Genomic DNA, 65,451 nt, shown 5'->3' with positions numbered 1-65,451 from the left:
TTTACTATTTGTTGCCTGCACAATCTAAGACAAGCCAAGGTGGAAAATATATCAGATACACAGGTCATTTTAAAGTTCTCTTTCCAACTTTTTGCAGTTTAGCTAAACAGAGGAAAGGAATAGAGGAGTCATTTGAGATTCAGTTTAAGAACTTTACAGTTTTGAGGTAAAACCTGAAAGAAAGAGGCCCAGAGCCAATAATGGCTAGTATTTACTGAATGTTTTACTACGTGTGAACTCTATTAATAGCTTTATGTTTATTATCTCATTTATCCACACAAGAATCCTAAGGGGGTTATACTATTATTCCCATTTCAAGGATGGGGAAACTGACTTGTGGAGAAATTAAGTAGCTTGTCTAATATTACTGCAGATGTGCAAGCAGAAATTGAAGGACTGATTATCCAGATGTTTTAAGCAAGGGTTTCATGTGTGGTGCTGAAGGGTGACTCCCAAAGCTTGGTGCCAGTGATTATTTGAAATATACATTTATTTTTAATGTTTATTAGAAAAAAACACAAACCCGTGATTTAAAAATATTTCTTGTAACAACTGAAAAAATGTTAGTGTGCCACACTAATGAAAAATATTAGGTCAACAGTAGTATGGGTGGTACTCAGGTCAAGCAAAAATGATAAAAGTGGTTTGCAAGTGATTGAAATTTGAGGGAGACTAATGTAGCAGTTATTTCCAACTCTTAAATTCTATTACTTGAACTTTGATGTCTTACTAATTTTTACAAATGAGATCGAAATAGTTGGGCTAGAGTTTGCTAAGGATAAATGAGAGGATGAGGATGAATGCAATTTATAAATTATAAAGCACTGTACAACTTTGCGGTATTTTGGTCATAACTGCTCTATTCTCTACTTCAAGAGAACCACCATTTGCGTATTTCTATCATTATTTGTATTAACAGTTCCTTTTTAAACTGTGTTTATGTGCTTCTCTGACCCTTATTTTAACCTTAGAAGGAAATTCTAGTCACTTTAGGGTAATCTTAGTTTAGTTCATTCTTTATCTTCTCTAATCTTAATTCCCAGATGGTTCTCAATATGTGAAAATCTTCAGTGTATATATGTCCCTAAAGCATCAAAAGAAACAGAGACTGCCAAATATTTTAGTATACAAAATGAAAGGCAATTTAGTAAGTGTTTGTTGATTGTTGGGCGCAAGATAACACTGTACTAAGCACTTTAGATTAATGAAATACTGTTGTGGTTGTCAAGGCATATATGATATAGTTAAAAAAGCATGCATAAGGGGTGATACAAATCCAGACATTCTGAAACCTTGCTGTTGAGATTTACACTGAATGTGCCATTATTATTTTTATTCTTTTATTCTGGGTTGTTCCTTTGTATAAGACTGAAGCACATTATTTTATTCTCATCTTTCAGAAATACAGTTATGAGATTTATTGAGGACTTTCACACCTGCATGAGAATTATTAGTGGCAGAGCAAATTAATGAAAAGTGTGTTTGGTCTACTGACAAATCTTAAGATAATAGTCCCTTAGTCCCTCGGTAATGTAGTGACAGCCTGTATTTTTGTTGTTTTGGGGTTTTTTTTTTTGGTTTTTTTGTTTTGTTTTTCAGATTGGAACATCAAAGCTGACAGTTTATAAGTTGATCTGTCTGAGAGCAGCAGCAACAGCAAAACAGTAGGATAAGGCAGTATTTCTGATGGTTCAAACAGGAGAAGCCTCTGGAAGGTTAAATAAAAGCTGAGATTCAGGTCTGATTAGGAAGATACATTTCTAAGCATCCTAAATATCAAAGCAGTGCAGAGATGTCACCCCTCCAAAATAATTATAAATAAATAAATTTCTGCTACTGAGCAAACAGTAGCAGAAAACAGAACTTATGCTAAAAGTAAAGCAGAGACCTGGAGAGCACTATGCAGCAAAGCATAGTCATTTAACAGCTATATCCTGTGGATCCAGACTTCTGGGGGGCAGCATTTTAGACTTAACTATATAATAATCACTGGCAGGGGCAATTGTAATGCCCTCCTCTAGCAGACAACTTTTTCCTGCAATTGTATTCTTTCCTAGGATTTATTTAATGACAGTGTTTTCTTTCATGAGTTCTATTTAGTTCCCTAATTGACTTGGCATTTCACCAGCTCTCCTTCTCAAAGTTTCTTACATTGCAAAATACTCATTCGCTACTAGTAAATAAAGAATGTGAAGATTTGAAATGCATGTAACAGACTATTGGATTGATTTAAAAAAAAAAAAAAGACTTACTTACAATTTAAACAAACTAAACAGTAAACTGTAGTGTGACTTGAGGTGACAGTCTTATGCCATCCCACCACCACCCCCATACACTATCCCAAATGACTTCTTACATCACTTGAATTCTTGAATTTGATCAAATTTAGGTTTTATTTCTTAATCACCTTTTTAAAAAAAAAAAAGATTTGTTTATTTATTTATACAAGCACTAGATACAGTCAGAAGCACGGGAGGGTGAGAGAATTCGCCAGAGCAGGGAGCAGAGCAGGCAGACTGATGAAGTACACTGCTGAGGGGAGTAGTGGGCACAGCAGGAGAGGTCTGCACGCCATGTGGGACCCTCGCCAGTGGCCGGGGATCGAACCGGCACTGCAGAGGCTGCCGGCATCTTCGCATCCCAGCGCTCAAACGCTGGGTCACCAGGGGAGGCCCACCTTTTTTTTTTTTTTAAATGCAAATGTAACTAAGATCAACAAACAATAAAGCTCTTGAATAGTGTGGTAGAGCAGTTTCCCAGTGAGTTACAGGTGAGATGTGAGGTAATTTTGATGGTAGGAAATTTATTACAATAATAAAACATTAAAACATTTTTAGCAATCATGCAAAAATTGACAACAGTTGAAGTTATTTTTTAACATTTCTTGTGTGGACCTGTGTAAAGGTCCTTAATCCAGAATTGAGTTTATGCCTACCATCTGCCACTAGAGGGCACTTTGTCGTGGTGATGCCATTTCCCACGTTGCTCTATTCAAGTGTCATTTTATATGTGTCATAACATGAAAAGATCACAACCATGATTAACTATGAAAAGATCACAACTATGATTTATTTTGGCATTTAATTTATTTACATAACATTATAACCTATTTCATAAAGGGATATATTTAAATACAACAAAAAACTCAATAAAAAGCAGTCCTTTCAGTTAAATAAATTTAATACTAGGAAAAACTATTTTTTGTCTTTATCTCTTTTGCTTAGGTGCCGAAAAACTTCATCATGAGCCAGAACTGAGTTGGAAAACAATGAAAGGAGCTTTGTTATAAAGGCAAGTAAAGATTAATATTTATTTAAAAGATGTCAGGGAGTTTTGTATGTTTTTTGTAGAATTTCCAAATTGTATTTTGTATAATCCATATTAAAATTTATATGCATTTCTTAAGCATCAACTAAAAATCAGAACATATAGGTTATGGAGAATTAGGAGCAAACAACTTAGCAATACTAGTTAAGCATGATGCGAAGGATCCATATATGAATAGGACTGTCTATTTGACAAGTGCAGAGGGAAAATAAACATGCAGTAAAATTAATTGGGATTAATGAGATAAGAGTTATAAATGTATATACAAGAAATAACAGAAAATTGTGGTATAATAATTACCTGGTAGGGGCCTCCCTGGTGGCCTAAGGGGTTGAGTCTCAGCACTGTAAAGCTATCTGCAGCTACTGCAACATGAGTTTGAACCCTGACCAGGGAGGTGACCCATATGGCGCAGCAGACCTCTCCTGTCTTGCCCGCTGCTCCCCTTAGCAGTGTATTTCAGTCAGTCTGCCTGTTCTGCTCCCCACTCTGTCTCTGGTGAATCCTCTCACCCAGCTCACTTCTGGCCTGCACCCCAGCTCTTGTATGAATAAATAAATAAAATAAATCTTTAGAAGATTCAGATTTTCCAACAGTCACTTTTTTTTTTTTTTTTGGCGTATAGAAGCAAATATAGGTGGGTGGCAACGTTAACACAAGAAGTGTTTTCAAACTTGGATTCCAAAATAACTATCATTCCATTTTTTACCTTTTATTACTCCTGAGAAATAGTCTTCCTTCCCCTCTCATCATAGAACTTCAGTGAATCTTAACTTTTAAATATTATTTGTGCAAGGAATTTTGCTTGATTTAATGGAGATTTGGTTTTCTGTTTCTTATTTTATATAGTGGAAAGCTTGGACCAGAGTCTTTCTGCAAACTGAGGTTAACTTACAACTTATTGACAGTAAATTATGTGGAAGTATAGTCCAGACTGCCTGCTGCCATGACAGTGACAAGGCCAGGCTGAAAAGCTGTAACCCAGATACTATAGTAGCATCTTTGAGCCATTGGTTCATTTCCATTGTGCTTCCCTGTGAAAATGTGACCTCAGATATTATCTGTTGGCATAAGCTTTTCATTATAATTATGCACGGTCCATGATTCAGTCTCACTTGGAAACACACCTGTAGTTTGCTTTTAAAAATAGTATAGACCCATAGGTTCAATACTGCCAAAGCAAACATTTGTAATAGGAAACACTACCTAGAACAATATGGTTTTGAAGACTTTCAGATGCCTTTATTTGGTTTTTTTTTCCTTTTTTATTAATTAATTATTTTATTTTTTTACGTCATTGTTCATTTTTAAACAATATTTGCTTTCCCCCACCCCCTCAGGTGTAGTCCCCATAGTTTCCTTCACCAATGCACCTGTACACCATCATCAGGTGCTTTATTTTGATTCTTTGGTAAACTTTTACATGTTACTTAGTGAGTTTATGATAACTTATTACCAGTTAGCAGACATGAAATATGAAATGCATCTATTTTCACATAAAAACTTACCATTGTGAAGTAATGACATAGTTTTGCATGATAGGAAACTAGTTTTCATTTTTAAGGAAATTTCACAATATGCTCGCATTATGAAGGAATATGGCTTTTAATTAAGTTGCCCAAAAGGATGTTTTTCTTCATGTAATTAATAACTAAGTAATAAAATAAAGTGAGCATTACTGATAATCACTAAGAAGCTTTCTGAAAGTATTAAGCCTGTGTCTTGCAAAGTATATAACAGGTGTTCCCACTCCCTGTGTTCTTTGTATACACATTCATTCTGTATTCAAATCACAGAAGCAAGAGGCAGGATAGGGTCTGTTACCTCACTGCTAATTTCCCTGGCAAACAAACCAGCAGCTGCTGGTCCATGAACCAAGTTACCACCAGGAAGAGGGCGCCGCATGCATGGGACAGGATGCCTTCATGGAGTCCTTCAGCAGCACAGTTGGGGTCTTTCAGTGCAAAATATACCTCATTCTCCTAGGTAAGTCACTGTATCAATTGTTTTAACTGTTGATTTTTTTTTAATTGTGGACCTAAGATAAATATTAGCTTTAAGCTATAGATTCACTCAGATAATTGACGAACAGTTCAGAACCTTTTCAACAATAATACACTTTGTTCCAACAGCAGATATGTTTAGGAGAAATGAGGCACAATAAATAGATGGTTATTGTTTCTTAGAGTAACAATTATTGTCAGTAGCCCTATTATCAAGAAAGTTAAGACATTCTAAAATCCTAGTTATTTTCTTTTTACAGAATTTATATATAGGTTCAGTAGACTTTAAGGCATTTTATTTTGACAAATATAGGCCATGAATTTGTGACCACTTATAGTAGAACTCAAAACAATTTATGAAAATTATTTTCTCATTTTTTAATTAAAAACATTGTCACAAACTATTAGCTTTATTTTAAATTGCCTATCTGATGAAATATGAAAAAAGGTGAGGTTCCAAATGGACAAAAAATATTTTCTACACAGATAAGGAGAAATGCGTCAAAAAGTTTTATTCCATCAAAATGGCTTTTGTCTTTCTCTTTGTCCAGACTGGTCTATTAAAACCATGTTTTCTCTTTTAATATTTTCACCTCATTCTCCTCCTTTATGCTTAGAGTTTAAAGGAGTTTTTCTCCAGCATTTCCACTGCTTTGATCTGTCATTTTATTTTACCAGACGTCCTCATTTCCATTTTTCCTGTGTATCAATGTTTTTTAAAGTCAAGTTAGTTTCTTACTTTGTTTATATTCAACAGACAGGAATTTTTTTAAAGGCTTTATTCCTTAAATTTTAAGCACAAATTTGCTAAATAAGCCACTTAAGTTTTATCTTCTTCAGTTGTTTAGAGCCTCGATTTCCTAGGTTTTTTGTTTGTTTGTTTTGTTTGTTTGTTATAGTTTTTACTGTAAATGTGATTGTACTCAAACATGTACTTAATGCTGTACATACCCCACGTCTTTGAAATATATAGTTTGTAAATATTTTTTAAAGTGTTTGAGTTTCTATAATGGTAACTGTTCCAGTGTTTATGTTGTCAAATTTTTAGCCTGTTTAGATATTTAATTTCAAAATTTTTAGAAAAATTGAGCAATTGCCATATTTGACTTTCATCTATGTGCATTTTTCTCAGCTTTGAAAGTATCCTGTATGTTAATCCTCCATTTATTTTGAATTTTATGACAACAACAATGCTGTCATTTCATAACAAATGTTTTTGTAAATGGCTTTAAGAACTTAGACACAATCATTTGAGGAACTCAGCTAAAAAAATTAAAATGTGCTTTAGAGAAATAACATATTCTTAAATAATTAAAGCAGTAAATATCCCTTAGGACTTTCTTATGCAAATTTAGTTTTCTCCATCAGTAGTGTGTTATAAATATCACAGGTAGTTTGGAAAACTTGGTTTTTTGGATATTGAATTTGTTTTTCTTTTCTAAAGAAATACTAAAAATTTGAAGTTCAAAATGTAGTTTGTAAGGTATAACTCCATAATTTCTATTTTCTCTAATGATGCAAGAGTTTATTTTTAGTCAACAAGTTGTGTTATGCATGATAATGGGGAAGTAAATGCCAACTATTTTGAGCTACACCTAGAGGTCACTTTGTGAAGTCTAATGTTTATATTCAATACAATGAAACTGGTTTAGGGAGTTTTTTGTTGTTGAAATATAGATAAATTTTACTGTATGCCTTCAATTCTTCCTTAACACTGGGTACTAACTTATTATGTGATTCCTATATCATTCAAGAGTCTCTGAAAAGGAAATTATTGCTATAATTTTGTATGTCAGATTAGTAATGGTATTATCAATGTCTCTTTAGAATAGTATAATGCCTTATATAAAAAAACCAAAGAATTTTCCTTATTTGTACTCAAAAAGTATTAGTGAATCTAATCATAAAATTAAATTTTCATTTTAGTTCAAATATATGGAATATCAAAAAAATGAAATTTCATCATTTATTTTCTTGAAGTTTATTTGTTCACACAAAGGGTGACTTCCTAAGATTAACAGTTGTAGTCCTTTAGGTTTCTGATACAATTGGAAAAGAGCCCTTTTAAAACTTTCAAAAAGAAGCTAGTTTTAAGTTCATAGACACCTGTTTTGACAACATTATTCATCACTTTGTAGTGGAAAATATAGTAATGGTACAAGAGTATGTGTTTCTAAAATGAAGAAGCAGCATCCGATTATCTGTTAATTCCCCAAAGTTCACTACAAGTAAGGAATACATCATATCAGTAGGTTATTGTCTTTCCGCCAATGTGAAAATAACTATGGGTGGCTGAGATGAGATATTGTGTAAAGAAAATTTCATTCCTGATGTATTATAACTTGCTGCCTACAATACCTGATAAAGATGGTGTAGGCACTCTAAGCAAATAGCTATTATAACAGTTGTACTATCTCTCACTGTCATACATATATTTTTTAAAAGCACACATATCTGAAAAAAATTAAGATGATATACCGTCATATCATTTGATGTGATAAGCGTTGAACATATTCAGAGATATTGTTGACAGTAAATTATTTAAGGTATTATGTGATGCAGTTTCTAAAATAGCCCAAAGAACTAGTTCACCCTCCTTAAACACTTATTGTAAGTGCCACATAAAATGTTATTTTCTGCTAAAGTAGTTTCCTTTTTCCCCTGGGCTGCAATATTTGTATTGTATTTAATATTTTTTAATTAGCATTTGTTTCCCATAACTTCACTCATAGACTCTACAGACTTTTTATTCTTAAGATTCGACATTCTGATTCAAGATCAAAAGGTATCCAACATTTCTATCCTAGTCATGCTAGCACTCTTTAGTAATAAAGTTTTTTTTTAAAGATTTATTTATTTATACAAACAGTGGGTACAGTCAGAAGCGCAGGAGGGTGAGAGAATTCGCCAGAGCTTGAGCGGAGAGCAGAACAGGCAGACTGACGAAGTACACTGCTGAGGGGAGCAGCGGGCGCGGCAGGAGAGGTTTGCGCACCATGTGGGACCCTCCCTGGTGCCCGGAGATTGAACCAGCACTGCAGAGGCTGCGGGCATCTTCGCAGCCCAGCGCTCAAACACTGCGCCACTGGGGAGGCCCTAGTAATAAAGTTTTTTGTTACATTTTAGAATATTACTGTCTCAGTTAACCCTTTTCAACCACAATTACAAAAATAATAAACAGAAAAGGGTACTTCCCCTTTTCAAAAAAAAAAAAAGAAAAAGTAAACAAGGATTTCTGCAATGACTTCCTCAGATGACAAGAACAGATTGACCAGAATTGCATTTATGTCATCTATAGTCACATCTCAGACTAGCAGTGGTTTCTTAGTTGAGCTGTGAAATGCATTAAGTAGACCAATAAGTCAATGACCAGACTGCTCACTGTCAGAGGTAACTAATGAATTCCCTGTCAGCAGCCATACAGCTTTGTCCAGTGTATTCTCAAGACAATAATCTGGATTCCCAGCAGCCTTTTCGGAAACAAACACAGAATTACCACTTTATTAAAGGCTATCTAGGGATTGACAACTTAATAGGTGGACTGAAACCTGAAACTCAATCCTTCAAAATTATGTGGGCCCTCTCTTTAATAAATATGGGCCTTTCACCTTCAAATTTTAAGGTAAATGTTACCCTGAGAAAAGCACCCTGTGATCAAGAGCAAAAACAAGAATGGAGAAAGGTGGTAGACCTTATCTAATGCTACTCCCTTTTCATACATGAGAAAACCCAAGGTCCAGTGAATTAAAATGACATCTATGGTCACTTAACCAGACCAATCACCATTTTATCTCAATTATGTGTCCTGGCTAAATCCTTGCATTTCAATGGATTTTTAACTTTATCAAAGTGTCAAATATCGTAATCTCTCTGCAAATTTAAATATTAGGTTTCTGAACTTCCTTTTTTGAAGGCAATTTGCAAGTGATGAATTCAAAACTACAGGATTATAGTGAGAGTAGGACAAAAGAATCCATGATCAAGAGTGAACCATGAAATCTTCATAAATATTTTCATATTCACTCAAATAAAAAAAAAGACATCAAACACATTTAAATACAGTAAAATTGCATCTACATATCTTGTTAGTAATAATGGCTACTAAAAAAACTGGTTTTTATTTATTGCTTACCAGGAATTTGTCAGGAGCTCCCTATGACCAATTTCAATGAAAGACATGTAAATGCATGTTGTTTTGTACAGATAATATGTATGCTAAAAGGATTCTTTTCCTGTGCAGGTCCCCTATTCAGATATCCAATGTCCTACTTCTGTAACTGAAAGGACCTCACTCCCTTTTTTCAATCTCTGCTTGACACATCTCAGACTTCAATAGTTTTAAGTCTTAGATGTGCTCTCATTTTCCTTTCTCTCATAATTTCCTTTCAGTAACCACTACTTTTCTGCAATTCACCTACTATCCTATGTAGATCTCCCAGCGACCAATTCCACCTTTTCTAATGTCAATTAGGAACAACTGTAAATTTAACATTCTTGCACTTAACAGAAAAAAAGAAGCAAGTCCTCATGCCTGTTGCTATGGGCAGATCACTAAAATGAATGTGCAAGTGTAGCCCATCAGAGGAAAAAATGTAAGTTTTTTTCAGAAGAAATAACTGCAAATACAGAGCCCAAGAAAAGTGTAAGATTCTCTATAGACCCTGGCCTAGCTCACAGCAACATGGCCAAAAGCACCAAGAAGATTGGGATTGTCAGTAAATATGAGACCATTATAATCCCTCCCTCAGGATAATGATGGAGAAACTTGAAATCAGCCAACATACGAAGTACACTTGCTCCTGTGGCAAAACCAAGTTGAACTTGTGAGCCATGGGGATCTGGCACTGTGGTTCCTCCTTGAAAACGGTGACTAGTGGTGCCTGGACCTACAACTGTCACAGTAAAGTCTGCCATCTGAAGACTGAAGGAATTGAAAGACCAGTAGAAATTCCACCATTGGAAACATTGTCAGTCTACAATAAATAGGGCAATTTATGTAGCAGAATAACTTTGATTTGTTAATTTTGTTTGTGTTCTGACATGCATTGCATTAATTTAGCTTCTCAAAGACTTAGCAGTTAAGATCCTTCTCATTTTTACTGGGAAAAAAAGAGAGAAGAGTTTAGGGCCTGTTTACTTTTCCCATATAGTCATCTAATTTTCAGCCCATCTAGTCAGTTTCAGTTCAGTTTCTAGGAGTCCTTTCTTCCTCTCATCTCCTGATCTTCCTCTTTGTGCTTTCTCCTCTAGAGTTCATTGTTCTAACTTCCCTGCCAGTACCAAGATCTCACTTGCTGCCAATAGCAAGCCAAAGATCAAAACCTTGGGAATCTTTGCTCTCACCTCCACACTGGAAGAAAAAAGACAACTTTACTGTTATTAATTCCTCATAGGAGCAGGCCTATACCTTTTAGTTTCCTCAAAGAAATCATCACAAAAGACAAACTGACTTTTCTATCTTTCCCTTCCTTATGTTGATGGTCTTTCATAGCATGCTTGCAAAGGTTTAATGATCCCCTTCCTACTTTAGATGAAAATAAAAAACAATCAGAGAGAATGAACATTTTGTAGATGAGAACATTGAAAATGTAAGATATCTGTTTGTCCCCAAATTGCCATCTTTTCTCATCCCCTAAAGAATTTTATTCTACCTTCGCCCATCTCTTCTGCCCATGAACAATTCTCTTTCTAGTGTATCATTTCTTATAACTGCAAACATACTGTTCGGCATCCATCCAAAGAAAATAAGAAGAAAGAAATGATTTTTCTGCTCCTCTTCACAGCAAAACTCCCCAAGAATGTTATCTGTACACTTTCCTTTCTTCCATCTCTGTGAAAAATACTCCCATTTAATTTCTCCCTTTCTCTTCCTCACTATTTCAAACAGTCATGTGATATAGGTACGTACACTAGTGCTCTCTCTTTTAAAATGGAGACATGGAAGTAAAGAGTTTTCTTTTTATTGTAGCATTTCATTATAGTATGTAAGTTTCAGGTGTACATCATTATAAAGCAGCATGTGTGTATTTTACTTTAACTTCACTGCTAAAAGCCCAGGTCTGTCACATACAATTGACTCCCTTACCCAATTTACCCATCCTTCCCTTCTAGTAACCACTAATTTGGCCTTATAGTCTAAAAGTTAATATTTGTTTTATTTAATTCACTTGTTTGATGCAAAAACTTTTAATTGGGATTACAACAACATGGTAGCCTGAGCTAAGGAAGACTATCTTCACACTGCCAAATACATCGAAATGGTCCATTAAATAAAAGATTATATCATGACTAAGAATAAAGATGGGGATACAGGTGCCAAAAACTAAGGAGAAAGCCACAGACATAGCAATGAGTGCATGTGCCCTAACCTTTACAGGCTGGGGGTGAGGAGCCACAGCTCTGTACTGGGCAGCAGTCTCTGCCCCCAGAGCCCTCCAGACCCCATATTCTCTCTTAACTCCACTTTAATAAGGCTTTCATACCCAATATATCCTACAACATTGCCTCTTGGATGTCTAATAGGTATCTAAGATGAGTATTTATAAAACTGACTCCTGATCTTAAAAAAAAAAAAATGGTCTCCCCATAATCTTCCATGGTTTATTTATTAGTTACCTATTAATAAATGACAGCGCCACTAATTCAGTTGATCAGGTCAACAACCTTGAACTCATACTTGAATCCATTTTGTGTCTTATATCTCAGACTTGGTGTGTCAACAAATCCTATTAGCACCACCAGCCTTTTCTCACAGTATCTCTATCACCCTGGTCTACAGAACCCTGGTCTACAGTATTGCTTACTTTTGCAAGTGCTAAGTGCTCTCCTTGCCCCTATTTGAGTCTATTGTCATAGGAACTAGAATATACCTAAAATGGAAGAAGAAAGGGAGGTATGGAAGAGGAAGAAGAAGAAGATTACATCCTGCCTCTGTCCACAAAGTTCCAGTTGCATCCACATCTCAATCAGAGTAAATTTGGCAGCATCTTTGCCATGACCCTAAGATGCTGCCTAATCTGACACTGGCCACCATGCTGACCTCATGTTTATCATGTTCCTCTATTTTGTTGCATCTGTTCCTACTTCTTGCTCTTTCTCGAACACACCAGTCACATTCCTGCTTTTAAGCAGAATTGCTGATTTTGACTGATAATGGTTTAATGCTAACTTCTTTGGATTTTTGCATAAGGCCAGGCTTTAGATAAGGGGTAAAACTTCCAATAATGGACCATTTCAAAAGACTTTGAACGAAGGTTCTTGGGAGGAAATAGCCCCTCAAATTACATAGTTTAATTAAGATATTATATGATTCAGACACTAACAGTCACGATGTCAAAGGTTTCTTTGGACTTTAGAACTAATAATCTTTCCCAGTTCCCCTTTTTCCATTATTCTTTAACAGTCATAGATAATAACTTCTGCTTTTCCTTTTCATCTTGCCTTTAAAGAAGTCATGCATTCAGTATGGTCTTTGGGTGGAGTTCTTAAAATGCAGGTTTCAGAGACAAATATTTACCTCTGCAGGTAACAGAATAGTCAGTACCTAGTAGCCTCTCTTCTTTTAAAGGATTATCACCAGATCGAGTTCTCTCACTGTATTGCCCCTTTCGATTGGAAATGTGGCTTGGGGTCTTCATAGCTTTCTTTTCTTTCTTAGCAGGCACAGCAGGTGTTTGCTCAGGGCTGAAGGTAGTGGTGCCATCACACACTGTCCATGGCATCAGAGGTCAGGCCCTCTACCTTCCTGTGCACTACGGATTCCATACTCTGGCATCAGACATCCAGATCATATGGCTGTTTGAGAGACCACATACGATGCCCAAATACTTATTGGGATCTGTGAACAAGTCTGTGGTTCCTGACTTGGAATACCAACACAAGTTCACCATGATGCCCCCCAATGCATCTCTGCTCATCAATCCACTGCAGTTCACTGATGAAGGCAATTACATCGTGAAGGTCAACATTCAGGGAAATGGAACGCTCTCAGCTAGTCAGAAGATACAAGTCACTGTTGATGGTGAGTCCTGTATAAGTGTAATGGACAACTGGGTAGCATGGTAGCTAGTGGTCACTTGGGAGATCAGATTACATAGGTTTTGGGTCCTGGCTCTGCAATTTTGGGGAAACAGATTAATCCTCACACTCTCAATGTCTTGTGGCACAAATGATATTTTCTACCTTGTAAGCCTTCCTGAGAATTAAATAATATCTGTTTATACAATTTACACTAAGTGCCCAGATAAAATTAATCAATGAATAATTAGAACTTACTTGGTTTTTGTTTTTTAGATTTTATTTTATTTATTTCTGTGTAGAAGAACTGGGTTGTAGACCAGAGGAGCGGGGGGTGAGAGGATTAGCTAGAGACAGAGTAGGGAGCAGAACAGGCAGATGTACTGAAATACAAAGCTAAGGGAAGCAGTGGGTGAAGCATGAGAGGTCTGCTGTGCCATATGTGGGTTAGCTCCGTGGCTGGGGATCAGACTCAGGCTATTGCAGTGGGACGTCATGGTGGTAGCACTGAGATTTAGCCCCGAGGCCACCAGGGAGGCCCAGGACTTATTTGTTTGACTATAAAATATAACTATAAAATATAAAGTTATTGATATAAGATAGAAAAAAGATCTTATTTTCTGAATATCAGAATGCTCTCTGCAAGAGCTCTAATTGTTGTCACATGAAGATTTTTAGTTTGGTATACTGCTTGGAGAAGGGTGAAACTTGCTCAAGAATCATACTTAGAGACAAAAGAATTTGCTGGAAATATCCCTGAGGGAGAATAGGATCAGTTAATTTTCATACACTTATTTTCTTCATTGAGGTATGTAAGTAGAATACTTTATATGCTATATCTGGTGCCCATATCCTGACTTTTCCTCTAAGTCTGCTTATTTAATAGTATCCCTCCAGTTGCTCTGGTTCAGACTTATGGTCATCATTGACCCCCTTGTTCACTCACACCTTATCTTCAGTCCACATTTTAACCCCACCATTTTTATCTTCAAAATATAAGCAGAGTTCAATCACTTCTAATTACCCCCATACCACCCTGCTCCAACCCCACCAGCAGTTCTGACCTAGATTATCCAAATAGCCTTCCTCTGTAGCATAAAGAGCTTTCTACCACATTCAGAACAAAATTACTAGTAATGGCCTCTAAGGCCCCGAACATACCCAGTACCTATCTGACACTATAGCCTACCTCTCTTCCCCTCACTCTGTTCTGGCTACCCCTCAGGACGTTTGCACCTGCGTTTCACTCTACCTACATTGCTTCTCTCCCAGATGGTCGCCTCCTGTCCTTTCGATCTTAATTGAAATGTTATTTTAGCTGCAGAATCCTTCCTGAATACGTTATATAAACTATAAACTCTCTCTCCAAAATGCACATGCACACACACACACAGAGGAAAGGAATCTTGTCTCCTGCTTTCTTTTCCATAGCTCTTATTATTTCCACCTGGACATATTATACATTTTTATTCATTGTTTTTCCTCCCTACCTATTCATTGTTTTACCTCCCTACCCATGAACACAAGGTTCATGGGAACAGGGATTTCGTATTGTTTGCTATAATATTTTGTCCTCAGCATCTAAAACCCATTACTGGCCATTAGTAAGAACACAATAAATATGTGTGGGGTGGGGTCTCCCTGGTGGTGCGGGGCTTTGGGCACAGCACGTGCAGCCACTGCAGCATGAGTTCAATCCCCAGCCAGCCAGGGAGCAGCCCACGTGGTGCAGCGGACCTCTCCTGCCTCGCCTGCTGTTCCCCTCAGCAGTATAAAAAAAAAATCTGTGTGGGGTGAATGAGTGGATACTGGAGAGGAGCACACACACAGGATGTGGAAATAAATGCCTAGCAAGCAACTTTGGGGAGAGAAAAGGAGAAAGTTATTAAGGATATTTTTATGAAATTCTCCTGTATCCTGTGTCTCCCTGTAGTGCAAGCATGCATAGGACAGGTTTACTGTAGATTTCGACAGATGGAAAAAGAGAGTCCTAGAGCCCTGGATAGATTTTTAAAGACCTTTAATGCTCTCTCAGGGAACCAGATACACAGGCACATCAGGCGGGGCGGGCACTGGCCAGGCAGCAGGAACCAAAGACTGAGGAGGCAACTGAGCCTCCCAGTTCCCTGCAAATCTTTGAGCTTTCTCTCCATCTGGTGATGTTTCATAGTCATGTCTCTATCTCCTAGTCTCACCTCAAAGTGAAGTTGCCCTTTTATCCATTGTCTCTCAACACAGCGCACTTACACATGCGCATGCCCATGCTCCCTGGGCCAAGGTACCCATAATCGTGGACTGGCATGCCCGGTGCCCATGACCCACACCCCAGGCATACACATTAGTGGTGTGTCTGATAATTCCATTCACCCTACACTTCCCCTGAAATTTTTTTTAATTAAACTATTTTATCCCAAAAATTTAATGGTGCATTTATTGTTTGTTAATGTATAGTAAAAATGAATCTCCTTAGGGAAATGCAACCAAAATGCATTAATAAGAGACTAGAGCCTGTATAAAAATCTTCTTGGGACACTTTCACATTGGGTTGTACTGCTTGGAAGCAGTGTATTTATTATATGATCGCAGTACCAATCTCTGTTCTAATGATTGGTTCTTCTCATACAAGACGAAATGTGTTACTTGCCTGACTTATCCTATAGCACATATATTTCCACACAGAGACATATTTGAAATGTATGCTTTTTTCTGCACGATAAATATATACAACTCAATTTTTAAAAAATCATGATAGTGGAAACAAAAGTTATTCTGAATCCTTAGTTCTTGCCAGAGAAGATAAAGGATTAAATTAAATGGACAAGACAGCCAATTCTGATTGCACCCACCTTAAAAAGGCTACTCAACACCCTGCAAGTTTGCTTTCATCCTCCTTTCTCTTTATCTTTCATTTGCCCCTGTCTTCTCTGGGCTGAAGGATTGGGTCTATTTGTGCCTTAATGCACATTTTTCAGTGTAGGAAAATGTGAGTATGAGTAAGGAGAAATTTACCTGAGGAAGTGTACCTATCCCAGATAAAAGCTTGATATGAAATTGAAATACGAATATTAGAAACAATCATCTGTCACTTCTATATCATTTACTCTGCGTCCTGTGATCATACATGGGAGATTATTAAATGTATCTCCAAAATGCTGGAGAGAAACATTGCCAGTTTAGAGCCCTCTTCATTTTGCCACTGACTGCTGTGTAATTCTGGGCAAGTAATATTCAAGAACTGCTAAGATTAATGAAGCTTGTTGGAAATGGTCATGGATACTTACATAATTCTCACCTAAATCCAGCAATTTTTGGTGGGAGTGCAAACTAGTCCAACCACTATGGAAAGCTGTGTGGAGATTCCTCAACCTGCTAAAAATGGAGCTACCATATGACCCAGCAATTCCACTGCTAGGGATCTACCCAAAGGACACAGAAACATTGATTCAAAAGAACACCTGTACACCTATGTTTATTGTAGCACTATTTACAATAGGTAAAACCTGAAAACAGCCCAAATGCCCAAAAATAGATGACTGGATCAAGAAGATGTGATATATATATACACAATGAAATATTATCCAGCAATTTTAGAGTTAAAATTCAGGGAAGAAATATTTATTCATTTGATAAATATTATAATGTCCTATTGTGGTCCAGATTTACAAAATAAAACTATTTTCCTTTATTATTTGAAGTTTCAACAAGAATCTCTATTGAATTTGTCAACTGTATCTCTAAAATGATGTAATCCTAACACATTTTATCCTATTTTTAGATACAGTTGATGTGAAAATGCAGGCTTTGGTGTGTTGAAATGACTAACATAATGTTGAAACACAAATGCAAAGCAATGAAAATGTATAATGAGTTCTCTTATACAGAAGGAAAAGCAAATAGTACATGTGTGGTGCTCTAACACTTTGCCTCAATTCCTCACATGCCTGATATGATATATATAAGCTTTATATTTTAGAAATGGTAGATAGAAGTTTGGTTTTAGCACAGCTACCACTGCCAGCTGCTCTTGGGACTCTAGGACATGGCAAAAATGGAAATAGCTATGAAAATTTTGCTAGTGAGAGTGTGCCTTTATGGTGCTGGGAAAAACACACTGAACAGGAAATAAGAAAATTTTCTTCCACTAACTGTACTAGCTATAAAATAAAAATTTACATTAGAAAATTTTGAAAGCTTAGTTCTGAATTTAGTTATCTCGGATATAAATGATAGTTGTTTGTTTTGTCATTCTGCATTTCCATTACTTTAAATGTTTCTTTCCTTTAATTATTGCTTGAACTGTCTACAGTTAAAAAGCATAAAACTTTGGAATCATTTCCCAGACTTTCATATTTGAAAGACCTTATTCAGTTTGATTATACTTCCATGGTGGCAAGTCATTTCCATTTCTTTTGTTATTACAGACCCTGTCATGAAACCAATGGTGCAGACTCAACCTACTACTGGGGCTGTGGAGTATGTGGGGAACTTGACCCTGACCTGCCTGGCGGAAGGGGGCACCCGACTGGTTTACCAGTGGCTAAAAAATGGGAGACCTGTCCACACCAGCTCTACCAACACATTTTCTCCCCAAAACAACACCCTTCATATTGCTCCCGTGACCAAAGAAGACATTGGGAATTACAGTTGCTTGGTGAAGAACCCTGTCAGTGAGATGGAAAGTGACATTATTATGCCTACCATATATTGTAAGTTTTCTAAATATAAATATTCGTGAGCTTCCTTCTGGAATGGTTTTACAAGGGTAGTCACAGACACTATCACCGCCAAAAACCAAAAATTGTTTTTACCATTATTGTAGTGCAATATTCACGGTAATTACACTTTCCAAGCATTGTCTTCTCATGAGATGTATTTACTTGCACAACCCCACTTCTTAAAGATTTAGTTGAGGTACTCTCCCTGGGCCTAGAAGGATACATTTGTGACTTAGAACATTATGGCCCCTTATTTCCAATGGGAGGTAGGAACTTCAATTTAAAGAACATAGAGCCGTACAGAAGGCGCTAATTTTTTTCATTCCCAAGAAGAAGGAGTCGGTGGTCATAAATTGAGGGAGGGATGTGCTCTGCACCGGAACACAGGGAGAAGAGCACGCTTTAAGGTTATGCATAGGTGGGACATCCCCAGATTTGGCTGCTCTCTGCCTACTTCTCACCTCCATTTTTAGAGGCAGAACATAGGGAGGATCATAGAGAACACTTATTTACTCTGTAGTAAAGTACTCAGGTTCCCAGGAAATCAGTAATTATTTCAGATTTCATTTTTCTTTGATTCCTTTCTCTGTTGTTTTTGATGCTTGCTGTTGTTGTTTAACCTCATGTACAGAGTTAAGTTCATCAAACTCTTTAGTTCATGTCGTAATGTCATCACCAACCAAAAAAAGATCCCTGTTTTTCTTTATTGTATTATTTTCCCCAGTCCCCGGTACTCCATATCATTACTTCTCAATGTTTAATATTTAATTTCAGTTTCAGCTTTGCTCAGGGTTTCTCAGTCTCCACACTCACATTTTAGGCTGGACAGCTCTTTGTTGTAATAGCTGTCCTATGTATTATAGGAAGTTTAGCAGTATCCCTGGTCTGTACACACTGCGTAGCAGTAGCTTCTACCTCCATTTGTGACTAACTGAAAACATCTCTGGACATTGCCTTATGTCACTGGGGTGGAGAGGCACAATAGCTCTATTAGTTGGGAACCAATGACCTGTCACACTGGGAAATCTTCTTCCCAGTTCCCCATATAGCTTGACACATAGCCACAACCATTCAACAAGAAAAGTGAGGCATGGCAAGGAAAAACTTTCACACTTCTGATGTGAGAATGGTTTCAGCTGGTTGACCTGTAGGGTAGAATTAAGCCTGGCAAATGCATCCACTCATTCATCAAGTGAATGTACATAATCCTGGAAGAGGCCTTAAAACATAGGACGTAGACTATCCTAAGTGGGAAACTGCTTCCATCATTATACATGTGACCTTAAGTAAGTCCCTGGATCTTTCTGAGCCTCATCTGTAAAGTAGGGATAGTTAAAACTACCTTACCACAGACATGTGGAACTGTCTGAAAAATAGTCAATGACTGACACAAGGCAAGCTCTCAGTAAATGGAGCCTGATTTTTTTTTTAAAGATTCATCTATTTATGCATAAAATAACTGGGTGTAAGCCAGAGGTGCGAGGGGGTGAGAGGATTCACCAGAGAGACTGGAGAGCAGAACAGGCAGATCTACTGAAATAGACTGAGGAGGGGAACAGCGGGCAAGACAGGAGAGTTCTGCTGCACCATCTGGTTTGCTCCCTGGCTGGCCAGGGATTAAACTCGTGCTGCAGTATCTGGCAACAGCTCGATAGCACCATGTCTTTAACACCTGTGCTACCAAGGAGGCCCAAATGGGGCCTGATTTTATAATTGATACATCTGTATTCTATATTGTTTAATAGAAAACTGAGTCCTTTTGAGAAATAGAAGTAACTCTTTGGGGAAAAGTGCCAACATATGTACTACATGTAGGTTTTCCTAACTATATAAAGCTTAAGGTTAGGGCCTCCCCTGGTGGCACAGCGGTTGAGCGCTGGGCTGCGAAGCTGCCCGCAGCCTCTGCAGTGCTGGTTCGATCCCAGGCCACCGGCGAGGCTCCCACATGGCGCGAAGACCTCTCCTGCAGTGCCCGCTGCTGCTCCCCTCAGCAGTGTATTTCATCAGTCTGCCTGTTCTGTTCCCCGCTCTGGCTCTGGTGAATTCTCTCACCCTCCTGCGCTTCTGACTGTACCCAGTGCTTGTATAAATAAATAAATAAATCTTTTTTAAAAAAAAAGCTTAAGGTTAAAACTGAGCTCCACCAATGGCAAAGAGAATTGCTGGGAGGAGTATGATGATGTGGTACAAGTAAACAATAAGGTTTACTTGGATAAGCAAATTAAGCTATAGAAAATGGAATCATTGAATTTGGAAACTGGAAGTTACCCTATCCTACATTATGGGGGGGAAAATGTGCACAATAAATTACATGAAATAAAATGTTAACAGATACCACATTTAAATATACAAAGGAGTGTAGTGACAGGAACAAGCACTCTGGAGCCGGAAGGCCTGGGTTCAGATCCTGGCTCTACTACCTTATCTCTATGTTCCTCCGTTTCTTCATCCATATAATGGTGGTAATGGCAGTGCTTAGTTCATAGAGTTATCGTGAAGATTAAGTCTCTTATCATACATGAATTTCTAAGAACAGTAACTGGCCTGTAATAAGTACATTATATCTGTTAGTCATTATTATCACTGATATTATTAGTGTGTGGAAATTCAGAGAAGAAAACATTACTTCTGGCTGGGAATAAGCTTCTTTTCAGAAAATCACATTTGAGATGGATCTTAAATAGCATGTACAATTGGGGGCAAATGGCAATATAGCAGGAACCCAGACACAACATAGAGGTCAAAGTATTTGGCAAATCGTGGTTTGATTAGAATGTAAGACACAGGAAAGAGGCAGTAGAATTGATGCTAAGATAGATTTCTTTGAGTCAGATTTTGGGGAGCTTTCAACACCAGGCACCGTTTGGTAAACAATGAGTAAAAGTTATTTTTAAACAAAGGTTCATATAAAGACATCTAAAGAATGGTTTATAAATAAATAGTTATACATATTCTAGGCTAATTCAAGAAATGTTTGTCAAGAGAGTATGTTTTCAAGATAGATTACAAACATCATACAATTATAAAAAAGATGTACATATATAGGAAAGGAAAATGGGAGGTGTGATATATGTAAATCTATGAAATACAGAGGAGAAATAATCATCAAACTTGAACTATATGCAGTGTTTAAAAATATTAAGAACAATTTGAAAGGTTTTTTTTTTTTTCCTGAAAAATGTTCACATAGAAATGGAAAAAAACTTCATACTTTGTGTAATTCAATGTTGTGGTATGGAATCAAAGAGGATTAGCTGCCACTTAAACCTAGCTTGAAATTCAACATCTCAAAGGTGAACCAGCCCCTTCACATAGAAACAGAAGAAATTATATTAAAGAATGTCAAAGAAGAAAATGTGACATTTTTCACCAAGTAATGTCAAAATATCATACACTACAGCAAATTACATAAGATTTGTCCCAGTCATTGCTCATATTGTATTTAAGTATGACAATTTTATAGCTCAAATCTTAGCAATATTTTACATTAGTTGATGCATTATATGCAGATAACATTGTGTAAATATTCTGTGTGCCTTAAAGCATAGACAGATATAGATTTACAAAGATAGTTCTAGAGTGACTAGCTTCATGAGTAGCATTGAGCTGAAGTGAAGGATTCAAATTTGATGCAATTTATACTTGTATTCATATTCTTGACAGAATAAAATATTCTGACATGAGTGAAATAAAACTTCCACTCAGCTTCAATTAGCACAAACCTAAGCATTCAAGTAAAATATGGTGAAAGAAAATGTGAGCAAAGTAAATCAAATCTAGAACTATGTAGACATATCCTTACATTATTCTTTGTTGTTTGGTCTAGGTGGTTTATAGACACATAGAAAAGGCATAAAATGAAAAATAAGGGATTAAACAATTATTATATACTGAATATAAATCCTGAGATGCCGCCATTCAATGTAGTAGGAGACAACCAGAAGTGAGATTGTGTTGGAGCATTCCTTGTCAACTGAAGAAAGCTTGACTATGTGATATCTTGTCATTTATGGAGTTTAGTGGATAATACAGGGATTGTGAGCCAGAGTGTAAAGGCAGATGACCTGTGTTAAAGCCCCACTTCTGCCATTAGCAGTGTGCGCAAGTGACTGACACTTTCTGTGCACCCACTTCTTCATCTCTTTATCTACACTGACCGCAGTGTGCCTAGCTCAAAAAGGATGAGGAGAATGAAATGAAATTTTATGTATATAGATCAGTGAGAAAAACATAGCTTAATAAATGTTAGCCCTTTTTTTCCCCTTTCCTGGTTTTTTTTTTTTTTTTTTTTTTTTTTTTTGGTAATTGTTTGAGCCAAAACTGGTATTGGTAGCACATAGCAAGAAGTTTTGAAGAACCTGGATAATGTAGAAGATACCCACAAAGAGAAATCTGAAAAGACTACCTTCAGAAGGATTTTTTTCTTCCCCCAAATATAACCATTCTTGAATTTGACATACTTTATTTTCTACATGAAAATAGTTTCCTCATATTCTTTCTTCTATCAATCTATCTTTAAACACTGGACATAGATTTAATTTTTTTTCCTAAAGATTTATTTTTTATTTATACAAGAACTGGGGTACAGGTCAGAGGCGCAGGAGGGTGAGAGAATTCACCAGAGACAGAGCAGGGAGCAGAACAGGCAGATGGACCAAAGACACTGCTGAGGGTAGCAGCGGGCAGTCAGGAGAGGTCTGCCACACCATGTGGGTTTCTCCCTGGCTGGCCGGGAATTGAACTGGCACTGAAGAGGCTGTGGACAGCTTCACAGTGCGGCATTCAAGCCGCTGCGCCACCAGGGAGGCCCTAGACATAGATTTAAATGAAAAAAATGTGGGACTTTACATAAATAATTATAGGCAGGTGAAAATATCATTTTCATCTGAAAATAATCTTTTGTTTTGCTATATACTATATTTACTATATTTTAATACTATATACTATATTTAATACTATATTCTATTTAATTTTATATACTATATACTATATTTTAATCTGGCAAAGTAAAAGTAAGATCTTTCTTTATGTAAAAATTCAGGCCCCACTCTTGCTATTACCACAAAACATGGTGATACACAATGTGGAAAGTATGAAAATGGGGAAGAAGCCCATAATCACACCTGAAAATGTTAAAATATTATGCTTTAAATTCCAGAATCTTTCATGAGTTGTTTGAAAAAATTAAAATATCCCAATTTGAATAAATTTCAGATTTCATAATACATATCTCCTATTTGCAGATGGAACTCTTTCCTTCACACTTTTTAGACAGTCTGTAGAAATCTCACAGAGAAAACTTTGTCATCATTATAGATTAATGGCAGATAGTAGAAAGAAGAAAATTTACAAATATGGGTCTATTTTATACATTATAAAGTTGAATTATCTAGATAATTTAAGAAGAAAGATTGTTATTCTTATTAAGTAATAATTGTGAATATAGTATTATTGGTGTATTTTCTTGGTTGTTTTTACATTCAAATGCAAAGCTCTTCATTTAGTCAATATCTCATCTTATTCATTCATTCACTTGTTCATTTATTTACTCATTCATTCATGGTTTGATTTGACTTTAAAAGCAGACATCTTGGTACAGTAATTGTGCGAAACAATTATTACCTGCCACATAACATAAAATACATTAGTTTATTAAATTTTCTTGCTGTTCCTATTTTAGCCTTGTTTTATTTTTTGATTGGTTGTATGGTTTGTGGGTTACAAGAATTAAAATATATAATCTGAAGATTTGTAATTTATTCCTTCTGTTGATATGGCATCAACATATTTGTAATCTTTATCACTCCATGCAAACTGGGGGGAATGTGTGCCTTGGTTGATGATTTTTCCACCTCTCTTTCTTCACCTGGTTACATCCTCTTCTGCCTTCACAACATCTTCTCCAGAAAGGCTCACCTGCCCATACTTTGTCTCACCTCTTCAGTCACTAACAGCTTCACTGTGCTCCTGCAACAACCTATGCACATCTTTCCACAATTACTCAGCACATTGTATTTTCCTGAGTCTCCTCCACTCATAAGCGCTCCAACTTCAAATAGAAGCTCTGCATGATTCATCTTTGTATCCGTAGGGCAATTCTTGACACCGATTAAGAACTCAGTAGAGGTTTCTTAAACTTAATCAACATGGAACAGATTAGCTTTCTTCTTATACCTTTCAGTGTTACATGATGATGCTGTAGAAGGTTAAATTCCCATTATAAGATAAAATCTTCTTAGTTATAGTGCTTTAACTCTTCATTTCCCCCCCGAACTTCCTCAATAATCTAGTGAAGGTCATATTCCAATATTCCCCCATAGAGATTCATATCATAATAGAATTTCAGTGTGAATGATCTATTCTGTTTTTTTTAAAGATATATTTATTTATGCAAGAACTGGAGTACAGGCCAGATGTGCTGGAGGGTGAGAGGATTCACCAGAGACAGAGTGGGGAACAGAACAGGCACACTGATGAAATACACTGCTGAGGGGAGCAACAGGTGAAAAAGGAGGGGTCTGCTGCACTGTGTGGGTTTCTCCCCAGCCGACTAGGATCGAACCCGCGCTGCAGAGGCTGCAGACAGCTTCACAGTGTGGCACTTAACCTCCTGCGCCACCAGGGATGCCCCTATTCTGTTTTCTTAACGCACTATTTCTGTGACAGTTGCCTTTGTGAAAACAGGAATTTTTTTTTTATTTTGGCAGAAAAAGTATAGCAAAATCTATCAAGATTGTCCATATATTTATAAGTTTATGATGTCATAATCTAGTATTGGCCTTGGTAGAATACAGTGTCAAGTCAGTAATTCAGACAAATATCTGCTTTCAGTTCATGAATTGTGTATGCCTTCCAGCTCCAGTTGTAAATAATAACCTGATAACCACTGCATTTTGTGCGCAACATATGGCACTGCTGCAGGGAAGTACTCTAAGTGATAAAAATTAAAGGGAAAAAAAGGTCATTCACAGTAAATACTTACCATCTGCTCCCAAGCAGAGTGGCAAGCAGCACCATGATGGAAATTTAGGGAGTGTTCCCACTCAGCCATAAATTGTTAAAGAGAACAGATGATATGTGATTTTACAAGTCATTTAGTAAACAGCCATTCCTGAGGCAAAAGGTCCATTTCTATTGGGAGCTCTCTGCTAAAGGCAAGAAACTGAACCATCCAAAATAGAATTATCTTTCTGCTTTCGTCTTCAATGTCAAAGGTCACACTGGTTGAATCACTTTAAACATCTTCAATTGGATTGCCCATTTGTGTGAATAATGTACTAAACCGAACATCAAAGTAAAGGGCTAGTCAACATGAATTGCTAATGAAAAAGGAAATAACACCATAGGAGGAACAAAACAAATTGGAAGCAGTGTGTAGTATATGAAAGATAAATAGAAGATGCTGGGAAGATGGAGGGATAGAAAGATAATAAGATATATAGATGGATGGATAGATAGATAGATAGATAGATAGATAGATAGATAGGCAGGTAGATAGAACGATCTTTGTGTGTGTGTAAGAGAGAAGAAAGACAAGATCATGCACTGAAATATGGATATTGGTTCCCTTGAGTGATGAAATTAGAAATGACTTTTCCTCTTTGTGCTTCTCTGAATTTTAGGATTTTCCACATGAACATTTATTTCTTATATAAAAAGGTCAAATGCATTACATTTTAAGAAATAGTATCAAAAGCAAGGAACTTAAATGCTTCAAGGTATAAGGTCCTAATACCTGAAAGAAATACTCACAGAGTATTGCACCTAGGACTTGGGGTAGTTGGTGAGATTTGAGTGACTCTGAAGAGACAGAGATAGCACATAATTAAAAGAGACAGAAAAACGATTACATCAATCATAGAACCCAACAAATGGGGAAGTAGCAAGATCAAAGTAAGTTTGAATGTAGTGAAGATAAACTGTACAATCAGATCCCTTTTTTAAAGCATGTTTTATTTTTACTAGAGTGATGCTATTAAATTAAATAATCAACCTTATTTATCAGCTTTGATCTAAATAGCTGTGGGTCTCCTCAACAGATTAAATCTTTTTCTCCAAAATGTCAATGGAACAATTACTGCTTTTGAGAAAACTCCATTATGTTGCAGGGTCCTAAGGCAATTCCAAATGAGAAATTAAAATAAAGTTTTGAAATTCCAAAAATCATTACACTTTGAAAAGAATATCACAAATTTTTATGTGTGTTAAACTATAAGGCAATTTGTTTTCATATTCATATTCTGTAAACCCTAAAAACCAGTGGGAAGACAGACTTAAACTGAATAACTTATTTTTCAAAACCATACTTCTCTACTTTACCAAGCCTTCCTTGTTTTCAGACTTCAGTTTTTGTGCATAAACTCAGGTCTTTGGTTTTCTACTATCTGAATATAAGCAGTGATCCCTGATTGGTGGCCTTTGCTTCCTAGTGTTCTATTAATGATGACCACTTGAAGGGATCCTGCTGCTCCATGGGACTGAGGTAACAGTCACAGGAACCACGTCTTGAACATTTCAGATTCCCTCATAATGCCCAGAACAGTGTCATGCACACAGTAATATTTCAATATTAATTTTGGCTGAGTAAATGAAAAAACCTTTTCATTTTCATTACAAAGCTTATTAGCTGGTGGAATTCAGAGTAAGAGAGTTCCACCTACAACACACTGATCTAAATCAATGGTTTTTCCCTTGAGACTATATCATAACCTAAAAAGGGAGAACAGTATGACAAGGTTCTAGTGCAGTCACAGGAAAGGGGCATCTGTTTTGTTCTTTGTTGTTTTGTTGGGTTTTTTTTTACTTTATTCCTCCATGTCCAGTGCCTGATTACTTCAAATTGAGAGTATTAATTTCTATGTTTGCTTTCTGAGAGTTGAGTCATCTCATGTATTCATATGAATTTTAATCTATGTTTCTTTCACATTTCTGTGGGGCTTTAGGATGTAAATATGTATAAAATGTAGAATTCCTAGCTAAATGTATTGTTTTGTGTTTTCAGCTTTTATTATAGCCTGGGAAATTTGTTTCTCCCGTGGTAGATTGGTCAGAAAATACAGACATAATAGAAAACCATTCTGGAAATAGGCAAATTTGAGGTTGGCTTGCCAATATTCAAAATAGCTTTTAGCCTAGCATTAATCATAGTGTTTCAAAAGTAAAAAGAAATTTGTTAGTCATTCATCTAGTCAATCTTTGCATAGTAAAGATGAGGAAGTAAAACCTGAAAAGTTTAAAGGACTTCTAAAGAATACTTAACTACTCATTGACAAAATCAAGATTAAACCTACTTATCCTTCTATCTAATCACTACATTGTGTTATTCCACAGAAGAGATGAATAGTCAGCTTTTTATTTTTGGAAATCAGAACCTTTGAGATTATATGATTGCTGAGCAAACCATCTATAGCTTTTCCTTTGAGGATAGGAAATGCATCTTACACCATTGTTTTTCTCTTGTATATATACTAAATGCGTTACCTTGTATTTAGTATCTCTCAGATAAAGTGTTTGTTGATTGACTATTTGATTTAACTGAGTACAGAATCAATACATAATAGACAATTTATTGTGGAACTAATAACATAGTTAGACAATGAGTAACTGTTCTATGATAGAAAGTTATACCACTTAATTTTTTAGAGAGAGAATACAAATGATTAAATGCATATATTTAGGAGTCCCAGGTTTGCTATTTAATTGCTTTGTGAACAAAAGCAAATAAAAATTTTAAATATCTCTTCCTCTTTAATAGGAATAACAATATCTGATTCGTGGTTGCTTGGAAGATTGAATTTGGTTATCTGTATAAGTACTGTGGGGCCTTCCTGGTGGCGCCAGGGGTTAAGCACTACACTATGAAGCAATCCACAGCCTCTGCAGCTCGAGTTCGACCCCTAACCGACCAGGGAGCAACCCACATGGCGAAGCAGACCTCTCCTGTCTCTCCCACTGCTCCCCGCAGCCTATATTTCAGTCAGTCTGGCTGTTCGGTTCCCTACTCTGTATCTGGTGAATCTTCTCACCCCTGATCTCTGGCCTTTACCCCAGCTCTTGTATGCATAAATAAATAAATCTTTAAAAAAAAACTGTATAAGGACTTATAGTGATTTCATGTAGCAAATATACAATAAATTTTGGGTATGATCAACTGAAAATTGAGCATAAACAAGGCTAAATCTCAGTTTTTAGAATATAAGCCAGGATTTGGACTAAATGACAAAAACTCTCTAGCTAGGGAATATTTTTTTAATCTGTTCTTTGAAGAAAGCAATGGGAACTATATCCTTATCTGCTGGCAATCTGATGCCATAGTGATAGCAAGGTCCTACCAGAATATTGCAGTATGAAGAAAAACACTATAGGATATTCATTAAGTAGTTTAGTAATCATCAGTGAGTATTTGTTAATGATAATGAAGATGTTGTATTTTTCCAAATGGAATTGTAAGCTTAACTTGCGGAGAGGAATCTTTTTAAATTCTCTTCTAAAGTGTCATGAAAATATGGAACGCCACTAAATCTATTAGCACAAATTTGTATTACTTGTGAAATTAGGTATTTTATATTTGCACAACCTAGCCTAGCACTGAGAAGAAAAACAGGTAATATTCAAAGCACTGTTGTAAAAGAGAAAGTAGTGGCCACAGCCTATTTTTGAAATTCTTTGAAGCACAATTACTATTTTGAAAAGATGGAATTATCTAACAAGATTGCAGATTTGTCAATACATTACTCAAAGCTTAGTATCACATTTATAATCGCAGTGTCTGTAAAATTATATGTCAAGTTGAAGAGTTTTCACTATTTCAAGTAAGTACAACCACATCTCAAATTGTTTCCATTTTCATGGGTATCAGAAAAAAAACATTTTTAAGTCCCTCATCATTTATTGGGAGTCTAAATGTGGACCTGTTTGCCTAACTTTAACATAAAGACTTTCATAGAAAAGTAAACTGCTGCTAAGCGCTCCCAAACTTAAAAACTATGTTATGATTATTTATACCTGCCTTTTTTTTTAATTAATGCAGATGGACCTTATGGACTTCAAGTTAATTCTGATAAAGGCCTAAAAGTTGGGGAAGTGTTTACTGTTGACATTGGAGAAGCCATTTTGTTTGATTGTTCTGCTGATTCTTACCCTCCCAACACCTATTCCTGGATCCAGAGGGCTGACAATACAACATATGTCATTAAATATGGGCCTCGTTTGGAAGTTGCATCTGAGAAAGTAGCTCAAAAGACAACTGATTATATGTGCTGTGCTTACAACAATGTTACTGGAAGGCGAGATGAAACTCGTTTCACAGTCATCATCACATCTGCAGGTAAGTGTGATATAAAAGGCAGGAATCTCAATGAAACATAAACTCATGCTGACCTTGCCCTAACCCTAATATCTATGTGGAGGAGAAAATCATTGTTTCAAATAAACACAGTCACATCTCAAATAGTTTCCATTGTCATGGATATCAGAAACTCTAAGAAAATATCTTGGGTTAATTAAACCATGGTTTCTGTGAGTCAAACAAAGAAAACCCAAAACAAAATGGAGGGGGAATTCAAACTGCTAACTCTGAGGATAATGAAAAAAAGAGAATTCAATAAATTAATTGTGAACATACATTCTTGTTTTCTGATTTTGCAAACAGAAATAAAAGAGAATTAATAGCAGTAAAGGAAGAAGCTTAAAGATTATAAAAGGTTTATATCTACTATTGTATTAAGATAGATGAATATATCTCTGTCAGTTAGGAATTTGTTTTTTCTATTCCCTGTTTGACTCCCCTTCTCACAGTAATTCGTGGGCTTCCCTTCCTCTTTCACCGTTAACACTTGAAAGCTGTGGACCTTCTTAACAAGTTTCTCAACACCTTGGAAACCACAAAACTTTGTAAGTGTGAAATTTGACATTCTCTTGATTTTTAAGAAGGTCATCAATACCAAAAACATTAAGAATCACTGCCAAAAATGTCAATGTGCACCAAATTCCTCCTTCTGAGTCTCCTCTCAATAGTGTGATTTAATTCACTTCCATGGTTTCTTACAATATAACAAACATTTATCTTTAAAGCTCCTAACTGTATATCCAGTTGCCTTTTGTATGTTTTTATTTGAAGTACCAGAGATAGCATATAAGTCCAACATATCAAAACTAAGTCCCTTTCCCACAAAATTGCTCTTCTTTTTTGTATTCCCTGATTTAAATGAATTACTCTCCTATCTACCAGAGGAAGGTAAAAATAACCCCTATTCCTCATCCAATACCAAATTTCTCCAATCTCCATCTTTCCTGCCTCTCAAGTCCATTCTCTTTTTTTCCCTTTCCTTCTTTATTTTCTTCTTACTTTCTCTCTTTTCCCTCTCTCTTTTTCTCCTCCTCTTCCACATTCTCCTCCCTTTGCATCTCATTTTCCCTTTGCCTCTTCCTCTTCCTTCAAATCCTTCCAGGACTCACTTTTGTATACAGATGAAAACAAAACAGTTTCCTTTTGGGAAAAATCTGGGGACAGGATTGGACAGGAAGTCATGTTTAGAGTGCCTGTAATTGTTGGAGGAGCAAGTTTGCAAAAGGTACCACCAATTAAGACCTTCTCTAGTGATATTTTCTCTCTCTATTTATAGCCCGTGTCTAGAATAGGGCCCTAAACATAGAGTCAATACATTTTGTTGAATAAACAAAACAAAGTATAATCCCTGTAGTTCTTAGGTTAGACTTTTCAGTATATGGCCCTTAGACCCTAGTGTCAAAATCATCTAACAAAGTCTAACAGAGTGTTTTTATTAAGATGCCTGAGACCTATTGGATCAGGATCTTGCAGGTAGGATCTTGGAATCTACACATTTAGCAAGCACAAGTGTAACAACTGTTTGTTTAAGGTGTTTTTTATTCCTCTACAGCCTTTGAATTATTACAAAGCTTTTAAAGCATCATTAAGAATTATAAAATTATCACAAACTACAGATTGATGATGAAATATGCAGTGGATGAAGTTTTCTCAGGAGTCCTTAAAGTTGAGGGTATTTTACAAAATCACCTGAATATATTGGAATTTATATACTGACATGGTGAGGTTTATTTCATAAATGAAGAAAACACTGTACTCTCTAGAAGAGTGCAATCTAATAAACCTTCTGTTTCCAGTGAAGGAAATGTTTGATAGCTGCACTGTCCAGTGTGGTAGCCACTAACTTAATCTGGTTTGAAGGCATTTAAAATATGGCTATGCAACTGAGATACTGAAGTTTTAATTTTATTTCATCTTTATCAATTTTAATTTAAATGTAAATAGCTACATGTGTCTCATGGCCATTATATTTGATAATGTAGCTCTAGAATTTTCACCTGCATTAAGCTTTATTTAGGTAGAGATAATAATATATTTCTTATAGATTCCTAAAGAATTTATTCATTCTGTGTAATATAAATCAGGCACTCATTCATTTATTATTCAGTACTTATTATAGGGCAAATACTGGAGTAGACACTGAGAAAGACATGTGAAAACAAAATTTCCTGCTAACCATATGCTCATAGTCTAGTATAGGTGTCAGTCATGTGAACAGCTAAGGTACATCTTTTGCTTTTTATTTTATTAAATTTTTAATAAGTCTAACAGCTTTTCTTTCACTAGTAGCCAAGACATAATTTTGTTTTATTTTATTTTTAAGACATAATTTTAAAGTAAGTTATAATTAAGCATATATAATAGTTTAGTAGCAACCTTAGACCTTACACTCATGGCAAGGTAAGACATGGCTGTAATATGGAGAAATATACAGAAATAAGACCTTTCCCACTCCCTAAGCTTTCCCTATTAATATTTAGCTAAGATATTTTCATAATATCAGAAGCCCCCATATTTGATTAAGATCTTAGTACTAAGGTCCACAGATAGCTAACAGTCTTAATGTCAAATAATTACCATTTGCAAAATCTAAAAACCTGTTTGACCTGTACAAAGACCAGGCATTTGTTATTATAGTAAATAAGAAGAGCAGGTGCTTATTTTTCAGAGGGATTCAGGGTTGTCAACATTAGTGACCTCTTTGTGGTTTTTAGAGCTCTTTTCCAACCTCCAACATCAATAGAACTTTAATATAAACAGCAGCAAAGTAGCAAAGAAAGTGAGTGGTATTGGTGTGTTTTATTAGGTATTTGACTTTTTTTAAGTTTTCCAAATGAATGAATCTGTGATGCAAATTATATGTATACCAATCTATACTGGAAATAATGAATATCACTTATAACTATCATTTGATAGTCCATCCACTCCAAAAAGCAATCTGTATAAAGATCTGTGGAAAACAGAAATTATATAGAGGGATAATGTACCTGCCCATGAGATATTTTCAGAACCATGTTGTGTTTGGTGTAACCAGTCAGATTGTGAAAAGTAGATGAGCCTCTTCATTTTTTTTCCCAAAGATTTATTTATTTATGTATATAAGAGCTGGGGTACAGGCTAGAGATGCGGGGGGTGAGAGGATTCAGCAGAGACAGAGTGAGGAGCAGAACAGGCAGACTGACTGAAATACACTGCTGAGGGGAGCAGCGGGTGAGATGGGAGAGGTCTGCCTCGCCATGTGGGTTGCTCCCTGGCTGGCAGGGGACCCAACTCATGCTGCAGAGGCTGCGGACCACCCCCCACAGCGCAGCGCTCAACCCCTTGTGCCACCAGGGAGGCCCACAAGCCTCTTCATTTTTAATGAAGCGAAGAACATGGCCAACCAAAAATTCTCAGCAATAAGAAGCAGAAAGCAAAGGAAAAAGGAATCAAAGATGCCTGCAAGGTGACAAATATAGAAAGGTCATGACTAACAAGATCAGAAAATAATCAGAATTTTTATTGGGGACTTTGAGTTGGGTAAAGGACACCAGAGCATGTTACAATTAGCTTGGTTTTCCTGCCTGTATGAGACTATACAGGTAGTATCTCCCCCACTCTGAACTGTGATTCACATCTAATTTGAGAAATTAATTATTAGAGATATCCTAAAGAAAACAGGGACAATAGGCAAAGTCACTTAACTAGGAAGTGAAAAAATAGTACCTGAACTCAAAGCCCTTATTTTTAACCACTATGGAAACTGTCTTCCTTGATATATATATTTTTTTTTAATAGAGGCATGCTTTATTTATTTATTTGTTTGCTGGTTTGTTTGTTTGTTTTTTGTTTATACATGCACTGGGTACAGTCAGAAGCACGGGAGGGTGAGAGAATTCACCAGAGCCAGAGCAGGGAGCAGAGCAGGCAGAAGGACTGAAGTACACTGCTGAGGGGAGCAGCGGGCGGCAGGAGAGGTCTGCACGCCATGTGGGACCCTCCTCCGGTGGCCGCGAAGCAGCCGGGGATCGAACCGGCGCCGCAGAGGCCGCGCGCAGCTTCGCAACCCAGCGCCCAACCGCTGCGCCACCGGGGAGGCCCCTTGATATTTTTGACTGACATATCAATAGAACTATGGTCTTTCTAAAAGATGTCACATGTGTATTAGCTCATCACTTTATTGTCAGAGAAATACTCTGGTTTATCTATGACATGTATATATTTTCACATTAATGCAAAATTGTGAAATATATCTAACTAAAAATATCTACAATATGTTTCTAGGAAATAATAATTAAAATAATAGATTAACATTTGTATCTCAAAGAAAAATGATTTTATTACCTTGAATGCAGATGTCCCTACTTTAAAATTTTAAGTGGATCTGAAACACTATTGTGATATACATATATTATAAAATTTTAAAAATCAGATCAGAATTCAAATTGTCACATTTAATGGAGATATTCAAATGTACAAATTATTCTCAAGGGTCACATAGCCATAGTTTGAGATGTAGACCTAATAAATACGTTTAATTTGTATGTGATCCTGTAAACTCTATCACTTTTTGTATTTATTTCTATTGCACATCTTTTCATTATAAAGAGAGTAGGAAAACAACCCACAACAGGAAAGTAAATTTACTAATGTCTTCTACTGATATATACCTAAAAATTTCAGGTTATTATCTCCAGGAGATATATTTCACTTTAGGCCTCTGGAAATAACAACTGAGGTATAACTACAACTTGACATTTGTTCAGACTGTAAGGCCTAGGTGACATTCCCATGAGCATGTAGCTCTGAATAACTGTGTCTTTCAGAAGGGGCTGTGGGAGAGTGTGGAAATAACACGCCCCTAAATATGGCACCTTCCTCGCCATAGAAACATGAATCAGCTGCTATAATTATCAAAAATATTGGATAGGAGAGATCTCAGAACTCCATTCTGATCTAGAAATAGACGCACTGCCTGGTAGCATATGGCTGTCCTGTTCTGGGTGCAATCTTTCCAACAGCAGGGTTGCGATACCATGGATACCACACCTCTTGCCCATATTTGCACTTAATATGCTATTTCATTTTATTTGTTTGCCTAAGGAGGGGGCAAATAGCATTTACACTAGGGCTTTGGTAAATGAGTCAATCATGTTTAAATAATGGTGAGAATGGCATGCTATGCACTAAAGAGTAGAAAACTTTCTGAAAGGAGAAAATCTGGGGATACTGCAAGTGTCCAGAAAATTATTCAGGGCCCCTATATATTCTCTGTGGCAATCAAATCATACCTCCCTTACTTCCTATTTTCAATTTCTGGTTCTGGAAGTTCATTATCCTAAACACACATAGCACTGAGGCTATAACAACTGTGCCACTTCTTGACATAGTGAGCACTTTTTAGTTTGTGAAAAGAACCTAAATTTCAAATGCTGGACCTGATAAACCTGCTTTCTGCGATAGAGAAGCAATATTAACAGCAGAGCACCAGGAGAAGTGGGTCTAACAGAAAAGATTATTTGTTCTGAGAAAAGGCTTATCCCTATTCTTCATTTTCTGGAGAAGTATGGCTGGCCTTTGCCAGTGCCAAGGTTTTGGGCTGATAAGTGCTGGTTAGTACCAGGTGGGTCTCTGATAAAGGACAACAGAGGCCCTGGGGAAGAGAAGCAATAGGACATTAAGGAAAGGAGTCTAAAGATATAAGGAAGAAATGGTAAAGGGAATGAGTGGTATTCTCTGTAGGACAGGATGTGCTAATTCAGTCATTTTAGCAATTATAGATCAAATGGTACAAAAAGTAATTTTTCTCAGTGTAAAGTGTATTGCAGAAACTTCACTAGAATAAATTGCAATTGCATTGAATAGTTATTTTTTTCATGGTCAATTTTTAATGAATTTTGGTGAAAATATTCTGGCCATTAAGAATTGCGAGAGTTGAAGCACATCATTTCTCGTGTAACAAAAGGACAGAAGAAAATTTGAACATATTACAAAATTTACCCACCACTAACAAACCATTCTTGACCATGGATTAACAGGAAAACACTGAACCTAGCAGTCAGAGGAAACCTACGTCCCACACCCATGTCTGGAACTTACCAACTTTGACAAATATTTTAGTTTCTCTGACATCATTTCTTTGTACCTATAAAAGTTGCTTTTTTTAAATTTTTATTATTACAGATATGATCTACACCAAATAAATGGGGGACATATGTATGTTTGGGCTTATATTCATGTATATTTAATCCTGCATATCTGAAAGTTCCCTTAACTAGTTTTGATTTTAATATTAGATCTAAAATGAAGAAATAGAGAATTAACTTGCTTAAAGTGGTGCCCAGATAATATGATATATCTAACACATGCCATTCTATTAGCATTCTCTTATTAATTTTTCTTCTTTATAACTTTGTTTTTCTATTTCTACTGGTGTCACAAGAGAGCAGTCTACTTGCCTTTATCTTACTGACAACCACACCAGAATATGGATCCTTTTGAATTTATATGTTAGAAGTAAAGTTGACTAGGTTTTGTTGACTTCCAAAATTGTACCTTTAGGGTAGAAGAAGAGAATATGAATAAATAAAGAACAACAAAGCCATCTAAGAATGTTGAATTGAAGGAAAAGAATTCTTAGGGAGAGATGTGAGTTTATTAGACAATTGACATGGCATCACACAGAGAAAAGATTTGATTTATTTGTTGTCACTCCATTTGATAGAACTAAGTAGATTTGGGCTTCAGAAGTGAATGGATGTTCACTTTGTACAATGGTCAGATAGGAGTGGTAGAAAGAGCATAGAATTACAGTCAGACATTATTAAGTACAATTTGAATCCTGGAGTCTTATTTTTCCCAACGCTAATGTGAAACTTATTTTTGCATTGTGGAAGGAGTCAGTAGTAGAAACATCAATTTTGATTAGGGTTTCTTAAATCTCTAACACCTATGAGACAAATAAAAAAATGTATAACAATCAAATAGAGAAGAAAAAAGGAATGAAAAAATTCCTCATTAATGCAAATTAGGACAATAAAGGTAAGACAAAGGACCAAAAGTAAAGAAAATATAGGAAAATAATAGTAAATAAATAAGTTTAAAAGTATTAGTAATTACATTAGATATTAAAGGACCAATTATTCCAACAAAAGATAAATATTGTCAGACTGTATCTAAAAATACTTGTTGATGCTTATAAGATGTACACCCTATATACGAAAATACTGAAAGGTTGCAAATAAAATAATGGTCAAATAAGCCATGCAAAAAGTCAAAAGAATATCAGACAAATTATATGTGAATTAGATAAATTTTAAAGACAAAAAGTACTTTAGATTAAAAAACATGGATATTTCATACCAGTAAAGTAGTCAGGAAGTTATACAAATTCTGAAGTTTTATGAATCTCCTAGCCTGCTTGCAAGTACATTTAATAAATAGCAAATTTTGACAGAGAAATAGAAAAATATCCAACTACAGTGGGAGATTTTAGAATATCTCTCTCAGAAACTGATAGAACAAGGAGAGAAAAACTTAGTGGGAATAGAGAAAACCAATCTGACCTAATTAAAATTATATAGAAAACTACAGACAACAACAATACAACCACCTTTCCATGTGAACATACAGATTTTTTAAAAACTCAAAAAATGTCAGTGGATAGAAAAATCAAAGCAGGATATGCACACTAAAGTGGAATTAAACTGAAAATCAATAAGAGGTTTTAAAAATGAGAAAACTCTCAAAGAAATTAAGCACAATGCTTCTAAATAGCCCATAGGACAAATAATGAAAATAATAAAATAGGCCTTCAGTGATGGTGTAGGGTTTAAGTCTCAGAGCTATGCTATCACCGCTGTAGCCTGAGTGCCATCCCCTGCCAGGGAGCTAGTCGACATGGCACAGCAGACCTCTCCTATTTCACCCCCTGCACCCCTTAGCAGTGCATTTCAGTAGATCTGCCTGTTGTGCTCACATGCACCCCCAACCTCTGGCCTACATCCAGTTCTAATAAATAAATAAATAATAAATCTTTAAAAAAGCAAAACAATAAAATATTTTGAAGTTAATGATAATGAAAATACTTTATTTAAAAATTTGGGATGTTGCTCTACAATTAGATTGTCTACATATAAGAAAGTGATAGAGAAAATAATAATTACCAATTAAACTTACAAGTTTATTGTATTTTTAGCCATTGTATAATGAATAGTACAAAAAACTGAGAAAATATCTTCTAATATTCAAAAGCTATTATCGAATTCAGCAAAGAGGTCATGTGTGTCGTTGATGACTGAAAGAAGTTACAATATATGCCATTGCTCCACTTTCATTTTATTAGATAACAACCAACATTCATGTTGAAACTAATTTATGATGTAAGCTATTTCTTTGCTTAATTAGATAGTAATCAAACATTTGTTTCAAGTATACTTTTTCCAAAACATGATCAAATTTCACTTTTAGGCTAATTACAAATGTAAGAGTTCAGCAAAAATCAAAACGTTCTGTGAGAATCAGTTCTATAGAACTAACAATGAAGCACATTGCATATTTTATTATTTCTATGTGTTGCAGTCCTTTATATCAGTAAAACACAACTTTTGGATGGGTATTTGTACATATAATTTTTTCGAGCCTTAGTCACTACCATGCCACTAGTTAGTGTGTTCTATTTACATAATAAACTTCTCTGGTTTCCCCAAATCCCAAAATATCAGAACACTAGGAGAATTTAAAGACCAATCACTTTAATGTCCTCATTTTACAATGTGAAAATCAAGATATTCAGAAGCAAGTGGCTCAACCAGAGTTGCCCAGCTGTTCAGCAAGAACAAACCTGAGAATTAGAAGCATAAATATCTGAAGAAAGGCTACGACTTCACAAAGAGATCATCTAAGTGCTAAAGTTCCAAAATAAAAGGTCAGCTTTCTAGAAAGGGGATAATATTAATTAGTATATAACTTATTAACAGAGAAAGAAGGAGGAAAAAACATCTCTCAAATAAGAATTTTTGACATTGTAGTATAGATTTAGCGCCAACAAATTGCCATTCTACTTTATCTTTAACCACCTTGGCATTTACTTCTTCCATAAAAGTCTTAAAACAGTTGAATGTAAAATGTTAACAGGCAATACATATTACACATGTATTGAAATTCCATAGAAAGAACATTTTAAGAACATAATTCTCAGAATGCTCATCTGAAATGTGTAAAGTTCCCATCAGAAATAGTAAAGATTTTTGATAACAAAGAACAACTTTTGCTTTACTCTTATTAAAGACTTAAATGGAATATGTGCATAGCTCTGTGTGGGAAAATTAGAATGGAAAACACTGTTTCCAAGACTTTTTAACTGGAGTTCACATATGTGACCTGCACTACATCATGAAAAGATTCTAGGACTATTAAACAATGAAAGTGTTCTGGGTAGAAAAGCTAAAAGGGTACATATAGGTCTACAGTGGAAAAAAAAAAAAAGAAAGATTAAGCTTTCCTCCCTTTCTTGGCTGCTGGACCTCAGCAGAGGCTTTCTAGTGGAGGAAAACATGGTGCAAGCTGGATATTTATTGGAGAACTGAGCAGCCACACCCAGATTCTCCATGCTATCTCCAGAAATGAGAGCAGAAATGGCATCTCATGATTTTGACTCACCATTAAGCTGTACAGAGGTAACTGCCACGATTTACTTTCACAGCAATATTTGATTCACATAATAATGTGGAAGACATCTGTTATTTGTTGGAGGTTACAACTACTTCCTACATTTGTAGGAAGGAGGTCGCATTTGTTGGAGATTACTACTTCCTGTTTCACAGATTAACTCTATGTCTAAACATGGTAGTTTAGAACTGGTATAAACATTGCCAGGATTAACAAGTTGTATTGAAATAGCATCAGTGAGATGCAGCATAAAGTGTTAGGAGTCTGGGCGCCATATTTGGATTCTCCCACGTATTACCTGAATAATGTTAGCAAATCTTGACTTTCTCGTCTATTAGAGGGGATAACAGTAACAATACCTCCATATTAAAATTGTTAGCATTCAATGGGTTCATGTTAATCATGTACTTTGAACAGAACCTAAGGTACCGTTAGCACTCAGCAGGTGTTAGCTATTAGTGTTATATTTTATAAAGTAATACCTATAAAGGTAATGACTTGCAAAGCAAAGTGAAGTTTAATTACAAGGTGGAAATTTAAATATTTTATTGAAATTCATGCACATTTCATTTTATTTTTTTTAGCGAGTTTAGCATGAATTCTAAAATAAGTATGAGAGTAGAAAGGAAAGTTTCCCTCTGTTTTTCTTAGGAAATTTTCCTCTAGGTTCTTCTTGAACTGGTTGAGTAATCAAATTAACATCATACAGATTAGAACAAATTTAATTTGTTTCAAGAACAAATTTAAATGTAATACATATGGAAAATCTACATGGATATAGGTGCCAAAGCTATGGGACTATACACACACACACACACACACACATATATAGCCTAAGCTAAGTAATATATTAATATATGTGTGTATATAATGTATCTATATTACTTAGCTTATATATATGTATATTTATAACCTAAGCTAAGTAATAGAAAGGCATAGAGTTTCATATAAGAGGCTAACTCATAGGACAAAAACTAGATGCTCTGTAATTAAATGTTTTCTCTGCCATATAGATAGGTTTCTTCAATACAAAGGTAATTTCTGATAAAAATCCTAATTCTGGATTCACCCACAATTTTCATTCTTCTAGGTAGTTAAGGGAGCAGTAGAGTTTTGGGTTTTTTTTAAAGATTTATTTATTCATGCATACAAGAACCAGGGTACAGGCCAGATGCGCAGGAGAGTTAGAGGATTCACCAGAGACAGAGTGGGGCGCAGAATAGGCAGAGTGACTGAAATACACTGCTGAGGGGAGCAGCGGGCGAGACAGGAGCGGTCTGCCCCGCCATGTCCGTCTCACCATGTGGGATTCTTGCAGGCCAGCTGGGATTGAACCAGAGGCTGCGGACCAGAGGCCGTGGACAGCTTCACAGCTCTGTGCTCAACTGCCTGTGCCACCGGGGGAGGCCCAGGAGTGGTAGAGTTTTCTTGTGAAGCTACAAGACCTCCATTGGCCTTAATTTGAAATAATCCATATGCCAAAGTGACACGTCTTGGGAAGCCTTGTTCTGGAGATTTTAGGAATGTCTATCTGAACATCTTGAGGAGGCCTATCCTTCACTCTTCCTCTAAATAAATGCATAAATTTATGTATAATATATATTTGCAGAAGTTATTCTATTACTCTACAATATCGTTTCTATAAATATAAATATATATTATATGTAATATAGCTATAGTTTTATATATATGTGTGTGTAGTAGTAGTAGTAATAGTAGTAGTACTATTAAAGCATAAAAATATGTTAACTGGACTAGAAGTCTCAGTGATAGTTAGACAAAGAGTTTATTAAGATAATCAAAGTGAGGATTTGAACTTCACAAGCCATCCTATAGATTTTACTCTGTTCCAAACAATCACAAATTTGAATTTAGTTTATATAGGTAGGAATAGTGAGTAACTGTCATTAAAAAAAATGCAATTTTTCTTCATGGGGGCTTCTGGTTCTAAGTTGTTTTTACCTAGAGAAATGGTGATGTTATCTCTAACAGATGATGTTATCTAAGGCAATGCTGGGGTTTAATCTCTTCGTTTCTAAATTATGCACTATGGGGATCCAAAGGTTAGGTACCAATTGTTTAAGTCTTTTTTTTTAAAGATATATTTATTTATACATATAAGACAAGGCCAGAAGTGTTGGGGGTGAGAGGATTCACCAGAGACAGAGTGGGGAACAGAACAGGCAGACTGACCAAAGTACACTGCTAAGGGGAGCATCAGATGAGACAGGAGAGGTCTGCCTCGCCATGTATGTTGCTCCCTGGCCGGGAATCAAACTCGTGCTGCAGACGCTGCGGACAGCTTCATAGGTTGTGTCTTAACCCCAGCCTTCTTTATCCAATTCTTTCATCAACAGTGGGGGTTGAAGAAGCCAGCTTTATCCCCAGGCAGTAGATTTTGCATAGCTGCTTCACAGACTTCAAATCTATGCAGCTGGCTTTTCTCTCTTGTCTGCTAGAGCAAGAAGAGGTCTTTCCCAAAACATTTCACCAATATGCCCACACAGGTGAAACTGTATAGTAATTATTATTGATATTTAATAAAAAATAATTTAAAATACTTTTCTTTTTATTTAGGACTGGAAAAGCTTGCCCAAAAAGGGAAATCATTGTCCCCTTTAGCAAGTATAACTGGAATATCACTATTTTTGATAATATCTATGTGTCTTCTCTTCCTGTGGAAAAAATATCAACCCTACAAAGGTAAGTTAAAATTAGAAAAAAATTAATGATATTATATATATACAAAAATGTACCTTATTGTGTTTTTTTTTTTCTCTTGGTTTTAGTTATAAAACAGAAGCTAGAAGGCAGGTAATACATATGTTTCTGTAGAAGTAATTTTTTTCTTGAGTGCTTTTTCTTCAATTATTATCACTGATGGAAATACCTATTTGTCTTTTCAGGCCAGAAACAGAATACAAGAAAGCTCAAACATTTTCAGGTAGTGACCGGGATCATTATCAAAGTTAATAGATGTTATCAATATTGATGTATATTAATTATACTGTTGATGTTAATTTTTTTATATAATGCACTATTGTATATAACAGGATTCACATGAGTTAATATTGGTATAATACTGATAATCCCTTGCCTTTAAACAGCGCCTTCACTTTACAAATTACTCTCCCTTGTTTTTATGTAAGTCCATAAGCGTGTAAGAAATGCTTGAAAGTCACTCTTAACTCTATTTTACAGCAAGAGAATTAAGGCTCAGAGAGATTAAAGTCACTTGCCCACCATCACTGAGATCTGCTGAATCCTAATCTATTGATCCCATCATTATTTTGAAAATGCCCAAGAGTTCTCTCATTCTGTTAATTCCTACACCAAATACAATGGAGTCAATTTTATCTCAGGTTGAAGGGGAAAGGGAGGTTTGACAGTTTTGCTGCTTCTCATTGTGCCCCGCATTGCCATCACAACTGACACCCTACTGAGTTGTTATTAAGTCAACAAGGGGGCTTTTGCTCCCTTGCAGTCACATGGAGCTGGATTTTGGCGACTATATGCAATTGTCCCCCATGTTACCTTGGAAAACTTAATTATATTTCCTGACCTCAACTTCCTCATCTATATAATAGAGATAATAACTTGCCCCTAGGGTTGCTATGAGAATTAGATACAAGGACATAGACGGTATGCCTAACATGATGCCTGCATCTTAATAAATCTGTGCCTTCTTCCTGTTACCTTGTCCTTTCTCACTTACCAATGAGACCGTCCCAGCTGTGAAGGGTCCCAGAGACCATCTGATTCCTCCCAGCCAACCTTAATCCTATTATTTTACAGATGATAGCTTAGTTGATAACTAATATTGTGTTATATTTTGAATGTATCACAGCTATCAGCTCCCCAGACTAAATGCGTAATGTCCATAAGGCTCTGGTAACTGAGACTTACAAATGACAGTCCTGCCCATGTGTGTTATTTTGAATGTATAATACACTGGTCCCACATCATGCTTTAAGAATAATTGTCCCTGGGCCTCCGCGGTGGCGCAGCGGTTGAGCGCTGGGTTGCGAAGCTGCGCGCGGCCTCTGCGGCGCTGGTTCGATCCCCGGCTGCTCCCTGGCCACCAGAGGAGGGTCCCACATGGCGTGCAGACCTCTCCTGCCGCCCGCTGCTCCCCTCAGCAGTGTACTTCAGTCCTTCTGCCTGCTCTGCTCCCTGCTCTGGCTCTGGTGAATTCTCTCACCCTCCCGCGCTTCTGACTGTACCCAGTGCATGTATAAACAAAACAAACAAACCAGCAAACAAATAAATAAAAAGCATGCCTCTATTAAAAAAAAAAAAAAGAATAATTGTCCCAATTCATTTTCAATTCTCTGCTTCAGAAGGAGTGATTTCTAACAGTGATTAATGGTAATGTGACTATAGGGGATTAGGAAAAATTGGTGTAACACAGATATCATTTGAACAAATAACAAAGCTAAGTTTTATAAAGATTTTTAAAGCTGACAATAGCAATTTAAGGCATTTGTTTTGTAAGTTATATTTATTTTCCATTTCAGGCCATGAAGATGCTCTGGATGACTTTGGAATATATGAATTTGTTGCTTTTCCAGATGCTTCTGGTGTACCCAGGGTTGGTTTTCCAAGGACTAATTAGCCAAGTAGAATTATGATTCACTAAGGGGTGGAAACGGCTTTCATTTCAGCACTTGGGCAGAGTGGTCAATGGCTGCATTACCTTCAGCAGTGTTTAATCACCCTGTAATGAATGACATTGCATATCAGAGGAGCTTATAGCTATAGAAGCTTATAGCTTCTCCACCTATATAAATAAGCTAACACAAATTAGGAAGCTATGTGTAGAGGCAGGAAGGACACAGTGCAGGTTTTCTGATCCAGCAGACTGGGTAAAGGAGGAGTCTTGGAGCCCTCGGTGGCTTTGCAGGCTTTTATTGGGATTAACGAGATACACAGCAGGCAGGGGTGCTGGGGGCCAGGAGGCTGGCAGGACTCCGGGAGCCGCCAGCAAGTCTTCATTCTATCTGGGCTCTCTGGCCTTCTCTCTCTCTCTCTCTCTCTCTCTCTCTCTCTCTCTCTCTCTCTCTCTCGGCTTCTGTTCTGCTTCTCTGCTTCTTTCTTGGCTTCTCTGCTTCTGCTGGTGTCCCCGTGATGCCATCCTTAAAAGCCCAGTCTTAGCCCAGGTGAACCCCATCTACTTAGGCCCACACCCTACTCCAGGTGTCCGCCATCAGGCATGCATTCAGGACCACAGATCCATCATCTATCCTAATGGCGGGAGGGCAGAAAAGCCTGATACTTTTTACGTTACCCTACACTATGCTAATTCATAAGCATTCTTTATCTGATAACCTTAATGAAGAAAACTAACTAGTTTGAAGGGCGAGAGAATTGAAAAAAAAGGGATCCAGAACCCTTGGTTGAAATCATTCTGCAACACTTTGATAACCTCAGCTTTTCTCTTCACTAAACTTTTTCTGTCCCTCAGTTCCCTCTTCATTTCTACCTTTTATCTCTTGAGGCCATTGTTAGGACTATTGATTACACTCTTAAAGGTATCTTTTGCTTTTCAATATAAAGATATCTTAGAGTTGCATTCTGGGAGATCAGAGTGCAGTTTTTATTTTATTGAAGCCATATTTTTTCAATCTGCAAAGACAGGGCCTTTCAAAAGCAATCAGTTTCATTTAACAAAAATGCAGAATATTTCTTTTAGCTAATCATCTCATTACCATTTTTATACATTTGTATAAGACCAATCTTTCCTCTACTTCCTTATTCCCCTATGACAATTCACTTGAAGGGACCATAAACAAACTACTTGCTTCTGGATGATTTCATCTCCTTGTTTTTTTCCAAAGAAGCAGTTGCCAATAGTGGTTACTTCACTTGTTCAGAGCATCCTACTTCTAAGTATCATCCAGTAAGTTTCCTGGCCACAAACTTTCACAAGTGCCATGTGAGTAGTTATAAGGACAGGAATGGACACAGTGCAGGTTTTCTGATCCCATGCAGACCGGGTAAAGGAGGAGTCAGAGTCCTTAGTGGCTTTTTGCAAATCTTTTTGTTGGTATTTACCCGGTACACGGCAGGCAGGGGTGCTGGGGGGCCGGGAAGCTGGCAGGCCTCCCAGCCCCCAGCAAGTCTTCACTCTATCTGGGTTCTCCGGCCTTCTCTCAGCTTCTGCTTCTCTTGCTTCTCTCTTGGCTTCTGTTCGTTCTTGGCTTCTTCTTTCGGCTTCTGCTGCTGCTGGCGTCCCCATGATGCCGCCCTTAAAAGCAGTCTTAGTCCAGGTGAATCCCATCTACTTATGCCCACACCCTATTGCAGGTGCCCGCCATCAGGCATGCATTCAGGACCGCAAGGATCCATCATCTATCCTGATGGTGGGAGGGCAGAAAAGCCTGACATTTTTCCTTACCCTACAGTAGTGAAAGAGATTGATTAGATTTCTTCGTCTGTAAGGGTGAGTCAGTAGCACCAGCTGCCACATCATCACAGATGGACAGAACTGCACTGTAAAACTTTTGCAATGCCCTATTCACTCTCAGACAGGATTGGCTCACCCTTCCCTTCCACAACTGAAAAGACAAAAATAAATATTTGATATATCAATTATTTCAAACAGCTTTTCACTGTAACAGAAAGCTCCCCTCTCAGGTGTGGCTCTCAAATGAGTGAGCAGGAAACAGAGAAGCTAATAATACTTAGAATTGAATTGTTGAAGTAAGGAGTTTATTTAAAATAATGCATAGTTTTTGTTTTAAAGATTTATTTATTTATTTATACAAGCACTGGGCACAGTCAGCAGTCAGAAGCGCAGGAGGGTGAGAGAATTCACCAGAGCCAGAGCAGGGAACAGAACAGGCAGACTGACGAAATACACTGCTGAGGGGAGCAGTGGGCACGGCAGGAGAGGTCTGTCTTGCCATGTGGGACCCTCACCAGCAGCCAGGAATTGAACCAGCGCTGCAGAGGCTGCGGGCAGCTTCGCAACCCAGTGCTCAACCACTGCGCCAAGGGAGGCCCAATGCATAGTTTTTATTCCTACAAAATCATTAGAAAAGTGTGATGTTTGTGAGAAAATATATGTTTAGCCTTGAAATTGATTAGTATTCAGTTTTAAGGTTTAATCGGGAGGATTAAACCTCCATTGAGTCAAAATAATACAATCCTCAGGACCTTGAGGCAGAGAAATGAATGCTTTGATTACAATATCAGAATCTCTACTTATTTCTGGCTTAAGTAGAATAACTTCGTTTGGAGCCATTTCATCTTCAAACCTAAAAACTCTTGAGGTATCAGCTAAGGTTCTTCATTGGCCATGACACGTGCCTTGGAAATAAGTGAGTGTAGAGACAGCACTGGACCAGTGCAGGTTTTCTGATCCAGCAGACCGGGTAAAGGAGGAGTCAGAGTCCTCAGTGGCTTTTGCTGGTTTTTTATTGGGATTACCAGGCATATGGAGGCAGGGGTGCTGGGAGGCTGGGAGCAAATCCGCACTCTCTCTGTGCTCTCTGCTTCTGCTTCTTTGCTTCTCTCTTGGCTTCTCTTCGGCTTCTTAGCTTCTATTGGCGTCCCCGTGACGCCGCCCTTAAAAAGCAGTCTTAGCGCAGGTGTACCCACTTCAGGTACCCGCCATCAGGCATGCATTCAGGATCACAGGGTTCCCTCATCTATCCTGATGGCGGGAGGGCAGAAAAGCCTGATACCTTTTACCTTACCCTACAGTCCACCCCCTCAGGGTTTTCTGTCGTATAGTCTTCATATGTACAATTTTGTCTCTTAGCAAACATAAACAATGCAGCCATGGCCCACAAAAGCAAATACATCACAATAACAACAAAATACAACAGAACACAAATAAGTCCAGGCAGGGCCCCAACCTAGTGCAAAAGACAATTATTGGTACCAGAAGATGAGCCACCAAATCTGCTGCCGAAGGCACTGCTCATACGAGGGAGGGGAACCATTCACGGCATCTACTATAACACACCAGGAGCCATCGGGCTTCCTGGCCTTCTCTGGCTGTAGTCTCGGCTACAAGCCACACACCGCATCCACCCCCAGGATGCACTAGCTCTGGGATTGGCGATTCTATTCTGTTGGGGGTAATCGCCAACCCTCAGGGTTTCTGTCTGCAGTTGCTCCAACACTCGGCCTTCATAGCCACCAATGCGACTTGCAGACCCCTGCACTCAGGCCAACCCACTGCACAAGCACATGGGTCAGGGATCCAAACTCTACATGAGGCTTGGGCTCCACCCCAAGCCACGTTCCCCACCCGTCCCTCAAGGACGGGTTCCTCAGCTCCTCACCTTCACTCAAGAATGAGCAGGGCATCACCCACAGGTGATTTTACGAGACTCACAGGTCTTCAGCATACTCAGGCTGCTTAACAGCCACTCAGGGCTTCTCAACTTAGCATCAGCACCAGCTTTTGCCTTCGCAGTTGGCTTTTCTCCTCCGCCTAGATGCTGGGCATACACAGGCTGCTTTTGGCCATCAAGGCCCACTGGCCACCCCCAGATTCCCATCTCCTGGGGTTTACAAACAAAACTGTTTCACCCCCAGGGTCCCAAAACATATCAACCTGCAAGGTCCTCAGCCTTCTGGTGGGATTGTCAGTTCATCAGTCCAAGTCTCTTGGTCTCTCCCTGAATCAGCACTGGCGAGCTCCAAATTTTGGTCCTCTCTTTGCCGATGATTCTTGCTGCCTCAGGGGTCTTTGGCTGGTCCTTTCGGGTGTCGTTGGCTGGTTCTCTTGGGCGTCTCCTTCTCCTCCTCCGGGCGAGGTCTTATTCCATAGATCCTGGACATTGTCCATCTCCTGGGTCGCCATGATGCCTCTGGCATCATCACAGGCAAACACTGTTACTCCTTAGTCCCTCCAGGTCTCCGGAGGGCTCCAATACCCGTCTGCATAGATTATCTTGCCGATTTACGCCAATTGTAAGGTCAGGATTGGACACTGCAGGTTTTCTAATCCCATGCAGACTGGGCTTTTGCAGGTTTTTATTGGGATTACCAGGCATATGGCAGGCAGGGGTTCTTCCAGCCTCCCAGCCCCCAGCAAATCCGCACTCTCTCTGGGCTCTCTGCTTCTGCTTCTTTACTTCTCTCTTGGCTTCTCTTCGGCTTCATGGCTTCTTGGCTTCTTGGCTTCTATTGGCGTCCCCGTGACGCCGCCCTTAAAAAGCAGTCTTAGCGCAGGTGTACCCACTTCAGGTGCCCGCCATCAGGCATGCATTCAGGATCACAGGGTTCCCTCATCTATCCTGATGACGGGAGGGCAGAAAAGCCTAATACCTTTTACCTTACCCTACAATGAGAGTTCGACACCAACAATTGAAGGAAGAGGATGAGGACTGGGACCTGAATGACCGTTCTCCGTAAAGCTAACAGCCACATACAATGGTTATGAGAGAATAAAGGAAAATAATTATAAACCCAAGGTCTCAAAATTGAAGTTAAGAAGAGAAATATATTGAGTTATTTTTTGTATTTTTAAAAATGAGAATCATCTCTTAGCTTGTTGTGGTACACATAGAGTATTCCTCTCTTTCTACCTGCTGTACATTTCACTCAGCACTTATTTAGCACTTATCCATTTAGTGCTTATTTTGGTTTTGGAAGTTGAACAGAAAACAGTGGCATAATAAACAAGTTAACTGTGTGTTAATAGCTATAATACTAGGTTCAACCAGTTAGTTATTATCTATAGATTGCCTTTAATATATCCTCTGAACATCTCAGTACCATAGAAAATCAAGAGTTGATCTCAAGTAAAGGCTCTAAACCAAATCTCCTTGACACAAAAATGATAGGACAAATCATATATCCTCAGTCTGCCCTTGAGAACCTTAGTAAGTGGAATAGAAACAGGCAGTTACCAGAAAAAACATAAAGCTAAGATGTTCCAATATAACCTAGCGGGTCGAATTTGGAATGAGATGGAAAACTGCTGGAGAAAATTTATCAAGGGCAAAGTCCTCTAGGTGAAGCAGTATATTTTATATGGACTGGAAGTGGTCAGTTTGGGGTGGGGAGGGGAATAGATTTTTGCTGAATAATTAGAAAGTAATGTTAGCGGGAAGAAGAAAATTATAAAATATAAGGAATGAGAGTTATTAAAACATAAGTGCCAGCTTCAATAAAATACTTGTTGGTTTTCACCAGGCAGAAATATGTTTCTGTACTTTCCAGTTTCATCCAAGCCATTAGTTTTTAGAGCCCTTTACTATATTCAAACCAAAATTTCTCCCGTTATGTATTCTATATTACTTGGTACTGTCTTTACTCATTTTCCGTGCAATGATAACTTGACTGTACATTATTTTTTCTTTTCTGTCATCCTTGCTCATAGTACTGACAAATAGTATATAAAAAGTAATAGAGATAAAATATAAAAGATTGTAATATATGCTCTCTGACTCTAAGCTGTCCTGCTGTCTCCCGTTTTGCTATTTGTTTCTTTCTATTACATTTCCTTTATAGTTTTGCTAACTTTCTTCTTAGGTGAAGAAAAAAAGTTTTAGAGTTGTCAACCTGTTGTTCTTCTGACTTTGTAGCTATGTTGCTGAGCAAACTACCATAGGGTAAGTGCTGAGAGCTACAGTAGAGAGGAAAAGACCATTGTAAGGAAGTTTAATAGTCTGGTTTTCTAACCTTTACCATTCCCACTTGTTTTTATCTGTGAAACATGGTGGAAATACTACTTACTCATATGCTAATTTTTTTTAATGTGTCATATTTTCTAGATGTCCAGTAGGTCTATTCTAGCCTCTGATGGTGTATCGGTGCAAGATTTGCACAGTACAATTTATGAAGTTATTCAGCACATCCCTGCCCAACAAGAAGACCATCCAGAGTAAGTATAAACTTACCTTTGGTGATACTACTTTCAACTCCTGGTTTTCTCAGAACTTATTGAGAGACTCAGGAAAAATATTAAAATAAGCAATTGCAATTGTTCCACAGTTGAACATACTTCCCCACCTGAAAATAATTTCAAGAACACAAGAGGCAAACTTCTGGGACAAAGCCTGTAGGCCAATCAACAAGATACAGAGTTCTAGACTCTAACATAGCCCACCAGGAATCCACACCTGGGTATGAAAAAATTCTTCAGCCATCTTGGTTATTTTGGTGAGTTTTAGTAGCTATGGTGGTGATTTTAAGGCCACAATGATGTCACCACCAATAGGACAAGGGAGGGAAAAACCCTACAAAATGTGTACAGCACAATTATCATCAAATGCCCAACTTCTTATAGATTCAAAGCAGTCTACCCCCAAGTGAAGACCACCACAGTGAGGATAAACCCTGATCTGAGGCCAAAGACAGGAAACTACTTGCCAGTTAACCTCAAGGCTGACAGTAAGGAGTTTCCCTCCCTTCCCTACCATGAAAAATTAAGCCTGCAGCTTTCTGAAATAATCAAATGAACTTCCCCTTTTTTTGTGGGCTTTCACTGCTGGGAGGCATAACTGCCACAAATCATCTTCCTTCATTTTCTTTATTTGCCCTTTATTGACTTTGAAAAGAACACCAATAACTACCCACGGGAACTTCCCCTCTGGCAATAGAAAACAGTTCTAGCAAAGTTATTCATGCACACCTCAGGGTAAATATAAAACATAACAGCTAGCAGTGGATGACTGCTTGGGAAATCATCTTAGAGGAAGGAGACCCAGTCCTGGGGTGTGGGATGAGTAGGCATTTATTTAAGAGCTAAATAACTAGAGAGAGGATCTCAGAAGATCCCATCAGCACATGCCTTCTTATCCCAGGGATCCCAAAGAAAAGGGAGACAGCTAAAATAGGAACAGATCCTCATGGGGTTGGAAATTTTTCAAAGAAAAAACTTTTTAACATTTTGTTACTAATCTAGTAGAAGACAAGAGTGGAATATAATTTTATGACAATTTTTTAAAAAGCACTAAAATAATGCCTAACCCTCTTTACTTTCTGGACTACAAAATCAAGGGATATTTTTCTTTGTTAAATATAAAAAAAGAATCTGAAGAGTATGTCTGCTTCCTAATTTTAGGATTGTATCGAAATAAAATTATTTTCTATTTAAATTAATTTGTTTTTCTATACGTCCTTTGTTCCAAATACCAATTTTCACCATTAGAAAGGAAATAAACCAAATGTAAACTTGTGACTTTCCTTTTAAAACTCCCAATAATGAAATAAATGTTGATTTTAAATTGTGGGATACAACAGCTACAATTTCAGAACACAAAATAAAGTGATTAGGTTGCTTCTGCAGGTAAAAAAAAAAAATGATTCTCTAAATTAAAAAAAAAAAAATCACTCTCTAAAACTAGACTGCTTTCAGACATGATCGATATCTTTAGAATTTCATAGAAATAGGGCCTCCCCTGGTGGCGCAGCTGTTGAGCACTGGGCTGCAAAGCTGCCCTCAGCCTCTGCAGCACTGGTTCGATCCCCGGCCGACAGCAAGGGTCCCACATGGTGAGACAGACCTCTCCTGCCACGCCCACTGCTCCCCTCAGGAGTGTGTTTCACTAGCCGCCTGTTCTGTGCCCCGCTCTGGCTCTGGTGAATTCTCTTACCCTCCCGCGCTTCTGACTGTACCCAGTGCTTGTATAAATAAATAAATAAATCTTTAAAAAAAAAACAAACAAACAAAAAAACCTGTCCTATAAAAAAAATAAAAGAATTTCAAGGAAATATTAAACTTTATTTCAGAAATAAACTTTGGGGGTTAAAAATAAATAAAGTCAAATACTCTTTTCAAGCATATAAAGGATTGTTCAAAACTGCTGTTGAAGATGTGCTTCTTGGGAGGGCAGTCAACCCAGGAAACCATTCACATTCCCAACCCCAGTGACCTCCAGTCTCCATGGCCTCACTTTTCTCTCCTTCTAACCTGTCTCCTGAAGTCTTTCCTGTTTGCCTTTGTGCATCTTTGTCTTCCAGTGACTCTTTTTCACCTCCATCCTTTGACATCTTTCCTTCCTGAAACTGCCCTTCTCTTTTCTTGTCTTTCACTTTAAGACTGTCTCCTTCTAATATCTTTACAGTTTTTCCTCCTCTGTCTTTCTTCCAACTTACCCTAAAGGGCAGTCAACACTTTTTAAATATTATTTTCCTTGAATACAGATTTATATTACAAATTCTAAATCTTAAAAACAAATGTGTAGAATGTTTTCTTTTTGTCAGAAACTGTTTTGCACTTATTTTATTTACAATCAATGCACAAACATTTCCAGAGCATTAACCACATGCTAGGGATAAAGATTAAAGAAGACTTAGTCTTTTAAAGATTTCATAGTTTAGTGGAGCTCCTGTTTGTTTATTTTAGCTGGCAGTCCTTAGAATAAATGTTCCTCTATTACTAAATATTGCCCGTACATGCAGAGACCATTTTCCTCTTCTTCGTTGCCTGTGGTTTTATTTTCTAGGCCCAATTAAATTCAAAAACTAATGTCATGAATAATGTAGAATGACAGGTGGCTGCTGAATTTCGCCTATCCCCTGTTCTCAAAGTGATTATGTCAGAATAGCATTTTACTGTTCTCTTTACCTCTATTTGACAGTTGCTTCCGAGATAGGAAAGACAGCCCAAAAGATTATTTGTTTGCCTCTTAGACTATGTTTTTGTTCCTACATGTGTCTGTTGCCTAATTTAACTGGTGTTTAACAAACTAGTAGTTGGCCTGTGTTCATATTCTTATTCTCAGTCTAGTTTATTTGTTTATTGAACTTATGGTCACATTTATTTAAATGCTATCTGTTGACTTCATTAAATGCTCTTGTCCAGTTTTCTTGAACCCAAGAATAGCTGTTCATGTTAAAAAACAGGACATACATGTAAACAACCTTTGGTTTCAAAAGGAACTTATTTGCAGAATTTAGTGATTGGTTTCTTTTTATGCTTATTGGTTTATAAATGTAATTTCCTTGTACTAGCTCAAAACACATTATTTGCAGCTATGGAAAACAATAAAATAATTTAGGGTTCTTCTACCTATAGAACTGTAAAATCTATAGGACATTTTACATATCTTACTACATCTCATCAACAGGGGAGCATTCCTGGCCAGAGCAGTGCAATAATGAAGGAACATTTTGAGGAAAAAAAACAGTGAAAATGTATATTCATCTGGAATCAGTGAAGAAATCAAGCCAAATTCCTCTTACTCATTGCTTCTCTTAAATGCAGAATAGAGTCATTGATAAAAATTGGATGCAGGTTTCCCACATGCACATGATATACTGTGCTACAGAGGTGTGTGGAGGGGAACTATCCCTCAATGGACAGGCTGACTGGGAGGAAGAAAAGGACGGGACTTTCCAATCACTGTTTTTGTATCACTTCTCTAAAAAGAACTTTCACTTTCTTCAACATTGACACTATCTAACCTACAAATGTGGAAACTTTATGTTTGCAAAATTTTTAACAACCTGTTTTATTAAATTGTCATTACTGTTAAGATTGCTGTATTCGCTTTTCAAATTTTATCCCCAATATTCTTGTTATGTGACCCACTGAATAATAAGGATGGTTGCCACAAAAGCAAGAATGTGCCTTCTCCTAGGCTGTCAACTCTGTCAACCAATGGTGTTTTTGAAAAACTTGTAAAATGCTGAAGTAGATGACTTATTAAAGTCTCATGTTTATTTTGCTCAAGGAAAGATGGATTCAAATAATTTATTCTGGTTTTGCTTTTATATGTCCATTTTTTATCTTACAGATGGTAAACATTTACATAAAAGTGAAATTGTAGAATTTGATTTTTTAATCCTTATTTCCCAATGTGCAATCAAGTGTAAATTTAAGAGGATTACTAAAATAAGAATCTTACTCTCTCATGGCATATTTTTTTTCAGGTTTGAAATTTCTACTTTATTAAATTGTTGATTCTGGGAAATGTCTCTCTATTGGTATATTGCTCTTAAAAATATCAAAGACCAAGTGGTAGAATTATAATACCATTTTACAAATCCCAAATGAAAAATCCAATTCAGATAATAGTGTTCATTAGATAAAACTATATTAAAAAGGAGCGGATAAAACAAAGTGTCAGGTTGCAGAGCTCTGTGAGGAGGAAGGTAGGCCGAGGCCTAGAGAGAAAGAGGTATACAAGATGGAATAGGCAGCTCTTTGCAGGGTGTAGTGAGATCCCAGGGGGCAATGTGTATCTTAGAGATGAAAGATGAGTATTTATGTTTAAAAAATGCTGATGACAAACACTCCAATCTGGCAATGCCACCAAATAAAGATAGAAACAGCTCAAATACCCAACAATAAGGAATTAGCTTATAAATGACATTCAAGCCATATAATAGTTCAAATTGCAACTATTAAAAAGAAAGACACAGGACTATATTTACTAATATAAGAAATATTTACATATATATATATGGAAAGGCAAAAGACTAACCATAAGATAATTAAAATCATGAGAGTATTTTATTTAAATATTCTCACAGCACATACAAAAATGTGTAATTATAAGTTATGGGTGTGGTATTAACTTTATTGTGGTAATCATTTTGCAAGGTATATATGTGTGTACCTAATCATCACACCTTAAACTTGCACTGTTATATGCTAATTATGTCTCAATAAAGCTAGAAAAATAAAATAAAATCACATGTAACCTCACTTCTCAGAAATAACCTATCAGCATTTTCCTCGATTAGTTATGCATATGTTTATCCATACTCTTTCCAGTTCCAGAAAGGATATGTGGTAGCTCATAAAAATGCATAACAAGATACAATGTGTTTTCCCCTACCCCAAATAAAGTTGATAAAACAGGATGAAGAAATAATAAGAGTTTACAAAGGCAATGTGAAAACAGAAATGAGGTTAATAACCAGGATGAATGAATTCCCTTCATCTGTGAATTTTGGTTTGTACCATGGAGATCATAAAGCATATATAGAGGTGTAATTTAGGGTAACTTAGAAGCTGAATGTAATTTGTAATTGTCAGTGCCTAAGAAAGGTTGTCACAATACCATTGCAGGGGTAGTAGGAGAGAGCAGGTAGTTTTCTCAGTCAGGCACCCACCCCAGGTCCTTTCATCTCTCTCCCCTCTTTTGTTCTTGAGCCCCCTCCCTTCCTTGGGGCTGTTCTCCTTGAAGTCACCTCTCTGCTGACTTGGAAGGTCAATACTAACTACAATGAGCTATATCTGCAACAATTTATTCCCCTTCCTAGACACAAGGCTGGAACCCTTTAAACCATACCCAATCTTAAACAGCATTTTCTTTAAAATATAATTATACTCTCATATGATTTACAAATCAAAGTATTCACCAAGGTAACTGATTATATTAGTTTTTGGTTTTGTCTTTGGTTTGGTTTTTTGTGTGTGTCCCTCAAGAGCTTCTTACCACAAACCAAAGAAAATACAAACCCGTACTCCTTTTTTTTTTAATTAATTTTTCAATCACTTGTAATTCCTCTCATTTCTGTATCTCTCTCTCACACACACACAAATACACAGACTTTCCTTGAGCATGGTTCCACTCAAAGCAGCAAGGAATTGCTGAAGAGAGAAATGTAAAAGGATCTAGAATCCAATTAACTTTTGCTGTCATTGGTGTGTAACACCAGATGACTCACTGCTTTTTTAGTAAATGGGGATGAAAATCTCATAAATTAATCAAGGTTTCCAAGGGAAGTGATGAGCCAAGTCCCAGATGCTCACCTAATTAACAAATTAATCTTTAAAAACCAGCCTAAAATTCTTTCCTTATTATTAAACATAATCTTAGCTCTTGTCAAAATGTTTAGCTTTAAAGTACTGCTTCTAACTTGGAATAGAATCCTATTCCTAGTGTTATTATTTTTACAGAGTAATTCTGATATAGACCTTTAAGCAAAAAAATAAAATACTTATAAATTAAATTGTTTCCTTGTGTTTCTTACATGTGTCACTTCTATATTAAGACAACTTCAAATAAAAATAAACTACACATGTACTCAAAGATCTATGCGATCCCTCAGTTCTAAAAAGTTGTGCACCCTTTAAAGTCTTGTTAAAGTGAAGAAGTATAGTGATAACATAGTACCTGATATATAGGTAGTTATTTTACTATATGTTAATGAAAGATTTAACTTTTCAAAAAGTTCTGATTCTTATTTCTGTTTCCATATTGCTATGCACCCTTGTGAATCCTACTTCACAATATATTCTTCTAAAATTTGTGAATGCGTATGTTTTCATTTCATGAATCAGTAAGAAAGCAACGTTTTATTTCTCATAAGCAGACCAGAAATTAAACACAACATTTGGATTTGACATTGGTGCGATCCCTTTTTCTCATCTCCCAATGTTACCATGGTAACATTGAAATTCATAAGTATTTTCACATCAGTTACTTCCTTTGATCTTCACAAAAATCCTGTGGGCTAGAACAAGCAAACCCATTTTAAAGATAAAGGAAGTAGCAAAGACTAAGGGAGTTAAAAGACTTTCATAATCACTTAGTGGCAGAACTGATCCTTAAACTACACCTCTGGCTCTAAGTCCAAGGTCTATTGCAATGCACCGCACGATTTCTCTGGACATAGTATCCAGGACTGGAGTGCACACCAATTTTCCCTCTGTCAGCCTTACCTTAGGGGTTTCACTAGCTTCAAATACTATTAGGCCCCTAACAAAAAATTTATTTACTTTTTGTTTGTTTGTTTGTGTCTGAGAACTTGCTCATTGAAATATGCTTCCACGAAAGATGACAACTCAATTGCTTGCCGTACAATCAGACATAAACTAGCAGACTGCTTCCCTGAAGCAGAAATCCACTTTCTGTTATGGACAGAGGTTTTCTGAGCTTGGGAACTGTCTATTCCTTAAATTTTACAAAAACCAGTTGTCACAGACGGTGGGGATTTCAAAAACCACCACGATAGCCAGCTCTTTTCAGTGTCCCAAACTGTATTCATCTCAGCATATGCACTTTACAACACAGACATTAAAATGTTTTTAGAATTGTACTGAGTTTGGATTACCTGCCTCCTCTTATTAAATGAAGACACCATCTATAGGAGACAACCAAGTGTCTCTCCCAAAACCAAGTTTGTTTGATATTAACTCTCGAGAACTTGATAACTTTGAGAGTTGCCTTTCCTTGCAGTTCACTGATTATCCTATCAAACTGGTTTGTCCTTCAGAAAGTAAAGAGTAATGAGAATGATTTTATCCATAAAATTTTATCCTCATTACTTATAAAATAACTGATGGTTCAATGACCCATAGTTCACTTGTTCTCATCCACTTAAAAGATAGAGAAACTGAAACTCCTATTTTCAGAGCCTCAGTTTCCCTATCAGAACATGAAGTGAGACATGAAGTGAGACATGAAGTTAGTTTCCGGTTCAATTTTCTTTCCTGCTTTAATTTACTCAATAATGACACTTTCCAAGCAGATCTCTCTAAGCAGTATCAAGTTCTTTCCTATGCTCACATTGCATGTTTATAGAAACCCTTACACTACTGAAGTCTTTTTTTCGAGACACTGGATTTGGAGAGTGGGGTCCTTGGGTTAACTCTGGGAAACATTTCACCAGAGCTCCCCTTTCAGCAGCACCAGCGAGTTTCCCAGATGAGTTTCTCCATGACATATACGTTAGTTATATCCAAAACAGCAGGTTTACTATGAAAAGGCGAAGCAAGAAAAGGGCACTTGCATAGATACAAGTGGACAGAAAGAACTTCTAAAGGGATAGATTTGCTAAAAGAGAGGCCTGCATGGTTGCAGGTGGGCAGCCTTGGGAGAAGAACTGCCTCAGCCAAGGGAGGGCAGTGATGAGAAGCACTGGCATGGTCATAGGTCACAGGGAGGTGAGAGAGCTGCTGCCCTGCTCTACAAAAGGAAAATGTTGGGCCTCCCCGGAGGCGCAGCAGGTTGACCGCAGCACTGTGAAGCTGTCCGCAGCCTCTGCAGCAGGGGTTCTGGCCAGGGAGGTGATCCCACATGGCGCGGCAGACCTCTCCTGCCTCACCTGCTGCTAACCTCAGCAGTGTCTTTGGTCCATCTGCCTGTTCTGCGCCCCTCTGTCTCTGGTGAATCCTCTTGCCCTCCCACGCCTCTGGCCTGTATCCCAGTTCTTGTATAAATAGAAATAAATCTTTAAAAAGGAAAATGTTGGTGAAAGGAAGCACATGCACAGTCACAGGTAGGCAGAAGGACTGCTGCCCGTGCCAGTGCAGAGATTGCACTGATATAGTCTTCTCTTTGGGACGGGCTCATCTCTGTGGAGTGGTTTGTTTGTTGTTGATTTTTGGAAAACTATGTAGAATTTTGGAAGGTCCCGGGAGGATTTACAATGGCACTCAATCTCAGTGTCTTTACCTCTGGTATGTGATCCTGACACTCTCTTGGCACCTAAGGAAATTTAGCTTCTGCAGCTGGGTTAATGGTTAAGTTCCTATAGCTAGTTTAATGGTTGTGTTGATCCCTTTTTCCCCCACTTTCATCTCCTGGCATTGTGTGAGCCAGGTTTCTGGTCTTGTGGCACCTCTTTTCTAATTTTTCTGATCTTGTCTACCATCACTGATACGGTAATTTCAGATTTTCAGGCCTAGTCTCCCACCAGGAACGTATCCCAGGCTGCAGGGGCAGCACTGAGTTCCAGCTACTAGACCACCATGGGTTGGTGTCTCATGAAGCCCCAACAGGAACTTCATTGGCTCTCAGGCAAGCAAGTGAAAAGTGGCAGATTTGCTTAGGGAAAGAAAAAGTTTATTAAGGGAAAAAGGAACAGAAATAAAGTGGGACTTCCAGGCCAGTGGAACCAGGTCAGGGAGAGGCAAAAAAGCTCCAGTGGAATCATGCCTCAGGGAGTATATACCTTCCTTCCCTAATTATTCTAACGCCCCATCAGTGTCTCTGTGATTAGTTCCTGGTGATCTTACTCTGTCTTCATGTCTCTGTGCCCAGAATTAAGTCTCTGTGTCCCAGCCCTTATCTTAGAGTCTTTTTTCTTTATCGTTCTTGTTCCGGAATGTCCTGTTGTCCATAGTCCCAGGGTGTTTGATTAGTTCCATGTGAAGTTTGTTACCCTTATCTCTGGAGCCTTCCTTATTCCTCCAAGGCCTTTCCTATTCTGTTCTGACCCTAGGAGCTCTCCACTTGCCCTATGACTCATCACCACTATAATTAAACTGTGGACTAAACATAAAGAAATAATTATAATACTGTGTTCCAAATGCAATAGTCGACATGTGCAAAAATTCAGAAGCAACACAGAGTGATTAATACCTTCTCAGGGCATCCTGGGAAGTTTTTTATATCATGTATGATTTTGAAAGCAAAGGAGTTCACTAGCATTAGTAACATTAAGATTTGTAGCTTATAGTCAGATTTACAAGTAAGACTAGTATAGCTTCCCCAGCACATCAAATTAAGATTTGACTAGCCATGTAAAGAAATATGAGGGAAACATTACAGACAGAACTGCTCGGGCAGAGGCACAGAGGAAAGGAACAACCTGGCCTATCTGAAGAACTGCAAGCAAGGCTAGTGAAGATTGAGAAAAAGGTGGGGCATGATCAACATAAAAAGAAGCCATCTTGTGTGCTGTATTCCCCACAGCATTCATCACGAGGGCAGTTATTTGTCCAATATTTCTCCTCTGCTAGACTCTAAGCTTCTTAGGGCAAGAACTGTGGCTGACTTTATTCCAAGTGCCTTCATTTCTCAGTGATTAAAAAATTTTTGATAGAAAAAAAAAAGCAAGTACTTGGATATGGATCAGATCATGGATGATCTGCCTGTCTGTTCAAAGAGTTTAGATTTTGTTCTCTAGGTGACAGGACCTCAGAACAAGAAATCAGATTCGATTTCTGTTTGAAATGGATCACTTTATAAAAATTTGGTAATGAGGGCCTCCCCGGTGGCGCAGCGGTTGAGCGCTGGGTTGCGAAGCTGCGCGCGGCCTCTGCGGCGCCGGTTTGATCCCCGGCTGCTCCCCGGCCACCGGAGGAGGGTCCCACATGGCGTGCAGACCTCTCCTGCCGCCCGCTGCTCCCCTCAGCAGTGTACTTCAGTCCTTCTGCCTGTTCTGCTCCCTGCTCTGGCTCTCGTGAATTCTCTCACCCTCCCGCGCTTCTGACTGTACCCAGTGCATATATAAACAAAACAAACAAACCAGCAAACAAATAAATAAAAAGCATGCCTCTATTAAAAAAAAAAATTTGGTAATGAATTTTACATGACAAGGCTGGAAGAAGGTAAGTAATTTTGGAGACTATTGCTAAAGAAGGGCTGGATGAGCTGTAGGAGGGTAGTGGAAATAAAGATTTTGAAGGTAAAATTTACAAGGGCTTAGTGACTGGATATGGAAGGTAAAAGAGCCATGCGCAGTTCCTGTTTCTTCTTAACTGCCTGATCATGCCATGCACAGCATGAGAAATTCATATGGAATTGGGCATTTAGAAAAGGGAAGTGATGGGTTCAGACCTAGTCAAGATCAGGATTAGTTTAAGATTCTAACTAAAAATGCCCAATATGCACTTGTATATCCAAGAAGAGAACTTCGGGAGAGGTCTGGATTTAAGAAATAAATTTCAATCATGTTATCACATATAATGCTTTGGCAGTGAATAACAGAAAACTGATTAAAATTGATTTAAAGAATAATTTATTATCTCATATGACAGGAAGTTCAAATGCATGGTGGACTCCATGATTGGTTTATTTAATGACTCAACAATATCATCAAGAATCCAAGTTCTTTTACATTCTCTACTCTGTCCTCATATTTACAAAATAGCTGCAACAATTCCAGAAATTACATTCAGATCCCACAAAATCCAAAGATGGATTTTGGATAGGAGAAAAAAGGAAGATGAGAAGTTAAAAGGATGGACCTCCCCGGTGGCACAGCAGTTATGCACTGGATTGCGAAGTTGCCCCAGCCTCTGCAGCACCAGTTCAATCCCTGGCCACTGGCGAGGGTCCCACATGGCGCAAAGACCTCTCCTGCCACGCCCACTGCTCCCCTCAGCAGTGTATTTCGCCAGTCTGCCTTTTCTGTTCCCCGCTCTGGATCTGGTGAATTCTCTCACCCTCCCGCACTGCTGACTGTACCCAGTGCTTGCATAAATAAATAAATAAATCTTAAAAAAAAAAAAAAGTTAAAAAGATGAGGAATTTAAAAAGCAGTCATTTCCTGTGTCATTTTCCTAACTATGAGGATATCTTTCCCAGTAGGCTTCATCAGAATTCCAGTATTTTCTTGGCCATATTGGTTACATGTCCTTTCCTAAAGTAAGTACTGGCAAAAGGAATAGGATTACTTTGATACAATTCTCAAAATTTCACTTTCCTGAAGTTGGAGATGAAGTCATATTCTCAGAAGCACATGGCTGGGTTGAAGAACAATAAATATTTAAATGAAATTTAAGTTTGTGTGGAAAAGAGGAACAAATGGAATAGATGCAAGAAGATGACCTTGAAAGTAAACAAATAGGAAATACCCTTGGAAATACCAATTTCAGGATATTAAAGAGAAGCCAAAGAGGTTAAGAAGCAGTAGTTAAGGGAGCAAGAAGAGAACTTTGAAATGAACTTTCAGGAAAACTGGGCACACATAAAAAGGTCGACAAGATGGGAAATTTTTGTAGAAATTTTATTTTTGTGATTCCATAAATATCTAAGAAACAGAGTGGCTGATGTTTTCTAATTTCTAATGAGCAAAATTCCTGTATTTATAATGACCACCAGCCAACCCACATTTCCCGAGGTCTATTTTAGTGAAATTCTATTAGTCTAACTAGCATATACTTAAAACATGTCATTAATTTAAATTTAATTTTTTTAATTTTATAATGTTTCATATTAAGAGATTTATCAACTTTAAAGTCCTTATTTTCAGTTTCAAAACCTCAATAATAGAGATTGACCTGCCAAAGCAATTATAATAGGATATGAATAGTTAAATATATTTGCTTGATTCCACATCTATCAAATTACCTCTGATCTTGATTTATTTTCCCATTCGTGAAGGAAACTGCCCACCATTTCCCACAGTTTCAATACACACACTTAAAATACATTAATTTCTCACTTTCTTTTTTTTTTTAAAGATTTATTTACTTATTCATACATGAACTGGGGTACAGGTCAGAAGCGCCAGAGGGTGAGAGAATTCACCAGAGCCAGAGCGGGGAACAGAACAGGCAGACTGACGAAATACACTGCTAAGGGGAGCAGCGGGTGAGGCAGGAGAGGTCTGCTGCACCATGTGGGGTTCTCCCTGGCTGGCGGGGAATCAAACCAGTGCTGCAGAGACTGCGGGCAGCTTCACAACACAGCACTCAACCACTGCGCCACCGGGAGGCCCAATTTCTCACTTTCAAATCTCAAAAATGTCTCAGTTTGATCAATGTTTTACATTGTGAACATACGTGGAAGCCTCTGGGTTGCTTCTTTATTCTGGAAAACTCCTGTTTAATCTTCAAGACTCTCAGTGCCAATATCCCCTCATCTATGAATCTACCCCTGTAACACCCTAGACTCTTACATGGTCCCAAAGTGCTGCCTACAAATCTCCTTTGGAGTCCATGTCATTTGTCTACTTTCCCCTACAAGACAATGATGAAATAACTTTTTATTTGTGATTTTATTAAAATATGAAAGCTATTTTGAAGACATTTAATTGTTTTACTGGTACTGGATGTTTAGGAGAACTTGATAATCTTTATTTATAAATTTGACTTATTAAATGTATCAGAATTTAAGCAATTACAACAGGTTTTACTTTTTGGGATTACAAATTCACCTGATCAGGTGTTTACTTATTTTAAAGGTTTTATTTATTTACTTTTTTTAAATTTTATTTTTATATTCCCCATACAATTGCAACCCCCTTATTTTGACCCCAGTCCCTCCTTCCTCCCCACCACCGCATCCATAGTGTATCTCTGATTCATAGTTGTTTGTTGATTTTGATTTTTTTCTTTCTTATAGTTATTCTTTTTCCTGGTCCCTTATTTAGGTTTCCTAGATTCCTGCTATGAGAGAGACCATCCGGTATTTTTCTTTTTCTTTCCAGCTTATTTCGCTGAGCATGATCCCTTCCAGCTCCATCCACATTGCTGCAAATTGCATGTGTTTATCTTTTTTGATTGCTGAGTAATATCCCATTGTGTATATGTATTTACTTTATTTTTGCATAGAAGAACTGGGGAGCATGTCAGAGGTGTGGGGTTGGGGGGAATTCACCAGAGACAGAATGGGGAACAGAACAGGAGGCTCTACTGAAATCCACTGGTAAAGGAGCAGCGGGGGAGACAGCAGAGGTCTGCTATACCATATGTGGGTTAGCTCCCTGGCTGGGGATTGAACTCAGGCCATAGTGGTGATAGTGCTGAGACTTAACACGCCAGGCCACCAGGGAGACCCTGGTCAGGTATTTAAAGTGCTTAAAATTATAAGAAAGGGCCTCCCTGGAACCGCAAGGGGTTAAGACACAACCTATGAAGCTATCGCAGCCACTGCAGCACGAGTTCGATCCCCGGCTGGCCAGGGAGCTACCCATATGGCACAGCAGACCTGTCTTTCCCGCTGCTCCCCTCAGCAGTTTATTTCCGTCAATCTGCCTGTTCTGTTCCCCACTCTGTCTCAGGTGAATCCTCTCACCCCCCACACCTCTGGCCTGTACCACAGTTCTTGCTTGTATGCATAAATAAATAACTTTTTAAAAAATTATAAGAAAATAAGTCAGGTTAGACCTAGCTATGTACTTTGAAATGTTGAAAAGAATTGAGATACCCAATTTTTCAAATAAGAATTCATTTGATTAGACAGAATGTAAACTGTTCAGCCTGAGTTGATACAACATTAATAAAAGGCTGTCTTTCAAGTGATTGACAAAATATGCTAGATGGAATAGATTAAGATTTTTAAATTGAATTTATTTTATTTTTTATGGAAGTGACATTGCATTGTAGCATTATAAAACTTTTAGGTATACATCATTATAAATCATCATCTGCATATACTACATTAAGTTCACAACTAAAAGTCAAATTCTATCCTTTACCATACAACTGACCCCTTTTACCCGACTGACCTACTCCCTTTCCCCTTCCCTCTGGTAACCATTAATTTTATAGAATAACTTCAAAATTATTACAGAAAAAATTCAAATAAGTGAAATAATGTTTTTTTACAAGCTTACAAACCTAGAAATAATATCAGCAAAATGCTAGTATGTATGTCCATGCAAAATCAAGCACTATTTTTTGAGCCCAGTTCTGGTTTTCTAATCTGTAATATGAGAGGAGAGAACTCAACAAGCTCTTTAATTTCTTTTAATTTCATGGCTTATGATTTAATTAATTTATTAAAAATATATCTTCTTAGCAGAAGATTGTAAGTTTCGAATCTTTTAACCAAGCTGCTGCCTTTGCTCAAATAACTCAACCGGGGGCTAAATATAAAAGGTTTGTTTTCTCATTTAAGAACTGAGCAGTGCACCTCACTTATATCCTTTATCATTTTTATGCAGCCCTACTTAATGCAAGCACCAGTAAGTAATTACACACACAGTATAATGTTGCCAGATACCTATTATATCAGTAGAATGTTCAGACTTTTTTACTGCCACTTTTGTTTCGTCTTCAATTACCTGTTTAAAAGAAGGGAAGAAGAATCCAGTCTACACACCTATCAAAATGGACTAGTTAAATACTAGTTATGCTGGAGGAACAGTATGCCCTGAATGAACTCCACCCCCCACCTCCATGCCAAAGAGATCCCAAGCCCTAGGATTACAACTCCCATCACGCCATGGATCTACCATAACCCTTGGACCCATTGCTGGGAATGAAGGATGGAGTTGAGCAGCCATGCTGGATAGAAAAAGGAGAATTTGTGAGCTAGAGGAAACTTGGTTTTGCCTGCCTTCAGCATGCATTCGTGGGCCCAGCTCAGGCAGTGTTACTGGCTGTATTAACCAACTAATCTCTATCTACCCACATCTCTGTCTCTTTCAAGTGTCTCCTTTCATGTCCCCCAAGTCTCTGGTACAAAACAAAGGCCAAGTAGCAACTCGGCTTCTTCTTCACATGTCTCTCTGCTCCACAAGCCTCCACCAGTCTTCTTTTTCCACCTCTCTCTGCTTCTTCCTCCTTCTTTTTTCAGTCCTTCTTTAGTTTCACCTCCCTGCCCAGCTCCACCCTCTCTTGGGTGGGGCAGGGAACCTGGAACCTTTCCCTTCCATGGATATCACACTATAACAGTTAAATCAAGTTAGGGCACCCTGTAACTATTAAAAGTTAGAGATAAATCTAAATGTAATAACATGGGAGAAAGTTCTGTACATATTAGCTGAAAACAATATGTGACAGATTAATTTCATGTTTCCTCATGTGCATTTAAAAGATTATTTCTTATACAAAGAAAATATTTGGTAGGAAACA

At 37.4% G+C, this 65,451-nt stretch overlaps 1 protein-coding gene across 3 annotated transcripts; it reads left to right on the top strand.

The window, feature by feature from the left end:
* Positions 1-5,234: 5,234 nt before the first annotated feature.
* HEPACAM2 (HEPACAM family member 2) lies at positions 5,235-49,906 on the top strand (the record flags this gene model as incomplete). Of its 3 annotated transcripts, none has more annotated exons than XM_084229377.1 (9): positions 5,235-5,313; positions 13,000-13,350; positions 17,768-18,052; positions 29,091-29,387; positions 41,634-41,759; positions 41,846-41,870; positions 41,963-42,000; positions 43,574-43,647; positions 49,793-49,906. In XM_084229377.1, the coding sequence occupies 9 exons, from the start codon at positions 5,235-5,237 to the stop codon at positions 49,904-49,906; spliced, it is 1,389 nt and encodes a 462-aa protein (XP_084085503.1). The 3 variants fall into 3 exon arrangements, with proteins under 3 accessions (XP_084085503.1, XP_084085502.1, XP_084085504.1); XM_084229376.1 differs by having other exon boundaries at positions 12,997-13,350; XM_084229378.1 differs by having other exon boundaries at positions 5,245-5,287; positions 12,988-13,350.
* Positions 49,907-65,451: the final 15,545 nt, after the last annotated feature.

Source organism: Talpa europaea (genome assembly GCF_964194135.1).
Source record: "Talpa europaea genome assembly, chromosome: 3".
Classification (NCBI taxonomy): domain Eukaryota; kingdom Metazoa; phylum Chordata; class Mammalia; order Eulipotyphla; family Talpidae; genus Talpa; species Talpa europaea.
The sequence above is the reverse complement of the archived record's forward strand: the minus strand, read 5'-3'. Positions and strand labels throughout refer to the sequence as shown.